This window comes from Delphinus delphis, chromosome 4 (assembly GCF_949987515.2).
Source record: "Delphinus delphis chromosome 4, mDelDel1.2, whole genome shotgun sequence".
In the NCBI taxonomy this organism is placed as follows: Eukaryota; Metazoa; Chordata; class Mammalia; order Artiodactyla; family Delphinidae; genus Delphinus; species Delphinus delphis.
In genome coordinates this window covers 122,681,982-122,754,070 of record NC_082686.1, presented here as the reverse complement: position 1 = coordinate 122,754,070, position 72,089 = coordinate 122,681,982, and the positions used below count along the sequence as shown (strand labels likewise).

At 36.8% G+C, this 72,089-nt stretch overlaps 1 protein-coding gene across 1 annotated transcript; it reads left to right on the top strand.

Annotated features, from left to right (window-relative positions):
- Positions 1 to 40,507: 40,507 nt before the first annotated feature.
- Positions 40,508 to 58,390, top strand: PLSCR5 (phospholipid scramblase family member 5). Its single transcript, XM_060010076.1, has 8 exons — positions 40,508 to 40,657; positions 45,790 to 45,953; positions 50,366 to 50,408; positions 51,341 to 51,561; positions 53,583 to 53,744; positions 55,362 to 55,523; positions 58,054 to 58,136; positions 58,220 to 58,390. Exons 1-7 carry the CDS (start codon positions 40,645 to 40,647, stop codon positions 58,090 to 58,092), a joined length of 804 nt encoding a protein of 267 aa, XP_059866059.1. The 5' UTR covers positions 40,508 to 40,644; the 3' UTR covers positions 58,093 to 58,136; positions 58,220 to 58,390.
- The last annotated feature ends 13,699 nt before the right edge of the window (positions 58,391 to 72,089 follow it).

Below are 72,089 nucleotides of genomic sequence, written 5' to 3'. Positions count from 1 at the left end.
CAATAGGTGTAAAAAAGTATGTAATTAAGACTAAATTACAATTTGCATGACAAGTTAATAATGGCTCAAGAGGATGTTAGTAATGCATTCCACGTATGCATTCCAGGGAAATAATTAGACATTAAAAAGTTATGACTGGCCATATAACATGTAACTTAGGATATGTGAATGTCACAGTCAATTAAATATACATATGCATAAATATCTATTTATAATACATAAACCCACACATACATTTGAAATTACAGAGCAAAGAAAACATACAGAATTATTCACAAAATTTTTTATTCATTAACATCTGTGTACTCTGACCCTACTTTTACACAACATTCCAATACCAGTACTCCCAGAGAAACCGATGGAGCAAGTATAGTACAGAGACTCAAACATTATAGAGCACCACCATGTATATATTTGTGAAATGATGGTATATTTTCCGGTTGCCACTGATGTTACAAAGTATTCCTAAAAAGAAACTTAAGTCTTCAGGAAAATTTGTGTTATTAGTAATTTACTGGTAGTTTGTAGGCAAACAAAAATTTTAGGATGCTTGGCCAGCCTTGTTCCATAGATCAGTGATTTGTGGAAACATTGGAAATCTTAATCTACATGCAGGACAAATAAGTTGTAAGGAAGCTAATGTTAAGTTTGTTTTGTTTTGTTTTGTTTTGTTTTTAACGTTTTCATTGGAGTATAATTGCTTTACAATTGTATGTTAGTTTCTGCTTTATAACAAAGTGAATCAGTTATACATATATCCCCATATCTCTGCCCTCTTGTGTCTCTCTCCCTCCCACCCTCTCTATCCCACCCTTCTAGCTGGCCACAAAGCACCGAGCTGATCTAACTGTGCTATGCGACTGCTTCCCACTAGCTATCTATTTTACATTTGGTAGTGTATATATGTCCATGCCACTCTCTCACTTCGTCCCAGCTTACACTTCCCCCTCCCTGTGTCCTCAAGTCCATTCTCTACGTCTGCGTCTGTCTTTATTCCTGTCCTGCCCCTAGGTTTTACATGACTTTTTTTTTTTTTTAGATTCCATATATATGTGTTAGCATACGGTACTTGTTTTTCTCTTTCTGGCTTACTTCACTCTGTATGACAGACTCTAGGTCCATCCACCTCACTACAAATAACTCAATTTCGTTTCTTTTTATGGCTGAGTAATATTCCATTGTATATATGTGCCACATCTTTTTTATCCATTCATCTGTCGATAGACACTTAAGTTGCTTCCATCTCCTGGCTATTGTAAATAGAGCTGCAATGAACATTGTGGTACAGGACTCTTTTTGAATTATGCTTTTCTCAGGGTATATGCCCAGTAGTGGGATTGCTGGGTTGTATGGCAGTTCTATTTTTAGTTTTTTTAAGGAACCTCCATACTGTTCTCCATAGTAGCTGTATCAATTTACATTCCCACCAACAGTGCAAGAGGGTTCCCTTTCCTCCACACCCTCTCTGGCATTTATCGTTTGTAGATTTTTTGATGATGGCCATTCTGACTGGTGTGAGATGATATCTCATTGTAGTTTTGATTTGCATTTCTCTAATGATTAATGAAGTTGAGCATTCTTTCATGTGTTTGTTGGCAGTCTGTATATCTTCTTTGGAGAAATGTCTCTTTAGGTCTTCTGCCCATTTTTGGATTGGGTTGTTTGTTTTTTTGATATTGAGCTGCATGAGCTGTTTGTATATTTTGGAGATTAATCCTTTGTCAGTTGCTTCATTTGCAAATATTTTCTCCCATTCTGAGGGTTGACTTTTCATCTTGTTTATGGTATCCTTTGCTGTGCAAAAGCTTTTAAATTTCTTTACGTCCTGTTTATTTTTGTTTTTATTTCCATTTCTCTAGGAGGTGGGTCAAAAAGGATCTTGCTGTGATTTTTGTCACAGAGTGTTCTGCCTATGTTTTCCTATAAGAGTTTGATAGTGTCTGGCTTTACATTTAGGTCTTTAATCCGTTTTGTTTATTTTTCTGTATGGTGTTAGGGAGTGTTCTAATTTCATTCGTTTACATGTAGCTGTCCAGTTTTACAAGCACCACTTATTGAAGAGGCTGTCTTTTCTCCACTGTATATTCTTGCCTCCTTTATCAAAAATAAGGTGACCATATGTGTGTGGGTTTATCTCTGGGCTTTCTATCCTGTTCCATTGATCTATATTTCTGTTTTTGTGCCAGTACCATACTGTCTTGATTACTGTATCTTTGTAGTACAGTCTGAAGTCCAGGAGCCTGACTCCTCTAGCTCTGTTTTTCTTTCTCAAGATTGCTTTGGCTATTCAGGGTCTTTTGTGTTTCCATACAAATTGTAAAATCTTTTGTTCTAGTTCTGTGAAAAATGCCAGTGGTAGTTTGACAGGGATTGCATTGAATCTGTAGATCGCTTTGGGTAGTAGAGTCATTTTCCCAATGTTGATACTTCCAATCCAAGACATGGTATATCTCTCCATCTATTTGTATCATCTTTAATTTCTTTGATCAGTGTCTTATAATTTTCTGCATACAGGTCTTTTGTCTCCTTAGGTAGGTTTATACCTAGGTATTTTATTCTTTTTTTTGCAGTGGTAAACAGGAGTGTTTTCTTAATTTCATTTTCAGATTTTTCATCATTAGTGTATATGAATGCTAGAGATTTATGTGCATTAATTTTGTATCCTGCTACTTTACCAAATTCATTGATTAGCTCTAGTAGTTTTCTGGTAGCATCTTTAGGATTCTCTATGTATAGTATCATGTCATCTGCAAACAGTGACAGCTTTACTTCTTCTCCAATTTGGATTCCTTTTATTTCTTTTTCTTCTCTGATTGCTGTGGCTAGAACTTCCAAAACTATGTTGAATAACAGTGGTGAGAGTGGACATCCTTGTCTTGTTGCTGATCTTAGTGGAAATGGTTTCAGTTTTTCACCATTGAGGATGATGTTGACTGTGAGTTTGTCATATATGGCCAGTATTATGTTGAGGAAAGTTCCCTCTATGCCTACTTTCTGAAGGGTTTTTATCATAAATGGGTGTTGAATTTTGTCAAAAGCTTTCTCTACATCTATTGAGATGATCATATGGTTTTTATCCTTCAATTTGTTAATATGGTGTATCACACTGATTGATTTGCGTACACTGAAGAATCCTTGCATTCCTGGGATAAATCCCACATGATCATGGTGTATGATCCTTTTAATGTGCTGTGGGATTGTTTGCTAGTATTTTGTTCAGGATTTTTGCATCTATATTCATTAGTGATATTGGCCTGTAGTTTTCCTCTTCTGTGACATCTTTGTCTGGTTTTGGTATCAGGGTGATGGTGGTCGTGTAGAATGAGTTTGGGAGTGTTCCTCCTTCTGGTATATTTTGGAAGAGTTTGAGAAGGATAGGTGTTAGCTCTTCTCTAAATGTTTGATAGAATTCGCCTGTGAAGCCATCTGGTCCTGCGCTTTTGTTTGTTGGAAGATTTTTAATCACAATCTCAATTTCAGTGCTTGTGATTGGTCTGTTCATGTTTTCTATTTCTTCCTGGTACAGTCTAGGAAGCTTGTGAATTTCTAAGAATTTGTCCATTTCTTCCAGGTTGTCCATTTTCTTGGCATATAGTTGCTTGTAGTAATCTCTCATGATCATTTGTATTTCTGCAGTACCAGTTTTTACTTCCACTTTTTCAGTTCTAATTCTACTGATTTGAGTCTTCTCCCTTTTTTTCTTGATGAGTCTGGCTATAGGTTTAGCAATTTTGTCTTCTCAAAGAACCAGCTTTTAGTTTTATTGAGCTTTGCTATCGTTTCCTTCATTTCTTTTTATTTCTGATTTGATCATTATGATTTCTCTCCTTCTGCTAACTATGGGGGTTTTTTGTTCTTCTTTCTCAAAGTGCTTTAGCTGTAAGGTTACGTTGTATATTTGACATGTTTCTTGTTTCTTCAGGTAGGGTTTTATTGTTATAATCTTTCCTCTTATAACTGCTTTTGCTGCATACAATAGGTTTTGGGTCACCGTGTTTTCATTGTCATTTGTTTCTAGGTATTTTTTGATTTCCTCTTGGATTTCTTCACTGATCTCTTGGTTATTAAGTGATGTATTGTTTAGCCTCCATATGTTTCTATATTTTACAAATTTTTTCCTGTAATTGATATCTAGTCTCATAGCGTTGTGGTCAGAAAAGATACTTGATACGATTTCAATTTTCTTAAATTTACCAAGGCTTCATTTGTGACCCAAGATATGATCTATCCTGGAGAGTGTTCCATGAGCACTTGAGAAGAAAGTGTATTCTGTTGTTTTGGGATGGAATGTCCTATAAATATCAATTAAGTCCATCTTGTTTAATGTATCATTTAAAGCTTGTGTTTCCTTATTTATTTTCATTTTGGATGATCTGTCCATTGGTGAAAGTGGGGTATTAAATTCCCATACTATGATTGTGTTACTGTCGATTTCCCTTTTTATGGCTGTTAGTATTTGCCTTATGTATTGAGGTTCTCCTATGTTGGGTGCATATTTACAATTGTTATATCTTCTTCTTGGATTGATCCCTTGATCATTATGTAGTGTCCTTCTTTGTCTCTTGTAATAGTCTTTGTTTTAAAGTCTATTTTGTCTCGTATGAGAATTGCTACTCCAGCATTCTTTTGATTTCCATTTGCATGGAATATCTTTTTCCATCCCCTCACTTTCAGTCTGTATGTGTCCCTAGGTCTGAAGTGGGTCTCTTGTAGACAGCATATATATGGGTCCTGTTTTTGTAGCCACTCAGCCAGTCTATGTCTTTTGGTGGGAGCATTTAATCCATTTACATTTAAGGTAATTATCGATACATATGTTCCTATTACCAATTTCTTAATTGTTTTGAGATTGTTTTTGTAGGTTTTTTCCTTCTCTTGTGTTTCCTGCCTAGAGAAGTTCCTTTACCATTTGTTGTAAAGCTGGTTTGGTGGTGCTGAATTCTCTTAGCTTTTACTTCTCTGTAAAGGTTTAATTTCTCCATCAAAGCTGAATGAGATCTTTGCTGGATAGAGTAATCTTGGTTGTAGGTTTTGCCATTTCAGCACTTTAAATATGTCCTGCTCTTCCCTTCTGGCTTGTAGAGTTTCTGCTGAAAGTTCAGCTCTTAACCTTATGGGGATTCCCTTGTATGTTATTTGTTGTTTTTCCCTTGCTGCTTTTAATATTTTTTCTTTGTATTTAATTTTTGATAGTTTGATTAATATGTGTCTTGGCGTGTTTCCCCTTGGATTTATCCTGTATGGGACTCTCTCTGCTTCCTGGACTTGATTAACTATTTCCTTTCCCATATTAGGGAAGTTTTCAACTATAATCTCTTCAAATATTTTCTCAGTCCCTTTCTTTTTTCTTCTTCTTCTGGGACCCCTATATTTCAAATGATGGTTTGTTTAATATTGTCCCAGAGGTCTCTGATACTGTCCTCAATTCTTTTCATTCTTTTTTTCTTTTTTCTGCTCTGCAGTAGTTATTTCCAGTATTTTAATCTTCCAGGTCACTTATCTGTTCTTCTGCCTCAGTTATTCTGCTATTGATCCCTTCTACAGAATTTTTGATTTCATTTCTTGTGTTGTTCATGATTGTTTGTTTGCTCTTTAGTTCTTCTAGTTCCTTGTTAAACGTTTCTTGTATTTTCTCCATTCTATTTCCTAGGTTTTGGATCATCTTTACTATAATTATTCTGAATTCTTTTTCCAGTAGACTGCCTATTTCCTCTTCATTTGTTAGGTCGGGTGGGTTTTTACCTTGCTCCTTCATCTTCTGTGTGTTTCTTGGTCTTCTCATTCTACTTAACTTACTGTGTTTGGGGTCTCCTTTTCGCAGGCTGCAAGTTTGTAGTTCCCGTTGCTTTTGGTGTCTGTCCCCAGTGGCTAAGGTTGGCTCAGTGGATTGTGTAGGCTTCCTGGTGGAGAGGACTAGTTCCTGTGTTCTGGTGGATGAGGCTGGACCTTGTCTTTCTGGTGGGCAGCACCATGTCCGGTGGTTTGTTTTGGGATGTTGTGAACTTATTATGATTTTAGGCAGCCTCTCTGCTAATGGGTGGCGTTTTGTTGTTGTCTTGCTAGTTCTTTTGCATAGGGGGTGCAGCACTGGAGCTTGCTTGTCATTGAGCGGAGCTGAGTCTTGGCATTGAGATGGAGATCCCTGGGAGATTTTTGCCATTTGATATTACATGGAGCTGGGAGGTCTCTGGTGGACCAATATCCTGAACTTGGCTCTCCCACCTCAGAGGCACAGCCCTGATGCCTGGCTGGAGCACCAAGAGCATGTCATCCACACGGCTCAGAATAAAATGGAGAAAAAAGGAAAGAACGAAAGGAAAAGATGAAATAAAATGAAAAATTATAATAAATAAAATAAAGTAAAATAAAATTAAAAAGTTATTAATACAAAAAAATATGAAAAAAAATTTAAGTAATTTTTAAAAAGAAAGAAGAGAACAAGCAAACCAAAAATCCAATCCACCAATGATAACAAGTGCTGAAAACATTCCAAAAAAAAAAAAACGAAAAACGAAAAATGGACAGATAGAACCCTAGGACAAATGGTAAAAGCAGAGCTATACAGACAAAATCACACACATAAGCATACACATACAGACTCACAAAAAGAGAAAAAGGGGAAAAATATATATATATCAGTGCTCCCAAAATCTACCTCCTCAGTTTGGGATGATTCGTTGTCTATTCAGGTATTCCACAGATGCAGGGTGCATCAAGTTGATTGTGGAGCTTTAATCCGCTGCTTCTGAGGCTGCTGGGAGAGATTTCCCTTTCTCTTCTTTGTTCGCACGGCTCCTGGGATCCAGCTTTGGATTTGGCCCTGCCTCTGCGTGTAGGTCGCCCGAGGTCGTCTGTTTTTTGCTCAGACAGGACGGGGTTAAAGGAGCAGCTGCTTCGGGCGCTCTGGCTCACTCAGGTCAGGGGGGAGGGAGGGGTACGGATGTGGGGCGAGTCTGCAGCGGCAGAGGCCAGCGTGACGTTGCACCAGCCAGAGGCGTGCCATGCGTTGTCCCGGGGAAGTTGTCCCTGGATCCCGGGACCCTGGCAGTGGCGGGCTGCACAGGCTCCCCGGAAGGGAGGTGTGGATAGTGACCTGTGCTCGCACACAGGCTTCTTGGTGGCGGCAGTAGCAGCCTTAGCGTCTCATGCCCATCTCTGGAGTCCGCGCTTTTAGCCGCGGCTCGCACCCGCCTGTGGAGCTCCTTTAAGCAGCGCTCTTAATCCCCCCTCCTCGTGCACCAGGAAACAGAGGCAAGAAAAAGTCTCTTGCCTCTTAGGCAGCTCCAGACTTTTTCCCGGAATTCCTCCCAGCTAGGTGTGGCGCACTGGCCCCCTTCAGGATGTGTTCACGCAGCCAACCTCAGTCCTCTCCCTGCGCTCCAACCGAAGCCCAAGCCTCAGCTCCCAGCCCCGCCCGCCCCAGTGGGTGAGCAGACGAGCCTCTCGGGCTGGTGAGTGCTGGTCGGCGCCAATCCTCTGTGCAGGAACCTCTCCACTTTGCCCCCCACACCCCTGTGGCTGTGCTCTCCTCCGCGGCTCGGAAGCTTTCTCCCTCTGCCACCTGCAGTCTCCACCCGTGAAGGGGCTTCTAGTGTGTGGAAACCTTTCCTCCTTCACAGCTCCCTGCCACTGGTGCAGGTCCCGTCCCTATTCTTTTGTCTCTGTTTTTTCTGTTTTCTTTTGCCCTACCCAGGTACGTGGGGAGTTTCTTGCCTTTTGGGAGTTCTGATGTCTTCTGCCAGCGTTCAGTAGGTGTTCTGTAGGAGTTGTTCGACATGTAGAAGTATTTCTGATGTATTTGTGGGGAGGAAGGTGATCTCCACCTCTTACTCTTCCACCATCTTGAAGCTCCTCCTAAGGTTAAGTTTTGTGTTGCTGACCTGTTGTAGGGAGAAGATGGGGAAAGGACATAAAAATTTTGTACAGGGAAATTTTATTTGTTGGCAGTAAGAAGCACACACATATAAACAGTGGTATTCTCATCACTTACTAATATTATATATGTATTGCCACATAATTATAATTAAGTAAATTATAATTTTTATTTTGTGTTATTTACATTATAAAATAAAATTATCACTTACCTCTTAAATTTCATAAAATTGCTGTGAAATCTCAAAAAATGTAGTAATTTTTGTCTCCATAGCACGTGCTTCTCACCACTTGGTGGCGCTATTCTGAAAGTTCCCCCCCTTAATTTTTAAAGGATGTCTATTTAGTGTTCTTTTCAGTGTATCCTATGAAAGAGCAAAAATAAATAAATAATAAATAAAAATTATTTACTTTAATGTAATGAATATAGATTTTAGCTGACTTACATGGAAAATTTCCTTATTGCTTATGGAGCTCCCACACATCCTAGAGCCGAGATTACAAAGAGATGAAAAATACCTGATCCTCAAATGAACCATTATGGGAAATAAATGCATAATGTCTATAATGTTAACAAAATTCAAGAAGTCGATGTAAAAGCATGTAAATTAGAGATAAGAAATAAATTCCCAAAAAGAAAAAAAAGAGGTAAAAAATTCAAGATAATTCTCACTGGGGATTAGGAAGAGGGAGTGGGTGATACTCTGATAACACAGAGAAAAAAGGAAGTAATTTAACTTGCAGTATAGGTTTCCTCCTCTCTTTCAAATAATCTATATAGCTTTTTCCCCATCATGAACTGCTCAACATTAGCATCATCTTGCTCTTAAATTTACATAAAGAAATAAACCTAAAGTAATTGGGAAAAATAAAAATAGTCAATGAATCTGCCCTAAGTGTAATCATGACTGTGTAATAAGGAATATTTGGGTGAGAAACTTTAGTTAATTATTTATGAGGTAATATTATATGACAAAATAGTAGATGCCATGAAGGAATAAAAGGAAATTTTCAAAAATGTATGACCAGTGTTCATTATGTACAAATGTCTGAACCAGCTGGACCTCAAACACTGTATGATGTTCCTCTATACTCATGTTTACCTGGAGTAGGCTGTTTGTTATCTTAAATGCACTCTTAATGACTAATCTTGTTTGATGCAGTTTAGGGTGAGGCACAAGAAAGTTTAACTAGAAAAAATAATTAATTTAACTGTTCTGTGGCAACTATTAGAGAACCAATCTTTTACCTAATTACAGACCAGTTAGGATAATTTGGGCTACACGTAACATGCAAACCAATTCATAGTGACCCAAACGAAAAGGATATGTGTTGGCCTGCATAACAGGCAGTCCAGGGTTGAAAAATCTCTCTCTTCTATTATGTCATTAAGGACCTGTGCTCTCAGTCTCTCCATTCTGCCATCAAGAGCTTAAACCTAAACCAGCTTCCAACCTCCTGGTTTTAAGGTGGTCACCAGTACAGATCAAAGTCACATGTTTCCTTGTTCATGACCAGCTCAAGAGAAAGAAAACACCTCTTTCCTAACTGCACAACATAGTTCCATTCTATTGGACTAATTGGGCCCCTTAGGTTATTACATGCCCATTCCTAAACCAATCACTGTCACCAGGGGAATGCAATGCACTAGCTGGCTTATGCCTGAGTTCCTGACACTTAGAAGAGGAGAGGGATTTTCATGATTGCCCTGGACCTCTCAAGCTTTACTCTTAGATTTAAACAATTTGATAAAGTGCATGGCAGCTACAATGGGTGTTGAGGATACACAGATGTTTGGAAGTTGAACAGCAATCGTGACTTCCCCACTGAATAAAACACCATCCATTCATACCCGATATTTACCATCTCAATACTGAGTCAATATCTTTTAATATGTTTTCGCTTAGAAAAGGACTTTCCTTTGAAGGATCTTCTTCTCAATAAAAGGTTGCCACCTGAGCATATCCTTTTATAATATAGAGACAGATAAAATATACATCCAATTTGATGAATAGACATGAAGAAAATATTTAACTCTCAAAGTAGTACAGATATTTAATTCTACTCTATACATACATCATGTTTTATTTGTGTGCAACTTTTTTCCCAAATATTTAGCTGTTATATTAACTATGCTTTCTAGTTAAACTTTCTTGTGCATCACCCTAAACTGCATCAAACAAGGTTCGTCATTACAAGTGTATTTAAGATAATAAACAACCTACTCTAGGTAAACCTGAGTTTGGAGGGGCATCATTTTGAGGTCCAGCTGGTTCAGACATTTGCACATAATGAGCACTGGTCATATTGTTTTTAAATTTCCTTTTTATTCCTTCATTGCATCAACAATTTCTTCATATAATATTTGTTCATAAATAGTTAACTAAAATTTCTTACCCAAATATCTCCTTATTACACAGTTATGATTACACTTAGAGCAGATTCATAGACTGTTTTTATTTTTCTCAATTATTTCAGGTTTATTTCTTTATGTATATTTAAGAGCAAGAAGATGCTAATGTTTAGCACTTCATGATAGAAAAACAAAAACTATATAGATTTGAGAGAAAGGAGGAAACCTATACTACAAGTTAAATTGCTTCTTTTTTTCTTTGTATTATCAAAGAATCCCCCACTCCCACTTCCTAATCCCCAGCAAGAATCATCTTTAATTTTTTACCTCTTTTTTCCTTTGGGGGAATTTATTTCGTATCTCTAATTTACATGCGTTTACATCGACTTCTTGACTTTTTGTTAATGTTATAGACATTATGCATTTATTTCCCATAATGTTTCAACAGAGGATCAGGCATTTATCATCTCTTTCTATTTATTGACTGTAGTATGTGTGGGAGCTTCATAAGCAATGAGGAAATTCTCCACGTCATTCTGCTAAAATCTGTATTTATCTCTCATTGGTACTTCACAAAGGGAACATTTGGCTTTATCGCCATTCAGCATGAGGTACTGTATTAGGTATTTATTTTTAAGGGTAACTGAGTAGCCCAATGCTGGCTGTGTGATGGTTTGTCTAAGGTCCATGGTCTAGTTGGCTGTGACTCTTATAGAAATTTGTTCAGGGCTATTCAACCATTATGCCTGTCATACCTGGACTTTTTCATTCAGTTGAAGCTCCAAAGCTGAAAACAAAGAGGATAATTCTTCCCAACTTTAAAAGAGGCATCAGAGAAGCTGTGCTGAACTTGCTAAGTGATGACCTAAAAATAGACACCTTAGCCCATCACCCATACAAGGGTATGTAAGAGGTAGTGAGGAGAATGATACAAGGATGACAAAGAAAACAGATTTTTGGAGAGAATTTTCAGAGGGCCAGGCAATCTTCCAGTCCTTTGAGGTAGGGACTTCTTACCCATTTCAAAACAAGTAGGAAGCATGTAACCCAACCAGCTGGAGAACTTGATCTTGGGTTTCTAGAGTTCATAGGGTGCTGGAGCTGGTGCCTAATTCTCAGTTGGAGATGTGTTAATGTTAGAAATCCATCAGGAAGTATCTTGACACATGAATGATGGGCGTGGGAAGCACATATGCATTCCCTGTAGGCCACAATGACCCGGTGAGATCCCCAAATGGTGGGACATGAATTGTTTTCAGAAGGATCCAGCAGAAAAGCTTGAAATGTTCTGGGAGATAGAAGCCAAATCAGCAGGAAGGAATGACCTTTCTATCCTCTGTGTGGTTATGTCACTGGTAAATACACAGATTCATTTATTGCATTTTGACTTTGACTTTTAGGGATTCCATTTTCAAATTTAAATTAGTTTTTTAGTTATTGAAATATATAAATAGTTGAAAAGTCAAATCTATGAAACAAAGATGTTCAGTGAAGTCTAGTTGTCATATGATCTTTTTCTTTTATGTCCTGCTCCTGCATCCAGATAGACGGATTGATAGATAGAGATAATAGATAGATCTATAGATATAAATAGGTCTCTATATATAAACACACATTTATGTAATATATATAATATATACACACATAATACACACACATATGCACTTACACGCGTGCACGCACACACACACACACACACACACAGATTTTATAGCTACATAGTACTGCATAGTACTCCACTGTGTGGATATACCATAGTTTATTCAACCATTTCTGATTGATAGATAGTTTTGTTTTCCCCATTACAAATAGTAGATAATACTCAGAGAGGGAGGGAGATGAGTCTGGGAACTAGGAAACAGAATGTGTAAGGCTTTGAAAGCCATAGTAACAGTTTTGGAATTTATTCTAAGGACATCCACAGCCATTGAAAAGTTTTGAGCAGAGGACTAACATGCTATGCTATTTGTTTTGTCTAGGACTGTGTGAACTGAAGAAGAGAGGCCCAGGAAGGTGACTACTGCATGAATTGCAAAGTTCTCTGTTAGGAAGATCATTTTTATTAATGAAATATGCCCTTTGCTTACCCTGAAGCCTACAGTTTTAAATAATTTCCTAGGAAAGCAGATTGATATAGCCAACTAGAGTCTGTAAGATATTTAAAAATAGGTTTCCAAGATTAAGATTTTAAGTTTATATTGCCTGGTCCCAGGGCATATATTTATTTAACATTTCAGATTATATAAAAAATCCCATACAGATTATAAATTAAGGAAATGCAGAGTAATTTCTGTATGTACACAGACTGAAATCTGAAATAGCTTTGTGTTCAATGAGAGTCCTGAAGGTCATTTAGTTTTTCAGAATCTGTAAAGCTTTTCCCAAACCATGCCATTAGCTCTCCTGTGGTACTACACATTAGAGCTAATAACGCAGTTACAACTTATGTAGTTAAACAGTGACATTGCTTACTTCCTCCAGAAGTTCTTCTTTTTAGACATACAGTCATCTTCATTGTACAGTTGTATGGATTCACATTGCTGCAGCCAAAGTAAAATTATCAATATAAATTCTCTGTCTTAGTAAATGCCAGATTTTCTATCAATTAACCAAATACTGAATTTCATTAAAGCTCTAACCTATTTTAAAAGAGTATGTAGTGTTTCCAGGCAAAGACTCAGGTTCTTTTTTTCTTTTTTTAAGTGACTTAAAGAACAAAGGTTTTTTGTTTTTGTCTTTTGGTGGTGCGCCGGCCTCTCACTGCTGTGGCCTCTCCCGTTGCGGAGCACAGGCTCCGGACGCGCAGGCTCAGCGGCCATGGCTCACGGGCCCAGCCGCTCTGCGGCATGTGGGATCTTCCCGGATCGGGGCACGAACCCGCGTCTCCTGCATCAGCAGGCGGACTCTCAACAACTGCGCCACCAGGGAAGCCCGGTTTTTTTTTTTTGGTTGTTGTTTCCTTTTGTTCTCTTCTTGTTTGTTTTGCCATCTTTTGCCTTGTGGAATGTGTATAAATTCTCTTTCTCTAAAAACTAAAACAGTTATATTTTAATATTCTAGCTACAAATAATAAATCTTATGGGATTCCTGGTAGATGAAGTAAACCTTTATACTACAGAGGAGGAGAAGGAGAAGGAAGGGGAAGAAGAGGAGGAGGAGGAAGAGGAAGAAGAAGAAGGAGGAAAAGGAGAATATGTGGCCACCATATTCATGGGTGGCCTTGAAAGATATTTTGGATGAAAATCTTCTCAAGGGGAAGATCAACAAGGAGTGTACCTGCTCATCTAGTTTGTGTGAGAAGTGGCCCAAAGTGAGACTATGTATAGGTTCCTAGGCAGTAACCAAACAGATGAACTTCTGGTCAGGACATTGGAAAGGACCAAAAGTTCAGAAATAAGAAGGTATGGGGTAGAGGTATATGTCTGGACATATGGAATGGACAGAAAGTATAAATACTTTGTAGCAATTTTAATGCCCATCAAAAAACATGCACCACAGAAAAGGTCCAGGATAACTAAGTACACAAAATTACTTGACCAACAGATATTAGCTAATCTCATTATCAGCAACTTCAGACTTAGCATAAAGGGTATATTAAAGGAATGGTCACAGTGGCATAGATGGAGGTTATGGATGTCTCAAGCGCATGGACTCTCACTTACCAAGCCCTATGTAGCTACTTCTGCTTCTGAACATGTAACTCGTTCAGTAACAGAGACCAACTCTGTGCATCTGATTGTTGAAAACAAGTCTCCATGTGTTTCTCATACGTTTGAAGGCTTTACCAGCAGAGGCACTGGCCACTTTTGTTCAGGACTATCTTTTCAAGGATGTTTGTAGTGAATAGACTTTGAAGACAGAGGTCGTGTCTTACCCTGGAGTTAAGGGGCAGGTTTGTTTACTATCCACTACTATAGTGATAGCACCTCCTTCTGGGGAAAAGATACAAACCTACTTCCCATTATATAATATCTGGGTTCCCTAAGGTTGGGGTTCCTGTCCTGTCCAACTCACTGCATGTGTATTCCTCTTCACAAACCCCTTTTGGGAAATGGGGCTGGAGCAAAGATGATGATACTCTCACTACTGCTGTTGCTGTACATAATAAACGGCCTGTTTTCTCTGATTCAGGAGTCTCATGTCTTCTGGCAAAATCTATGAAACTATGGCAGGCTAATGTAGTTTGTAAATAGAGTAAAATCTCAACTCTTTCACAGTTCTTGACAACAATATGTCACTATTACTTGAGGAGACCAATAGACCAGTTGGAACATGTTGACTACGTTGGCCCCTTCCATTCTAGAAAGGCCAACAGTCCTTCCCTCTTAGAGGAATAGATGCCTATTCTGGGTATGGATTTGCCATTGTTACCTGCTTAGTTTCAGTGAGCACCAATATTTCAGGGTTTATGGATTTCAGATGGCATAGCATCAGATCAGGTAACCTACTTTGTGGTGAAAGAGGTATGAGAGTGGGCCCATGACTGTAGAATCCAATAATTATATCACATACCAAACCATCCAGAAGCAGCCAACCTCACAGAATGCTGGGACAGCTTTAAAGGCTCAGTTTCAGCACCAGTTCAGAGGCAATTCTCTGAGAGTATGGCATGCCACACTTTGGTATGTATTAAATTAGAGGCCTCAATATGGCGTTGTGTCCCCAACAGAAAAATACAAAGATTTGAGGACCAGAAGGTAGAAGTAAGAGTGACCATATATAGCATCTCTCCCAAATACCCAATGGGTATTTTGTGCTTCCCATCCTACAGCTCTGGGCTGTGCAGAAATGGAGATCTTGAAAGCCAAAAGGATTATACTATTATCAAGGTCATCAAGAAAAATTCCATTATATTATAAGCTACAGCTGCCACCAAGGCGCCTTGTCCACCAGGACTCCTCGTGTCCAGAGACCAGCCAGCAGACAAAAATAGAAATCACCATGCTAATGAGGGTAACTGACTCTGAGTGGCAGGAACTGGTGAGGCTGCTTTTACACAATGGGGGCAAGAAGGAACACATGTGGAACCCAACTTATCCACTTGGGTACCTCCTAGTACTCCCTTGCTCCACTGAACAGATATATGCAGCAACTCAGGCCTGATAAGGGCATGATCACCAAGCATTCAGACCCTCAGGACACCACCAAGTAAGTAATCAAGATATGCTGAGGTGATAGCTGAGGGCTTTAGAATGGATCATATAGGTGGAAAAAGATGAGAACCAATGAGATCAACCACAGTGACCAAGGCTCTAGTTCACCCTATAAATTTCTCTTTTAAGTTTCCCCTCAGGAAGACAGATCCATGGGAACCATGGAGGAGCTCCTCCTCAAATAAGTGTGGAGAAGTAAATCTGTGTAGAGCAAGTGCTAAACTGTTGCAGCCATGAAAATGGACCATTCAAATATCTTGCTGAATGAAGTGTAATTGATTGGTGGCCCAAGCTGTTACATTAGGAATCCACCAACATGACTGTGCTGAGGCCACACTTCCCACATGCTGCTTCTAGCCGAAGACTGAACACACAAGGAACTCCTCTGATGGAAAACTTTGGCTCAAAACCTCCCATTGCCTTAGCTGAAATTTTCTTCAAACTGCAGTGCAAGACCCTCCTTCCTTCCTTCTCTCCTTCACAGAATTCAGAACTACGTTAGAGTCAGAAGGCTTTCCCCACCTTCTCCAGCCCCTTTTCATTTGCCCCTCACAGATGTTTTCTTCAGTATAGTTCTTGCACATCTAACCCCATCTTGCCTTCTGCCCTTAGAGGACCCAAACGAACACAGACGCATCATTAATAAGTACATCCAGAATAAAAGACTTTATATTAAGTAAGCCACTATGAATAGTGTCAACAGTGACCTCCATTAGCTCTGCTAGATGTAATCATCAGGAATTCTGTGAATATGTGTCAGAAATAGAAGCTGAGTACTCTACCTTACAGCAATTCTATAACTCAAAAGTGACACTGTATTGCAATTTTCTTGAGGTCAGAGCCAAGATTAAACTTTCTGTGATCAAGAAGAACTGTCCTCAAACACTCTTTTTGAATGTTGAATGAATTTGGAGATTACCATTTGTGGTAGACTTGATAACATTTCTTAATTAATTTGACCTAAAATTACAAGGCAAAACTATAAGTACTGATATCAGTACTTATACGCAAAATTTACACTGCAGGAGTGTCATTTGGATGACAACTAATATTGTTTGAACCATAAGTAAGGTCAAGCTGCTTTATACACCACCTAGGTTGTCAAAAGTTAAGATAAAAAGAAATACCTCCACTACCACACAATTTTGAAAGAGATATACTTTTCAAGCTCAACCTAAGTTCTAATAGTTCCAGGTTCAAAGGAAATTTCCATGTTTCAAAATTCATTTAACTACATAAGTGAGGAGCTTCCACCTAACCTGCAACTGAAAAGGAATAATCTGAAATGTAATGACATACTAAAAGGCAAATGTCTAGAGAAGAATCTAACGGAATTCTATAAGTGTCTTTCATGTGCTCAAGGATTAATATCAGTATTTGGCAGAATTTAGCTCTGTGAAAAGATATTTTCAAAGATAAAATAATAAAATCTCATTACTGATCAGCATTGTGATGAATACTTGCAATTGATTTTGATGATGGGAAACACTGACTTGGAACACAATTAGTGAATATTATTCCTAAAGGAGAATTCCACTTTTCTGATTAATATGCTTATATTACCAAAAATTGTCTTCAATTATTATGTTTTGAATGTCATCAATGGAATCCTGATTTCTCACCTGTTATTTAATGTCCTCTGTAATAGTCTCAATTTTGCCTCTTGGCCCACAAAGCCTAAAGTATTTATTAGCTGATCCTTTCCAGTGTAGGTTATGAGTATGAAAGGTTCAAAAACAGAAACCATATGCAAAGCCTTGATTGTTTTTCCTTGCATTAGATATTAATTAAATATACTCTATTTTCCAGAGTGTTATTTGAGAACAATTCTCTGATACCTTCAAATACAAACATGTTTGCAGCAAAGCAGATATGTGAGGGGAAAATGTCGATGAGGAGTTTTGAATGACGCCATTTAGATTTTCACAACCCAGTTTCCTTAATCTTATACTGCCTGAAGTCATCATTTGTGGCTTGACATAAGACAAAACTATTTGAAATTGTTCAACATTCTCCATTATAGTAGTATTCTTAATGATATCAGATGCACTATTAATCTAATTTGTAAATTGTACTGGTACCTAAAATGTTTTAGCTGTATTTAAGTTTCAAGATACAAGAATATACCAATAACTGTGATCTAGGGTAAAATATATGACTATGCAGAAATTATATGTTTGGGCAGTGCAGGAAGCTATTTACAGATTCTACCTGCCTTACTCTGTGGTCATCCCCTGTGGCATACCCAGATATTTTCATAAGCTGGCAAGAAAAACACTGGGAGTGAGATAAATATGCAGTTTATACTCAACAGAAAATGTAATGAAAATATTAAATGTACTTGTGCTCACATTAATAATCTTTAAGATTCAATGTTAAAACTATAGTGCCACTAATAATGAAGTTTTTAAAAAATATGCACACCCAAAATAAAGCTTTAAATGAAAAATAATGAATATTAGTTATATTACTCTTCAGAATGGAATTTCAAGAGTGTTATTAAAATTATAAAACAAATTAGACCCAGTTTGTTAATGCTTTTTTTAAAAAACTATTTTAGAAGATAAATGCTTTGTTAGAATTCATTCATCTCAAACTTATTCCTTCCGCATGCTAATTAATAGAACAGGATCATGGTTTTGTTAATTAAAATACGATACCTCAGGGAATTGAAATTAATTTTGAAGTCCTAATAGATACTCTCATATCAATAAATCTCCCAGATGTTTTGTTAGCATTATATGAAAGTGGATAAAGGCACTCTTAGCTTGACTTTGGAGAAAGTGAGAGGGAATTATCCATTTTAGCTAATCACAATGCATGAGGTAGATTAATGTAGTTTTTCATTAAGATTAATCTCCATGGATATGTTAGAAATTTCAGAATAAGCTTTCAAACACTATATATCTAAGTCTTTTGTTCAAATGAGATCCAGTTTAATAGTTACTGAAAGCTGTAACCATCTGGCAGATGTTTTCTGGCCTATGTGAAATGAGTTGAGGGGCTCATTTCTGTTTCCAATGAACACATGTCCAGGTCACCAGAAATACCACCACAATTTGCACCCTAATTAGCAATCTCAAGCGTGTTGTGGGCTGCATGGTAATGGAACATGGGCTACTCTCCAAATTTGGAAATGAATCTATTCAGATACAAATAGAAATGCCCTCGTAGGGTCAGCATCAAGAGAGCTTGCGTTTCTGTGTAGTGTAAATTTCAAAAACAAAAGATTGGGGTTTTTTTCTGGCTTTAGGTATTCATTTGACATTTTCTCTGAAAAATTCTTCTTTTTCACTAGCAATTTTTTGATATAATTTAGAGTAAAGCATATGTCATTATGGTTCTTAACATTTTGAGGAAAACAGACCCTTCTGAGAATCTGATAAAAGCTACAAGAGCTTACCCCATAAAATTAATTGATGGATATATACCAACGTTTATATACAACGTCAAAGACTTTACAGAATAATGTTATCCTAAGATAAGGGAAAGATCTTAGAAACTATGACCAAGATTTTCACTGTGATGTGTAGACTAAATTCAATAAAGAAGTTTCTTCATTACAATAATAGGCCCAATAAAAATACATGGTAAGAATTCTTAAATAAAAAGATTCGATACAATTGTCACTTCTTTCATATGCTAGTTGGAATGGTACCCCCCAAATTCCAACATTTTCTTAGGTTGGTAGTTCTCTAACGTCTGAGGCTATATTTCTATAAATATATTTGTTTGGTCCTATAGGCTATACATTAACTACAAGTCACTGCCTTTTACATGAGGCCTTCCATTTTGTTTATAACTATCAAATACCTGCTCTAAAAGATTAAATGCAATGTCCTTGACCTGTGAGAAGAATAATTACACAAGTATGAAAATGAAATTCAGGAGAGAAAACAAGAATTTTCTTTGTACATCAAATTTATATAATATTAAGGCGGGTATACGCCACTTGAAAAAATCTGTTCAAGTCAACTAATCTGTATTGAGTTAGAAAGAGACATAAACAGGATAGAAGGGGTTGCTGTCCTTTTAACACAATGAGTGAGAGATGAACATGTGGAAACAAGCAGCTCTAGTACAGCATGGGATAAGCCATGGGGGGGAGCAACAAGATGGGACAGTAGTTCTTAAGAGGTAAACCTGGGTGATGCTCAGGGTCGCTGGACCTAGAGCTCCTGGAGGGCCACATGTGTGTTTTGTTTGATTCTAATTCTTATGTCCAGCGTGATGACTGGCCAGCAGAAAGTCACGTAATAGAGATTTTGTGGTGAAAATTCAATTTGTCATGGAGTTGATGATGGTGGTGGTGGTGTGTACGTACAACTTATAAAACATCAGAGCTTTTTGAACAATCAATATGTATAGTTATTTATACATGTTTTACAAAATGTGTTATACAAATCGAAAGATTTGTATAACACATTTACAAAATGTGTTATACAAATCGAAATATTAGGACTAATATTATGAATTTGAGAGTTGATAGAAATTAGAGTGCACATGTAGATCAGATTGTTCAGGGAGAGAATATAGAATGAAACACAAAAAAAAGGACCAAGGATGCAGCATAGGTAACACCAAAATTAGAAGTTAGGTAAATGCAAGAAGGCCCTCAGGGTCATAAAAGCAAAACCAGGAAGAAATAATATCAAATAAGCCAAAGAAGGAAAGTGTTTTGAAACAAGCAAAAACCAGATTGCGCTTGTCTAGGTAGAGAATGGCGGGTAGTGGGTGGGGAGAGGAAGCTGAGAAGGCAAATAATGATGTTTATTTTAGGAAGCTTTTATTCAAACAAAGGAGACAAAGACTCTGGCATTGCAACTGACACAGACACCAATGAGAGAAATATGCTCCAGATTTTCCTTCATGTGACACATGGATTCCTGCCCAAAGGATTTCACACAGATTTAAGAACTCTCTGCCAGGAAGGGGAGGTCAAATAAACATTACAGTGAATTATGAGAAATGGTTTCTGGAATCACCTTTCCTCTAGGTTTATCTGTCCTAATTACTTGTAAAATGTGCCTGAGGCTAAGGAAATGAAGCACCTGAGACCTGGAGACTTTTTGCAACTCTGTAGCACTGTCATTCTTTATTTTTTTTTTTTTAACTTTAATTAGCCTTCTGAGGAGCAACTTAGAAAGGCCAATGTACCATTTCTCAGATAATTCCTGGTTATAAAGAATATAAAATATGAGGGGAAAAATTAAACACAGATGACATAGAAGCCCTTAACTCGATTTCCTTATTTACAAATACTTGCAGCCAAATACAACTACAATGTTCACTTTCCTTCCTTGCCATTGTTTTGTTTATTTCTACTTCACTTAAATAATTGGTTTTGTTCTGTGACTTCTCTTGTGCAGTAATGCATGCGAATATAAATGAATTAAATCAGCCAAAGAATAAAATTAGATGATAACGTGTGATTCCTTCCCTCTGCGTTTTTTGCTAAATAGAACAATTTTTAAAACTGAAAACTCTCAAATTTAGCTTTTCCCCTTTGTTTACTTTAAACTAATAGAGGGTCTAATCCTCTCCTTTCCTCTGGCACACTAACCAAAGGGACAAGGTGGGCCTCTGTGAGATCCCCTATGGCCTCCTACTTTGTAATCTCATTTTAGTTACAAACTCAAGAAAACGCTGTTTTGGAAATCCTGCCATTTGGGAAAACATGAATGGAACTTGAGAGCAGAGCATTATGCTAAGTGAAATAAGCCAGACAGAGAAAGGGAAATTCTGTATGATATCACTTAGATGTGGAACTTGAAAAACCTGAATTCAGAAAAACAGAAAGTATCATGGTGGTTACCAAGGGATGGGGGTAGGGTGAGGGGGAGAACTGGGGAGATGCTGTTTAAGTGTACAAACTTGGAAATAGTAGATAAATAAGTCCTGGAGAGCTAATGTACCGTATAATGATTATAGTTAACAATACTGTATTATAATATTCAAAGTTGCTAAGAAACTAGATCTTAGTTGTCCCCACTGCAAAAATAGAAATGATATTTGTGTGACATGAAAGACGTATTAGCTAAGGCTTTGCTGGTAATCAGACTGCAATATATACACATATCAAATCATCATTTTATATACCTTAAACTTGCACAAAGCTTTATGTCAATTATATTACAATTTAAAAACATTTAAGAAAGATGATTATTTGAGGAAATAAAACGGTTTGGAACTCTTTTTCCCTCACTCTTTCTTTAAGCTCTTGGTGACAGAGTGACTTAAGGCTTTCTGTGTAACTGGATAGGCAGAGTTCACACTTCCACCTACCCGGGCAAAATTACAGATCCCTTCTAGACCCAGCAGAGGCATAAAAAGGCAATATTCATACAATAACTGGACAGGTTACGGTTGCTTATTAATTCAGTAAATAGCTCAGTAAATACCGTTCTCTTGGTAAATGTAACAGGGTGATCACAGAGACCCAAAAGAATCGACAAATGCCAGCTCTTAAGGAGGATGAAACGAATCTTTAGTCTGGGAGGTGGGTCACGGTCTACTCTTTCTCACTTTCACTTTCCTAAAGAACTGTTTGTATCTGATCGCATGTTTGTTTAATGAAGTGTCTGGCTTTAAATGAGTTAATGAACCTTTGTTTGCAGAGCAAACTAGGCAATGCTGATTCTTACGTGAATGGCAAGCTGACCATTGCTTCATTTCTCCTTAATTGTAATATCGTTTGAAAGCTTTATGCCACTAATATATTAGAAGTGATTTTGAGAGAATATTAAGATAATTAATATTAAGAAAATTTTGAAAGCAGATTAAATCAAAGCTCCTCTGTTTGGGGCTTCCCTGGTGGCGCAGTGGTTGACAGTCCGCCTGCCTATGTAGGGGACACGGGTTCGTGCCCCGGTCCGGGAAGATCCCACATGCCGCGGAGCGGCTGGGCCCGTGAGCCATGGCCGCTGAGCCTGCGCCGGAGCCTGTGCTCCGCAGCGGGAGAGGCCACAGCAGTGAGAGGCCCAAGTACAGCAAAAAAAAAAAAAAAAAAAGCTGCTCTGTTTGAAAGGAGAGAAGAGGAGTCCAAAGTCTCTCTGCCCAGCCTCACATACACCCCTGGCTGCACTCTGCATCCCACACCCTGCCCCTCACACTCAGAAGCCCCCGAGGCCTGCTCTTGGAATGTGAGGATTTCCCGAGACATAGTCAGAAATTCATTGATCTAGACTATTACCTTCTCACATTCCTTTCCTCTCCTAACTTTGGTTATTTTATGACTCATAATCACCTTCAACTGTAGAGCAATCAAAGAACATTACTGGAACCGAATTTTGTGAAAAACATACACAGCACTTGTAAAACAGAGAGAAAATTACTCGCCTTATCAATTTACTGTGATTAACTAAATTAAATTAAATATATTTAATTTCTCTCATAGCATCTGATACAAAGATAATAAGGGTATAAAAATTAATAAATAAAAACCTCAGTTAAATAGAGGGGCAGCTCTCATGCTCTTCTATGATAGCAGAGCCCAGCAGGAAGAAGAAAGACTCCCTCTTCTTGCCCGGCAAGAAGCTTAGTCAGTGAGAGACAGTCACAAATCAGAGTATGAAAAGCCATGGACTGTTTGTTTACTGTAGCCTTCCCAACTTCCTTTTCCCTCTATAATAGAGCTGTCCTCTCCATTCATGCTAGGGACTTACTTCCACATGGCTCACCATAGTTGCAGACCCCAAACTGCAATTCTTTGCTGATCCTGAATAAACTCTTTTTCTGCTGGAAAAATAACTGGTAGTCTATTTGTTTTAGGTGAACAAGACCATGTGAATTTCCTTCCTTCCCCTTACCTCCTTCAAGTATTCCCTTTTTCAAATGAACCAAGGACTCTAGTGATGCCCTAGATGTTTTAAAAGAAGAAATTTTATTTAAAGTCATGATTTCTGCAGTGAAAATCATTTTCTCTGTGTGTTTCTCCAAACAGGGGAATAAGTATTCTAAATAAGGGCTATAGAAAATGGAATTCAAAGGAATTCTCTGATGGTGGACCTGAAGCATCTTGATGGGGACAGCTCCCACCTGTTGAATTCCATCAGTGTGTCCTTAGTGATGCAATGAAATTTAAACTCATAGTAGCTCCCTTTTAGGGGTTAGTGTTGCATTATTAACAAAAGATACCAATACTGGCGTCTTTTTACTCAAACAGAAGGCAGCAACCCATGGCTTAGCAGGTGGTACAGTGCACAGTGTTGCCATATCTAATGAAGGCCACACATATTATAGATATGGCAGATTTGTATATTGATTACAACAATTTTTCTAACAGATGAGAGTAAAATCCCAGTTCTAACAAAATCACAAAAGGGTCTCAAGGCAGGGGTTTCGTGGCAGGTATTTCCCTTTTGTCCCTAAAAATCCATTCTCTATCCATCTCCACCTATCCCTACCTTGCTCTCTACTCAGAAAAACTGATTTGTTTGTTCTACAAAATAGAAGCCCCTGTCTTCTTGTTGGAGTTTAGCCAGAGACGAGCCGGGAGATGGGAAGGTCAAGGGAGGGAGAAATCAGAGCAGTTATATTCCTTTTACATACCTCTCATGTCAGCCAACCCCACCCACCTCTGTCTTTCTGGGTTCTTGTTGTAAGTCACACACTTGTCCCTTTGGGGCTGACTAGTAGACTGAGGGGTATTCGTCCTAGGTCACCACACCTACAAATTTAGAAATAATGGCTTTGTAAATAAATAAATAAATAAATATTTCTGATCTTGTTCTATTTTGAAAGTGCTTCTGTTTCCTCTTGGTACCCTGACCGCTGGGGGTCCCTTCCTCATTCATATACAAGCAGTGCATGTATTGGCCCTTCTTTGTGCTCATGCTCCAAATTCAGGGCCTTGGGTCCACTGATATGTGCCTCTGTACTTTCTCCCTAAGAGAGAAAAGGAAATAAAGGGAAAATCTCAGAAGAAGAGAAATGTTTATGGGGAAAAGGACCCTCCTAGAGAATCTAGGGCATACGCTTATGTTCAAATTCAATTTGGAGAGATAAAAAAAAATTCGTACACATTCCTTTTTACTGTGAAAAACACCATTCCAAAATTCAGAACAACAAAAATCTCGATTTGCTATTTATTTAAAATGCTTAGTGCTTAAAACATAAATGTCAAACCATAGAAAAGTTTTAAACTATGAGTCTTATAAACTAACTTCCAACTCCTGGTTCCACTTTCTTTTAAACAATTTACATTTTTTTCAAGATGGATATCAGAAGATATGCTTAAAATATTCTAAAAACATTCAAATATCTAAATATTAATAAGAAACTATCTATAAAATTATGCTAAAATATGCTTATGCTTTAGCTTCCTGATTTATACATTTAAATAGTACCTCTTGAGTCAACAATATTAGGTTAGCTATTTAATAAAATCACACTTGGTTTCACCAAACATTATATGGATAAATGTATACAATTGCTTTTATGTTCAAGGTTTCTAAAATTTACCTTCTGTTATTTATCTATAACCATATTCTCTGTGTTTTATCCATAGGTTGATTATACAAACTGACCAATAATAGCATTTATCATATGGCATACAATACTGCAGAATCAAGTTATATGGGGGAAAAATGGATACAAGTAACCTTTAGCTGCTAAATATGTGCCAAAGGGAAAATATTCTCAGCATCAAGGTCAAATTAATTTTCTTTTCAGATACTCAATGAATTGCTGAAAACATTGTCACGTGACTGTGCTTGTTCCTCCATCTTGAACCATAAATCCAGTTATATATAATTTTAAATGAGAATTAAAAATAATCATACTCAAATCCATAAATTATGTACAAATACAGTATTATTTATGTTCAACTTTCAATAGATTTATTAATCCTAAGAAAAATTGTTAATGAAAGTGAGATCATAGCTTCAGGAAGGTTACCTTGGTAACAGTTTGGCTTGGTTTCCATGGTTACAAAGAGTACAGCTGAGAGGCTCAAAGAATCACAATTTCCTTTGATTGGTAGAGTCTCAAAAATGATGATTTGGAAAGTGACAAGGGATTAAAAAAAAAAAAGAAAAGGTTTCCCTCATGAGGAAAGAGACATTAGTGTCATAATAGCACACTGATGCTCAGACACAAGACAGGCCTTTGAAATTTAATGAAATCTCCCTTCGCCTCTTCATAAAAAAATTGGACAGACTATCTCAATTTATAACAGCATGAATCTGCAAACCCAAATTCCTGCTCCTGATTAACTGGTCAAAATATGTTAGATGGTTTATGAAGAACTTTTGAAAAATTAGTTTAAAAATTTACTAATTGACTTAAAAATGTAAATGATTCAAAAGACTAAAATAAATATTTTTGATTTCTCTTATTGTTTTCTGGGTTTGAGTAGGAAAAAATAATATGGTGTAATAGAAGTATCGTGAGTGATAAGGGCATTAAGAAATCAGAGTCAGGGATATCTCTGTAGCTAGTTGCATGTACTTAAGCATATCATTTTATTTGCATTTATCAGTACTTACTATCAAAATTAACACAGAAACTGAAAACTATCTAAGCTACTCGTTGGAAAAATACTATAATACATGATTTTAAGATCTCTTTCTGTGCCTTGAGTCCTTTGATTTTAAAATATTTCCTCCCAGTTGAAAAGCACACTGAAGAGATGTGTGGGCAGGCTAGGAAAAATGTGGACAAAAGCTCTAGACACTTAGCCCCTCCCTACTGTGTCAGAGCCTCATAAGAAGAAGAAAAAATGTCTAAGACTCTTCATTTAGATTTTCCCAGCAGGAAGGATGTTTAAAGGAAAGACAGAATGAACAATCTTTCCCAGAGTTAATTGTCTCCAGCCGGAAGGCAAAGCAGTCAAAGACAAAGAACTTAAAAAGCAAGGCAGATCCACTGAGAGAGGAACGAAGCCCATAGAAATGGATGCACTAAAGGCCATGGGTCTAGACACCTTGACTGCGGTCTCCTAGTCCCCTTTACCAGGCAATTCCCCAACCCCTCAAACTCTAACCCCCCAGTTTGTAGACTAGTCATTCTGGAAATTCTGTGGGCAAAAGCAACAGTTTCCAATTGTGTTTCTGTTCCCCTGCTTGGTGAGAATGTGGAAATGGCAGCTGGAAGAAGTGACAAAAGAACTACCCAGCCAAACCTTGCCAGAAGCAGAGGAGGGCTCCAGGATCCCACTTGACTTTGGATACAAGGGTATCCACCAAACAGAAGCAGGATACACAGCCAACTTAGGACATTGAAATGGATATAAAATCTTTCACAACAAATGGAAAAAGGAGTACAGAGATCAAATCTTGCAAATAAGATAACACAGAGTCCAGGTTGAATTCTACTCTTGATTTTCATGGTCTTGGGCTACATAATAGTAATAGATTGTCAAAAAACAAGATGTTAAACTGGAGCTCTGTGAATTATATATCAGTCCAGAAAAGAAAATCATGGAGGATTTATCCACACTACCTCAAATAGATTAGAAGATCCTGGCAGAGCTGGATGAAAGATAAAACATTTTAATACTGCAGAGATGCTATTAGAAGGAAAAAGGAAGGGAAGAATGAGAGAAGAGAGAATGAAAGAAAGGGAAGAAGGAAAAAAAGAATTTGGCTGAAAGGGAAGTTGGATGAAATGATGGCATACAAAAGTGAAGTAAAAAATTAACTCCCGAAGGAAAAATTACCTAAGAAAATAAATAAAAATTTCTTACTGTTCCTTGACAAAAAATAATATAAAGAAAACACAAACCCAAAATACTAAGTTTACAGTGTTAAAATAGCTGCATAAAATGCAAATGCAGAACTAAGGACCAAGTTGAAGGGGCAAAAATAGCATTACAGAACTAAGAAATAATCTGAAAATAACAGGTACTTCCAGTAACTAGATTATACTAGATAATATAGGTAAAATGCATAACATAAAAGATAATATAGGAAACTCTTGAGATAATAATGTGAATGCAGATGAGCAAAGTTATGAAAGCACTTAGGAAAAAAAATAGTAGATACAGAGCAGGTAATAACAATGAAACCTAGGATAACCCTTGAAGTAGAGAGCACAACTAAAGGAACAGAGAAAAATACTTTTAAGAGAAAAATTCTTTTAAAAGAAAATTTTTCTTATATAAGAATAAATGGATGCATGGATCAAAAGATTATGTGTTTCTTTTTCTTTCTTTCTTTCTCTCTTTTTTTTTTTTTTGGCCACACCACGTGGCTTGCGGGATCTTAGTTCCCCCACCCAGGCCTTCAGCAGTGAAAGCGTGGAGTCCTAACCACTGGACTGCCAGGGAATTCCCAAGATTATGTGTTTCTAAAAGAAACGGTGGCGCAGTGGTTAAGAGTCCACCTGCTAATGCAGGGGACACGGGTTCAATCCCTGGTCCAGGAAGATCCCACATGCCGCGGAGCCACTAAGCCCGCACACAACAACTATTGAAGCCCGCGTGCCTAGAGCCCATGCTCCGCAACAAGAGAAGCCACCGAAATGAGAGAAGCCTGCGCACTGCCACGAAGAGTAGCCCCCACTTGCCTCAACTAGAAAAAAAAAAAAGTACTAAAAAAAAAGGGTTACAATACAATTAGCTTCTAACATGGTAGTCAACTTCTTGAACTTCAAGGCTAAAGAAAGTATTCTTCATTCATCTAGGTAAGGAAAGTAAGTCACTTATAAAGTGGGAAATGTCGTTGTCCTCAGACCACCACATAAATATTGAAAAAGCCATAGGAGCAGAGTCTACAAAGTTCAAAGAGGAAATCAAGTATAATCCAGGAATGTTATACACAGCCAATCTGTCAAGCAAATGTAAAGACAACAGAAAGAAATTTTCAGATATGCATGGTTTCAGGAAACACAAGCCCACAAGCCCTTTTTGAAAACACAACATCATGACAAACGTAGCCCTAAATAATATACTGATCTTGTGGTAAAGAGCTAATGTTAAACATTGAAAACTTTATGTATAGAACTAAGAGCAAACATTAAGATATGGTATAGAAGATAACTTTAGACTTTATTACATACATGTGATCAATATATAAGTTTAGGCTTTATTGAATAGAAAAAGAATCTATAAATTTCAAGCCAAGAAGCTGAAGAAAGGGGGGTTGTATAGGAATATTAAACGGGGAGATTAAGATAGACTGCATATAAAAGGTGAAATTTAGGCAAAAATGTAAATGATATGAGGGAGATTATTTGCAAATATCTTGCAAAAGAACATTCCAGATAGATGTTACTCAGCAAGGGCTTGCTGCCTTATTTGCAGGTTGATGAGCAAAGAGACAAGAGGCAAGCCTCTCAAATCTGTTGGCTGATCCAAGGTTAGGGGTAAAATTTAAGGGGCTGGGGCAATCTCAAACTTGGAAGCTGATTGGCTAATATTGAATTCGTACATATAAGTTACTCATCTGCTGGAAGCTAGATTTTCCTTAAGGAAGGACTTCTTGCTTTGTAAAGGGCTCCAGTGACAACACTTCTATTCTTTGAGTTCCATAGACTGAAGATTCTTGGCTCTGGGGTCATGCTGGAGACAGGGGTTCCTGTCCTGCACCTCCACAGTGCTGTCTCTGTAAAACAACTCAAGGTTTGATTTTTCAACAACCTATTTGAGGAGGCGAAGTCAGTTTAAGCTGATGCTATTTCATAGAGGGAATAGTTAGAGCAAGTCGTAAAGTGGAAGAATCCCAGGCATGTTCTAGGAATAGTAAGAAGGCCAGTGTGACCAAAATAGACTAAGGGGAAGAGTAGCAGAAGATGGGATAATAGAGACCAGATACTATAGGATCCGTTGAGCTCATTCCAAAGTTTCAGGAGCAGGATGATATGATCTAACTTACATTTTCAAAGAGTCGTTCTTGCTGTTGCATTTGAGAATTAACTGCAGGGGGCAAGGGTAGGAACAGGGAGTCTATTCCCGAGACTACTGCAATAATCCAGGCATGGAATTATCATGGCTGGGCTAAGATGGAAACAGTGAAAGTAATAAGAACTGGTGGGATTATTGATGTAGTTTGAAGAAAGAGCCAAAGAACTTCCTGTGTGAAATATAAGGTGTGAGATAAAGAGAGGAATCAAGAATGACCCACAAGATTTGACCTGACTGGGAAGACAGGGTTACCAATGACTAGACGGGTAAAGCAGATTAGGAGTTCAGTTTGAACCTGCTGAGTTTGAGATGTTATTACGTAAGCAGAGAGTTCAGAACAGCAGCCTGAGCTAGAGATATATTTTGGGGTAATCAACATTTTTAAAACCATGAGACTAGACAAGATCACCAAGGAAGTGAATGTATAGGAAAAAAGGACTAAGGATTGAGCATTGGAGTATTCCAAAATAAACATTTGAAAGAAGAAATGTCTCCAGCAAAACAGACTAAGAATGATCAGTAAAAACAAACAAACAAAAAAGGGATATGCTAAAGCCTATTAAGAAAAGTGTGTCAGCAAATGAACTTATCTACAAAACAGACTCACAGACATAGAGAAGAGACATGTGGTTTCTAAGGGGGAGGCAGGTGGGGGAGGGATGGATTGGGAGTTTGGGATAAGCAGATGCAAACTATTTTATATAGGATGGATAAACAACGAGGTCCTACTGTATAGCAAAGGGAACTATATTCAGATCCTGGGATAAACCATAATGGAAAAGAATATAAAACAGAATGAATATATATGTATAACTGAGTCACTTTGCTGTACAGCAGAAATTAACACAACACTGTACATCAACCATACTTGAATAAAATTTTTTTAAAAAAGAAAAATGTGTCAGGAGGAGCACATGATCAACAGTGTCAAGTGTTGTCAGTAGATCAAGCGAAAGGAAACAAAATTGACCACTGGATTTAAGAACATGGAAATTATCATTAACCTTAACAAAAGTATAGTTTTTTTGTGGAATGGTTAAGGCAAAGGTCCATGTGGGGCAAGTGAAGAGAACACAGAAGGAGAGAAGTCAGAGGCTGCAAATACAGAAATCTCTTTTGAGGAGTCTTGTTACTAAAAGGAGCAAAAAATTGGTCTGTAGCTGACAGGACAGGGGGTCAAAAAAAGTTCAGATGGAAGTTATAACAGCAGTTTGTACACTGATGGACGTGATCCTGCAGAGAGTGAAACTTGATGTAGGAGAGAAAGGAGAGAATTGCTGGTACAATGTCCTTAAGTGTGCCTGAGAGGAGGAGATGCAGTGCACACAAGAAGTGACCAGCATGGACAAACCATGTATGGATACACTGGGGAAAGCAGGCTATGTGCTTGTATAGTTGCTGACAGGTGGATGATATGGTGGTAGGAGTTTCTGAAAGTCATGTTCAGATTGTTGTACTTTCTCAGTGAAGTAGGATGCAAAGTCATAAGCTGAGAAGAAGGATAGGATAGGAGGTGCTTGTTTAGAGAGAAGGCATGAAATTGTTGTTTAGGTTAGTGGATGAAATGGTAATCTGGCAGCATTGAGGAACCACTTGATTTTGAGGTCATGAATATAAAATTGGGACTGATATGCATTGTTTTGTGTCCTTTGTTCATGGTAAGGTACAGACCTGCAGTAAAAGTGTTGCAATTAACCAGGATTTTTTTTTTTTTTTTTTTTTTGCTGGTTGGTTGGTTTTTGCTAAATAAGTACTACAAAATAGGAAATATGTATATTCAGGGGTGTGATTATAAGAACTCTCCGTAGACCTTAGGCTGAATAAACAAGCAAATGAAGACATAAAGCGGGGGCAAATGGTAGGCAGGATGGGAGGCCTCGGTGCATCAAAAGATTGTTTCATTGAAAGTATCAGAGAGAGCAGGCCAGAAATAGAGGAAGGAAATAGAGGATAAGATACATGAATTTAATATGATGGAAGGACTGCATTCACTAGTCACCAAAAATATCTAAGATACACCTATAAAGAGGATATCTTTTTAAAATGTAGGCTGCGGTTGAATAGGAAACAAAACCATCAGAGGAAAGTAAAAGGGCAGGCACTGTTGGGATCATTTATGTATATATTGTATTTTCCAAGTGTCAAGATAAAAGTAGTATTGAAACAGGTGACAGAGAGTCAGGGTCTAAAATCACTGAGAAGCGGAAAGCAATGTCAGCAGATACCAACAAGAGAGTAAACTTGTTCTGTTCCTCTTTTTTTAATAAACATTTTTACCACTGTCTCTTCAGGTTAATCTGTGTACATCTAGTTCATTATTCCTAATAGCTGGTTGCTATTCCACAGTGAGTATCCACCACACTTTGTTTATTCATTGTCCCAGTTACGGACAATCTAAGCTGCTTACAAATCTTCACCACCACTAGCTATCATGAGTTTCCCTTATGGTCCCAACAGAAGAATTTCACTGAGATATCTGCCCTCGGTATATACCCAACTACTACCAGATTACTCTCTAGAGTGGAAACACCTATCCACACATCACACCAGTTAAAAATTAGAATGTTGCCATGACTTAAGGATCTACTTGTAGGTCTCTCCCTTTCATATATCTTCCTTATCTCTCTAAAGGTAACTAACAATCTGATATTCACTTTATTTTTCTAAAAATGTATACTTTTAGTTTTTATGTATGCATTTGGTTTATAGCCCATTTCAAACTTTACAGAAATGGAATCACTCTATACAAGAACTTTTTTTTTTTTTTTTTTTTTTTTTGCGGTACGCGGGCCTCTCACTGTTGTGGCCTCTCCCGTTGCAGAGCACAGGCTCCGGACGCACAGGCTCAGCGGCCATGGCTCATGGGCCCAGCCGCTCCACGGCATGTGGGATCCTCCCAGACCGGGGCACGAACCCGTGTCCCCTGCATCAGCAGGCGAACTCTCAACCACTGCGCCACCAGGGAAGCCCTATACAAGCACTTTTTGATGACTCACTTCTTTTGTTCAATATCATGATTGTAAGAAATAACCATATTGCATGCGTGTAGCTGTAGTTTATTCATCTTCATTTATGTGGAGTATTCATTATATAAGTATGCAACTATTTGTCACATTTTTTGTGAATGGAAATTTTGGTTGTGTTGGAGAAGGTAATCAAGTAACTGAGAGGATATGGCCACCAATTGACCCTCAAGCTGGACCCAGGCAATCAGAGGCTCCTCAGTCCCTCCCCTGTCCTTGGAATGTGTGTTCTTCTTGCCTTCCCTAAGCTAGAAGTTGCCCCATGGACACAGCCTTGAGATACAAGGTGTTGTTGAGAACATCTGGACAGTATACATGACTGAATCCAGTTCAAAGCCTTATATAAGTTTTAAGACTCTAGTGAGCAGTTGTGGAGATCTATTCATTTTGCAGACACCCAAGCAAGCTGCCTAAGTTCCCTTGCTTATTAAAACTACCACCTACCAATCTGGAGTGGTCTGCCTCTTTCTTTGGTCTCTCTTTGTCCTCCATGTACAAGGGCCAGGTTGCAAACCAACAGGTTGCTTCCCATTGGGGGTTATAATGATCAATGCTTCTAACGAGTAGTCTTCCATATTTCTCATGTGGGAGATGTGCAAGGGTTTCTTTGTATATACCTTCAAATATACAGTTGACCCTTGACCAACACAGGTTTGAACTGCCTGGGGCCACTTATACATGGATTTTTTTTTTCAATAATATACAGTCATCCCTCTGTATTTAAGAATTTCACATCCACTGATTCAACCAATGACAGATTAAAATTTCCATCTGCTGTTCATTGAATCCATGAATTCAAAACCCATGGATATGGATGGCTAACTGTATCCACTATACTACACCATGTTAAAAAAAGGGACATGAGCATCTGTGGATTTTGGTTTACCTGGGGCCTCCTGGAACCAATCCCCTCTGATACCAAAGGATGACTGTACTAAATAATGCCAAACTGTTTTCTACATCATTGTGGCCATACACACACTCACCAGCAGTGCATAAGAGCTAACATGCTCCATGTCCTGTCAACACTTAGTATTGTCAGTACTTTTAACTTCTGCCATTTTAGTAAGTGTGTCATGGTATCTTATTTAATTTTTCTCTGTTTACTACAGAAGCTGAGCACAGTACAGGTCTGTTTGTATAAGGTTTCATATGTTTAGAAATTCTTTATATTCCCATATTTTAAGTATAAGAATTTTTTTAACCTAAAAATATACACATAAAAGTTAACAGTAATGATTTGGGGAGGAAAGGAACTGGTATCAGGGGAGAAGATAATCTTTTACTTTTCATTTATCATTTTCAGTATAATTTCAATTTGTTTGCCCTATCAATATGTTACTTTTATTTAAAAACTATAAATTACAAATTGAAGTTCAAAATTATCTTAAAGCACATATGTATTTAAACAAATACATAAGCTTAACACACAATTTTTAATCTGTCACCAGCCAAGCCGTTTTCTGGATAAATATGCTAGAATTTCCATGTCCAGTACAGTAGCCACTATCCACATGTGGTTACTGAGCACTTGAAAACTGACTAATGCCACATGTTGAAATTATATGTTTGAAATAGTTGGTGAAATAAATCATTTAATTTCACCTGTTTCTTGTAAGTTTTTTTAATTATTTTTTTAAAAGTATTTATTTATTTATTTTTTGGCTGTGTTGGGTCTTCATTGCTGTGTGCAGGCTTTCTCCAGTTGCGGTGAGTGGGGGCTACTCTTTGTTGATGTGCATGGGTTTCTCATTGCGGTGGCTTCTCCTGTTGCAGAGCACAGGCTCTAGGCATGCAGGCTTCATAGTTGTGGCATGCGGGCTCAGTAGCTGTAGCTTGCGGGCTCTAGAGCGCAGGCTCAGCAGTTGTGGTGCATGGGCTTAGTTGCTCCGCGGCATATGGGATCTTCCCAGACTGGGGATTGAACCCGTGTCCCCTGCACTGTCAGGTGGATTCTTAACCACTGCACCACCAGGCAAGTCCCTCTTTTAAGTTTTTAATGTGGCTCCTAGAAAACTTTAAGTTACATATGTGGCTCAAAATATATCTCTATTGACAACATTGCACTCGAATCTATTTAGTAACTAGAGAAAAACATGACTAAGGATATTGCCAAAGAAAAAATACAACTATGCAAAACATAAATACACTTCGCTTTAAGCCAGCCCAGAATTATTTCTAGTTATGCCAAAAACACAAAGCATACTTGGATACATCTTATTCAAATCACAACTGACTACAATTTGAGGTCAGGTGCAAGATTATAATTCTCATCAATTTTTACAGTTCATACATTTGCCTGTAGACAAAACACGGAAAGAAGTCCCAAATCACAAACAATGCTTTTGGTAACATCTACTCCCTCATTCTTGGAGCTAACATTTCATGAATGCCTATAATGGGTCAGGACCTGCATTAGACAACAACAAGAAAAAGGATGTTCACTAATAAACACAGGCCTTCCTTTTCCAACCCCATTCAGTGAAGCCACATTGTCCATGGCTTATAGGACACATCCCACACTTTTAGCCACCACTTCGCAAAGCATGCATTTAAATGCAGTAACATTTTCAGGATGATCTAGCCTATAAATAGCACCAGAAGAAAACACTAGATATGCACCGTTAAGCATAAATTAACTCTAATGTATGTTGTCTATGCACTTAATGTATATTTGTTATAATAATTATCTCAATTTCTTGGGAACTTTGCTCTTGGGGGGATCCAAGCTTGGGGAAGCTTATTTTCGAGGCTGGAAATGTGAAGGGAATGTATTGCAGAAAACAATTGGTGTCCTCTGGCTGGCACTGAGCTGCAGCTGCACCGGCTGTGTGCGATATGGCTGCTGTCAATGAAGGCAATTGCATGCAGAGCACTGCTGGGGTGTCGGCTGCAGCCACGGAAGGGCTTGTTGCAGTATTTTGGTGATGTCTGAAGATGCAGGCAAATGTTGGGAGGACAAAGCAACCACACTGAGCAAGGCACAAGAACCCAGGCACAAGGTAAGTATATTTAAAATAATGGTAGAAATAAAGAGATTTTCAAAATGGTAAAGCAGTTCTTGATGGGGGGCACTGGGGTTTCTGATGATTTTAAATGTCTTCTTAATTCTCCCCATCAGTCTACTTGGTAGCTCCAATTCCCTTCTGTTCTCTTTCTCTCTCTCCTTCTCCTTCTCCTCCTGTCTCTCTCAGAGACACAAACATACACCCTGAAGGACATCTAAATAAATAATTATTGATATGTTATATGTCTGTACAGTTTTCTGCTTGCAATGCTCTTCTTCTAGTACTATAGCTTGCAATGAGCCAGAACCTCTCAGAAGATTCCCACTACTTTTAGACTCTTTAAAGGAAAAATGCCGTTATGAACTGTTAAAAGTTTACATTATGCATAAAAGGTCAGAAAAATGCCAGAAGACAAAGTACAGTAAAGACAGACTACTTCAAAGAACTCCATTCAGCTTAACTTCATCTTACCTGAAGAAAACGTACAAGGCAGAAAATTTTAAAAAGAACTTCTATGGACAATCTAAACTTTTGCTTCTGCCTTGGGCTTTACAATCTACTGATTATGCGATACCCTTTGTCCCAGGGAGTCTGTGCACAGGACTCTAAATTAAGAGTCTTTTTTTATGTCATCTTGGTGAGTGGGGACCCCTCTAGATATATTTGTTCCAGAACCAGCTTCTCCTAGTTTCAGACAGATTCTTCTCTGTATCTAGGATTCCTTTCCATTTTTTTTCTAGTCCTTTAAATCAATCTCTTTTTAAGTAGGCAGAAAGAGAGAATGCAAGAAATCTATCCCTCATTAGCAACCAAGAAGCATGATCCAGTATACTGTTCTTTCATTATTTAAGAAATAATATCTTAATAGTTACTATTGTTCTGTTTTAAAGTAACAGAGGAAAGGAAAATTAGACATGTACATGTGAAACAAAGAATTGCTCATTTGAATGATACATTACTGATTCTGATTAGCTTTGTTTTTCAGAGAGAGTATGAGTTGTATCATTTTATTTTCAGGAGGTGGTAACTGACTCTTACTTTTAAAAAACAAAAGGAGTATTGCGTCTCTATGCTGTGATCCTCCACTAGAGCGGAGGTCATATCATTACAGTCTGTAGACTCCATATGATATGCCCACAGTAAAAAGTTAATAAATAATTATTGAAAGAATGAATGAAGCATTGTATCAAAAGGGCAGGTCTGAATAAGATAGCAAAGAAAAGCACTTTGATAGGAGGTTTGCAACATGTGGACAGATGGCTGCTGAAATAGGAGTTGTACTTTCCCAGGGAAGACACATCCAAGTTCGCATTAAAAGATTGGATATCTTGGACTTCCCTGGTGGCGCAGTGGTTGAGAGTCCGCCTGCCGATGCAAAGGACACGGGTTCGTGCCCCGGTCCAGGAAGATCCCATATGCTGCGGAGCGGCTAGGTCCGTGAGCCATGGCCGCTGAGCCTGCGCGTCCCAAGCCTGTGCTCCGCAACGGCAGAGGCCACAACAGTGAGAGGCCCGCGTACCGCAAAAAAAAAAAAAAAAAAAAAAGATTGGATATCTTACATCCACAGTGTAGTTGCAAATCAAATAACTCTGGAAAAAACATTTATACTAATGATATTTCTTCCCATGATTGTGTTAACTAATTAATTAATTAGTACCCACCCTGAATTGTTTCACAATGAATTTTAGTATGGGAAATTATATATCCAGAGATAAGATTTATGCATAGGAATGCATGCCTTAAGTGCTGCAAGTTTGCTAGAAGTGGATTCACGTTTTAGCAGATCCGACCATGAGCCTCACTGAATGAAAGGAGTTATGTTATCACTAAATTGCAGTCCATTACCATACCATTCCTCACCTGTAGCAGTTACTTGTATGATAAGCTGTTCGTAAAATTTGCTATTAATTATTCTTGCATGATATAGTATGATAGGAACAACTGAAAATATAAATACATGCAATCATGTTTACATATATCAGATTATAATGTAATTAAGACTTCTAGATGGTGCCTTCTCATAAATTAATACTTAGGAGTCCACTAGATATTCCCCACTATGGTGACCAAGCCAGTGTTGAAAGGGATATGTGGAAATGGAAATTCTTATCCCTTACTGTTGGGAATGTAAATTGGTACAAGACCACTGAAGATCAATTCAGTGATACCTAGTAAAGATGAAGATCTTCATATCCCATAAGCCAACATTTTTATTTCTGGATATATATCTTCCAAAGGACTGCTATACATGTGCATAAGAACCATTGCCTTACATAATGGAAACAACTAAACATCCATTAAAATGGCAATGAGCAAAAATTGTATTCATTATACTCATAAAATGTAATAACATGCAGTGGCTGAAAACAATGTAATGCTATGCATTATCATAAATTTTAAAAAACATAATTTTAAGTGACTAAAATGTGTTTGAGTTATACCTAAAATAATATTTATATAAATCAAGAAAAACAAGTAATTCTCTCACTTCATGTATATGTATATTTAGTTATATATTTACATATATATGTTTATGTATGTATGTATGTATATAATTTCCAGGAACACATACTTTTATAGTAAAACCAGAGGCAGAATAACTATTAAGCTGATGAAACAGCCTAAAAGTCAGTTCCTACTAGTCCTGGTCCTTGGTCCTGCCCCAGACCTGTAGGCTTACATCTTAACGCACTCCATACTCTTTCCGCAAAGGATGTCATCGGGAGCATATTGCTGATTTTGTTTCGTTTCGTTGTATAACAGGTAGCACTTATTTGTCACTATATAGGCTTAAATAAATAGGCAATCTCTCCCTTTGTACTGAGAGAAACTATTTTGGTGAGATTTTTCAATCACGAAAATTTAAGTCAAACATCTCACAACTAAATAATTAAATAATGGGGAAGTTCTGAACAGTGATGTAACATTGAATGGATGGACCTTCTGAAATAGCTTTGACAGGTCCTGGGAAAAGGCCATGGGCAGGCATGATTGTGTCAAGATTATGATGGAATTTTTTTTCATTTCCTTTTGGCTGAAACTGAAGATGGAGGATATAGAGTCTTTTCTTTCAGCGGGGGGACAAGGACAGGCAAGGCAGGACATCCTGAGTAGATGAGCACGCCCAAACAACAGAGCAGCAGAGCTGAGGCTCATGACAGAGAGACCGGTAGGGAGTTTCCTGGGAAGGGGCAGGCCCACTGACACTAGATTTCCTGATATTCATTTTCGCGTCTCCTTTTGTGTACTTCAATCCCACCATGTTATCATCAAGCCCTGGGTCATGTCTGTTGGACATGCCCAACTTGTACTGTCTATATTTCATGGAATCAAGGGAGCAGACTGAAATACTGTAGCCTGCTGGCAAAATAAAACTGAAGCTGCTTGAAAAAGCCCAGGGCTTCATAGCACAGGGGTAGGAGGATTGTGTGACCATTTGGAGTATTGAGAGTGGTCCCGGTTCTTCCATAGAGGCGGCAGGTGTTAGGGGAGTTGGAATGAGAGCACTGTGAAGGTGAATGGCAGCAGGAAAGCAGCAGGATGGGGGTTGAGGGCAACTTGTGGAGCACCATCTCCTGTCTGTGGGAACACTCAGTGACAGGACACTTGAACCTCTGGGAGGTCCCTTAAGGAGGGTTTGCAAGCCTCTCCTTGAGAAAGGCTGGGAAACCGAAAGGAATGGAGGGAAGGGGAGACCTCAGGTTGGTATCTGCTGGGCCTTTTTTAAAAAGAAAAAAGGACGTTGGTGCTGTCTTTGGCAGGACAGAGGAAGGAAGTATAAAGGAAGAAATAGGCAGTACCTACACATCATCAAGTTAGATGGCCTGGAAAGTCTTTGTTGTAGGTCAAATATTGAAAGATTCAGTGAGTCAAATGGCCATGTCCAAACGCATAGATGGTTGGCCTTCTATAGGCCAAAACATATGTTTAATTCACTTAGGTTTCTATATTTTGTTTCAAAATTGGTGCTCTGTTGAAAGTCAAAATTAACTGGTCTGTTATGACCATAATTTAAAATACCATGCTTTTTAAATTAATTTTTATTGGAGTATGGTTGCTTTACCATGTTGTGTTAGCCTCCACTGCACAACAAAATGAATTAGCCATACACATATCCCCTCCCTTTTGGACTTCCCTCCCATTTAGGTTACCACAGTGCATTAGGTAGAGTTCCCTGTGCTCTACAGTATAAAATACCATGTTTGATAGTGCTAATAACAACTTGGTTTCTTTGGATCAAAGTTTTTCCAGATGCCTGTGGCAAACATTAAGAAATTTAGGAAACATATAATTTAATTTAAAAATACTAATCATATTTATACACAGTTTCTGCAAAATGATAACTCAAATAATGGCAGCTCATTTTAACCTCGAACATTTCAAAACAACAACAAAAAGAAACATCTCTTTGCCACATAAGAAGAACCCAGACTTTTGGCTGTCTACAGCCTGTGAGCTGACTTCATCATTTTTCATCACTATCCATGCCTTCTCAGGCCACTTAACTAGTTTTAGAAGCAGACAGTGTCGCTGATAATGTAGTATATCCTACAAGTTCAACCTTTGCAAATCATGCCATCCAGGGCAACTGACTTGGTGAGCAAAATCTCCATGGTCGTTTAGAAATATGAACTGTCTAGTCAAGTTTACAGTGCTTTTTTGTTTCCCCTCAGTGTGCAATGCAGTTAAATATTACGTGTATGTTTCATTTAACTCTATGAGATTATTGAAGGTTTCTATTTTCAAATTCCTGATTAATCAAATTCAACTAAAAATAAATATTCATTTATGTATGTAAAAAGTAGGAAATAATCCTTTTCTTGTTACGGGGAGAGGAAAGTGGGGAGAAATCCAGAGTAAACATAAAAATATTGCCGTTCAAACATTTTCAAAATTTAAAAAAAATTATTTATAACTGTCAGAAACTTACATGTGATAAGAATGTTTTATCACAGACTCTGGTACAGGAGATTTCTAGAAATTAGAAAAGTAGAATATTTCTATTATAGTAGTGAGGGCAAAAATATATATTCCAAGAAGTAATTTTTAAACACTAAGTGGAAATAAGGCCCATAAAAATGAATGTTGTATGTTGTATATTTTCCTTCCTGGTTTTTATTATTTTGAAATTGGTCCTTCAGCCACCAAGTGGGATGATGGTTTCTGAATAGTGTTTACTTTTGATGATAGCTTTGTCTCCCCCTGTTGTTCAAAATGATAAAATACAGCACTCTGGAAACAGCAAGGCTCTCCGTTCCTCCGGTATTTGTAAGCTGACAAGAAGTATACAGATACCCTCTGAAGTTTTATGCCTGCTGTGTTTCTCTCTTTGCTGCAAGAGGAGCCTTTTCTTTTAACCTGCATGCCTTTGAAGAACTGACTCAGCATATTCATGGCCTCTAAAGGTAAGAGTAAATATAGGCAGCTAATAAATTTTTCCTTATATTATGACTGAAAACACACAGTTCTAAGGGTGTTACAATCGGTGAGATTGATACTTTAAAACCTGTCATTTAGTGCTTTTCAACGTTGGAATTTTTAACTTTGAACTCCAAGGAGCATGTTGCATTACATTTTTTAAAAAACACTCTATCTGATAGAATGTAAAAGTTAAGATGCAAACAGTGTTTTTGTTATCATAAATATAAACCTAGTGACTTGATGTGAAAAGCTGCAGAATAAAATTTAGAATGGGAATATTTAATGCCAAACACAAAGACAAGTTGATATTCCCAGTTTCAAGGGATTTGTAGAAAACTTTTCACACATAAGTTAAAAAGTGTTAAAGTACAGTTCAATATTTTAAAATTTCCCATTTGTTGTTTAAAATATGAGATACAGCCATTTATTATAGAGAATTAAACATGTGTTTTCAGGAAATCCTAGTAAATTTAATGGACTAGAAGTAAAGATTTCTGAACTATGAAGCAAAAATCTTTCAAAATTTCTTTGATGGTAAATTATATCTAAAAAGCAAACAGAAACTAAGCAAGCAGATTAAAGACTTTGGGAGGGGGAACTGGTAAGTTTTCCTCAAATCCCTAAAACTGCAAATATCATTAATGTTGTCTCACTTAAAGAACTTCTCAGAAGACAAGGGATGTGCTTGTTTTAGGTAATGGGTTGCAATCTCACAAAAAATATTTGTGAAATGATATAAAAATGAAATTATAATGTGTTTTCATTCCATTGTCAGAAGAAACCATTAAACTCTAGGCTATAATGAAAGTGAAGAATTATGATTAGTATAATTGGTGGAAACCTTTTAACCTAATTACAAATAGGATAATAGAATTCACAATTTAAAATATCCTAAATTAAATTAATGATCCATTCAGAGAAACATGTATGCTTATTTGCTTCCTTTATCAAAATAGACTTTGGATGATATTTAATTTGGAACAAAGGAAGTAATCTTTTCACTTTTTGTCAACATGTAGCATACACCAGTCCCTGAGTATCACTGGGAAAGCTCAAACAAATTGTAAAATATAGACGTGAAACATCAAAATTATGAATTTTAATACATGTGTACTTCATTTTTATATTTGAAGACAGACAAAAAAAATCTTGACAAGTTCTTTCTTTCATTTAAGACTGACACTAAGACTTAGTCCAAAACACTTCATCACTTTATCAAGTAAGAGTTACAGCAACAACTGCAGCCTGTAAGGTAAAGAGTTGCAGAGTATGTGAAATATTTATAAGCTAGTTATACATTTTTAAAAGAGTAGATAGAAATTCAAAGCCAGATAGAAATTCAAAGGAGTTCCTTCTTCATTTGGTGGTCTGAGTCTCTGAAGAAACTTGTGACTAGAAAGCAATATTATGATCAAAATATGATTAATCTACCAAAAAAGCAGTGATGTTCAGTAATGATAGGGGCTCAAGAGCAAACTTAGAGGCAAAACTTACGGTAGAAAACTAACACTCTTGCTCCATCTCACTCAAAATATTTAACAGATGAAGTGGGTAAAACATCTGTGAGAGACCCTATACTACTTAAAAGAAGTGAAAAATGAAGTTTCCTTTTGAATTAGAAATCTGGTTTTAGGGGGCAAGTTGGTTTAACATCATTATTTACCTAAAATATTTTTGTGGAGTTTTATTCAAATATATTTAAAGACATTATTTATAATGTCGTGATGTTTTCTGGCCCATGAAACTGTATTGGCAATTAGCATTTTTCCAGGGAATACAGGCTAATTAGACATTTCACACATTTTGTAGGAAGGTCAATCAGCACCACTAAATCAAAGGACAGTCTGGATACTGGATGCCATTAGAACTGAGGAAATATTTGTGTGGTCTGGAGTCCCCTGGTTTAGTATAAATAAACACAATTTAAGAACAGCTTGGTCTCAGACTTTAAGTTTGAGAAAAACAGGAGTTTCCAGGATGATCTAAACTGAACAGAAGCTTCAGTTTAGGTCTTCAGAGGCTGTGCTGCTCCAACGTGAGCTGAAATCCCAGAAGAGAAAGCAAGTGATCTCAGAATGGTGATCCCAGCAGTCTCTAACTGAGCCTCTACTCCCCAGTAAAGACTTTGGACATGATCTGCTCTGGGCCCCAGTGCATTAACATCTCTTAATGCCATGACATCTAAGGACCTAAAGACCTGGGTCAGAAATGTAGAGACACTTGCCAGACATTCAAGAATCTACCACGTTCTGTCACAGCAAAAGAGTTTACAAGATAAAATTGGAGTAATTTGCTAATCTTTTCAACAATAAAATTGGCTATGAGAGAGAATCTAATAGTCTTCTATCAGCTATTATTAGAAATTAATCCCTACACATTTTTTTTAATTGAAGGATAACATGTGTACAGTTAAGTGCATAAAGGCACCAAACTTAAGCTCCATGATTTTAAAAATCAGGATGCACTTGTGTAACCACCACCAAGATCAAGATACAGAACATTTCTGGCACCTCATAAAGTTCCCTTTCTGGTCAATAGCCATGTACCTCCACTCCCAAGATGAAGCACTGTTCTGAATGTTATCATTATGAACTAGTTTTCCCCAGATCACAATTTTGTCTCTGCTTCTCTGAAAGTCAATGACAACAGTGTTTTTGGCACTAATGCCAAAGAAAGGATGTTTGTTGCCTTTTATTATTTTCTAGCTGTTATTGCGGTAGGGGCCATTTGCTCCTCTCCCAGATTTTACATGGTGTTATCTAGTCTTCCTCTCCGTTTACTCAGTTAGTAGCTCTCGAGAAGGGCTAAGAGCAAGAGGAATTCTAAAGTCTATATCCTTTGTGTCTGCCCCAAATCTGAGAGAAGTTCAGGATGGGGGCCTTTGGGGAAGCAAATTGTTATAATATTATCAGGGTGGAGCTCTCTTTTCATGGGGCCAAATGACAGGTTTGCTTCCATTCATTCCTACCCCTAAAGCGTGTCCAAATTCTAAATGTCACAGACCAGTATAATCTTAGAAATCCATATTGGTCTCTTCCCACAACCTTATTGTTAAATGAATAAATGAATCATTTGGCAATTAATGTCCCTCATTAACACTAAATGTACACATGACTTTAATGAGCCAATTGTTACTAGAAACAGTTTATGTCAGTGTCCAAAGGACCACTCCTTAGGTGCCTGTGTTCCTTCACCAGGTTTGCTTGGGCTTTTTTAATCCCTCTCAGATGCTCACCCAGGCTGTGCTTGAGAAGCAATGAATGAAGAGGAATTTATAATCTCCAAAGGAAAATCAGTCCTTTCTTCAGATTTATTTTGTAGAGGTTTAAAAGATTCAGAAGAATACCTCCTCCCCCTTCACACACACACATTACATGGACCTGGGTATCAGTGCTGAAGAGAGACCATTCTCATCTACTGTGAATTATATAGCTGTCACTCCAATCTTAGTATATGTACAATGAGTGCTTATCCAAATCTTTGTGCATCTGTTATAAATTTCTTCCTCATATTAATCCAGAGCCAGTTTCCTTGTCCTTCCCATTCATCATTTTTGTTTGTTTGTTTTTTTACGGTACGCGGGCCTCTCACTGCTGTGGCCTCTCCCGCTGCGGAGCACAGGCTCCGGACACACAGGCTCAGCGGCCATGGCTCACGGGCCCAGCCGCTCCGCGGCATGTGGGATCTTCCCGGACCAGGGCACAAACCCATGTCCCCTGCATCGGCAGGCAGACTCTCAACCACTGCGCCACCAGGGAAGCCCCATAGGTTTTTAAAATAGTCTAAATTACTTTTCTTCATAATGGCTTCTCTGATATTTGAAAACACCCGTCATGAACCTTGCTTGCTCCATACCTACACTCAAGCTAAAACAGCAAAGTGTAAAGGAAATGAATGCGCATGTGAGAACTCTGACAATTTGGCTTAATAAAGATGAGAAGTAAAAACACTGATAGTCTTTGAAAGAAATAATGGTATCTAATGAGGGAGACAGCCAAATGGCAGTCATGTGAGAAGAAAAGGGAAAAATAATAGTAGAAAGGAAATAAAGTATATTTTTAACGAAGAAGAAGAATTTTGCACGCACCACGTACATGTCTTATGCATAATATTAGGCTCCAGACTAAGGCAGTATAAATAGCAAATCTCCGAATTTCAATCGAAGAGATAATTGAAATAGTAACAATTTTACCTGGCAATAATATAATATAATATAAACAGATGATTAAAAAATCAAAGCCAAACATTTTAGAACTCTGTAATTCTTTTATCATTTGTAATTTGTGAGCTACAAAGGGATTCATACTGTCAAAATTTTTTCGGATGCTTTTATACCAAACACTGAGAAATCAAAGCTAAATTAAATATTACACTGCCCTTAAGAAGCTCATAAATTAGTTACAAATATTCCCATTTGTTCTCAAAGTATATATCGTCAGACCAGCAGCATTAGTTTACCTGGGAACTAGTTAGAACTGCAAAATTCTCAAGCTCCACACCCACTCCAACAACAGAATTAGAAAGTCTGGAGTGTGGCCCAGCAATGGGTGTTTTAATAAGCCCCCCAGCTGGTTCTGGTGCAGGCTAAAGTATAAGGGCCCTGAATTACATCTAGCCATAGCAGTATGATTGATAAAAAGAGACAAAATATCCTTGGAAATTATGAGGCACCTTCATAATATTTGAGGAAGGGAGAATATGCTTGAAAGTCATAGTTATGATTTAAAACCTATGTCTAAGGTTATCCTTTTATGAGTAGAGAACATCTAGTTTCTTTTGCCATTGATTTTCTTTTTGCAGTGTATAATCTTTTAGCTCTTTGAATAGAAGTTTCACTTGCCTTCAAAAAATATACTTTCTAAAATCATTTATTTTGCCCAAATTATCCAACTTTTCTCACAACTACCTCTGGTAGTCTTCCACAGTCCTTTATCTCTGGCTTCGGGGTCAAGTGGCGCTGACAGTGAGTAGGAAAAATGAAGGAAAGGGCACCGTAGTGAGAGGCTACTGTGGGAGATACTCTACCCTCTGAATTAAGAGGAAGCAAATATTATAAGACAAACTAAACAAAATGGCCTACATTTAAATACGGACTGGGATGGTCATTCTCTTGCAGATGCACAGAACCAAAGAAGCAGAAGTCTGCCTGGTTTTCTTCCGGGAGCTTCAGACCCAGACCACGACCTTCACATCTCACCTTCCAATCCAGGGAACCAAGTGTGGCAGCGGGGTCCCCCTCCACCAGGGAGTCTCCCTCCTGGTCTAGAATATTTAAGCCAGGTGCTTTTATCTATTTCTACTAAGTGTTTGCCCTTAAAATGAATATAAACTTGATTTCTTGCCTTTCAATCAAGGCTGAAGAACTTCAACAAATAACTTACTGAAGTGAGAAAAGCATTATAAATCATGAAATTATAAAATCTGTCTTTTATTTATTTCTGTTATTTGGGAAGAAACATTTTTCTTTTATGGTCACTTCTAATTTCCTTATTTAATTGTCAGAGGAAGAACACTAAACATTTTCGATTGAGCTGTTTAGCACACTTATCATTTTACTGCTCATTGCTCAAGGTGTCAGCACATTTGGCCTGGAGAAACTGTCTAATATGTCTAGACACCTACAGCTATTTAATTAAGGACATTGAGTACCTGTCTTAATCAAGGCACATTAATGGTATAAAACCTAGTCCCTCTCACCCAAACGTTCTGCAACCTCATTGGCAAAGACAAAAAATGATGACAAAAAATGCAAGGCTGGGTACTAGAGCCAGATAAGCACACAATTTTAATTTGCGCAGGTGTACAGAGAAGAGAAACGTTGTTAAAGGTCAAAGTACTCAGGAGAGACTTCTGCAATGAGCTGAGAGCTCAACATCTTCAACTGAATCTCAAAAAGGTGGATGGAAATCCAAGAGAAAATCAGCCTATCAAGTTAGCATTGTCTTCTGATGCTCTTGCATCTCCAGGCCAATTTGCTTGAAAGATCATATTATCATTAGGTATAGCCACTGTTCTAGTCATTGGAGGGTAAGCAATGATTCAAGCCTTATAATAAATCAATCAAGAAATATTATCACCTGAATTCTACGGCACATAAATAGCAATTGATATTTATGTATATTATTGTTGCTTTTGTATTTATCCTACAAAAGATTAGAAATACACTTACACTAATATTGAGATGTCAGCACATCTGCTGCAATTTTCAGCTTGTTTGGCACTCTTTCAAACTATAAAGTCTATCTCCTTTATCAAAATCAAATCTCTGTGTTAATTCCCTTAAGGTGCAAGAGATTTCTGTTATGCCTGATAGGGTTTAAGCTGCACGCAGCATATGTTCCCGGGAAAATGTTTATAATTGCAGATGCCTTCTCCAGAAACCCACTGGCAGACAAATGTACTTTAGAGACTGGAGAGCTCAGGGAGATATGTAAAAGAGCTGGAAAGGCTAACCTACCATCTTCCATCTGCAGGAAGGATCAGCTGTAATAGCTGACTAGAGTTGATTAACTGCTGCAAGCTGTTTGGGAATGTTGTCAGACAAGGTTTCGCCGAGTATAAAAGTGATATACCAGTGCCAGAGGGCTGAGGTTTGATGATCACATATGGTCATCACATAGTCTTCTTCCATCCATGAATGATGACACACCCGGAGCCAGATGCTTGACATGAATACACTTTTTTCATATTTGATAGAGATATGAACCCGTTGGCTGCAGTTCTAAAATGAAGTCAATTTTCCAAACGTACACCTTTGGTAATCTTTTTCAGAAACCAAAAACATGCCACAAATTGGTGGCTATTTTACTTCAAAGGGAAAGAAAATGTATAATCTTTATACTAAAAGAACACTAATTTGCTTTAAAGTGGTGCGTATAGAAAAGGATGAATGCACATTTTGAAAGTTTAATACTACTAGTTTGTTAAGAAACATATATATAAAGAATTTTATGAGTTAACTTTTATCTAAAACCATAAGGTTAAATAAAACTATGAACATTTGAAAATAGTACATGCTTCAATAAACAAACAGGAAAATATTTAATAAAAATCCTTCTAAGTTAAAAAACTCAAAGTAAAATTTTAAAAAAATCATCTATTCTCCTTTAATCAAGACTATCCAATGACTACTACTGAAAATCATGTTTCCATTAATAATTTGAAAATAAACTCCCAAGCGGTGTGTGTGTGTGTGTGTGTGTGTGTGTGTGTGTGTATACATACATATGTACATGCACATATTTATATGTCTAGACATGTATATATATATGTTGTTCATGTAGGTTAAACTTAAGAATAAAACCAATACATTCTCTTTCCAGATGGATTAACATGTTCATAATAGTCAATAACATTATATCCTATAAGCGTCAAAGGATAACTATTTATAATTTAGTCACCTATAGCTAAGAGTAGTGAATCAAAGTCTACAAGGACACATGTAAAGATCACATTTATTTTGCTACATGTATTAAATGGAATCAATGATACCTGTAAACCTGATAAATTATACATAAGAATTGATTCTTAGTTACATATCCAAGGCTGTAATTAGGTTTCCATTCTATACCTTTCATACTTCAGGAGTCCTTTACTTGCCCTGACACCCGAATACATGACACAATCTCTTTAGACTTTCCAACAATTCCTAGTTCATCAATTAATAGCAAAAGATGAAAAGGGCTCTTTTGGACCATGGTTTATAAGTGGCCTGGGGCGATTTAAAGGAAACTACAAGAACAACCAAAACCAAGACCCTCAAATCCAGGACGTTTGCCCACAGAGGTAGATTAAGTCAAATGTTATTACAGAGGATGGGTGAGTATAAGAGTAAATAGGGAGGAAAGGTACTCAGAAGTCCCATAGCATCACTTAAGAATTGTTTCTCCCAGTTCCTAAGATTAGGTTAGTGATGTGGTACAGCAGAGTAAAGAGCACGTCAAAATCAGCGGCATTACTGCCTGGGTTCAAATCCCAGTCTAACCACTTATTGATACATGCTCTGTGACGTTGAGCAAACTACTTCCTCTCTCTGGGATTGTTTCCTCACATGTAAAATGGAATGATATCTAGCTCTCTGATGTGTGTGAGGATTAAATCAGACACTATGTCAAAAAATCTGGCACAGTGACTACCTCACGGTAGTCATTAAATAAACAACTGCTATTATTAGGTATTAGAGAGGTACAACTTCCCTTTTCAACCAATAGTCTTTAAATTTCAAGGCTGAAAACTTGATCCATGACACAAATAGTCAAAGCTCCTAAACTCAAACTTAACTTCTGTCCCCATACTCCTTCTCTATCTCTAAGTTACTCCTACATAGATCCACTGCTTAATAATCGTGCATGTCCTTTTGAAGCTTACCCCTTCTCTTTCCTCAACTCTCCATTTTCCTCAAAAGAGGAGAACAGAACTAACAATACTACACAACAAAGACCGATTCAAATTTTTTTTAAAAACTTTGTCATAGTTGTTAAAATATGTTTTAGAATATCTTAAATCATAAATTTTGGAAAAAAATATTTTTGTGAATCTTAAAATGGAGGTCACATGTACTTTTATCAATAATAAGACTTAAATAGAAGAAATGATATTAGTTTTTACCTCCACCTCAGGATATACAAGGAGAGTGAAGGAAATAAGGTAATGTTATATTTTCTGCGTTTGTGATGCCCAATCAATTCCAACTGTTAGTATCGATTACTTTCATTTAAAAGTTATCAGTGAGTATATTAATGTGAAGGGAGAATAAAGTGAAGAAAATTTTAAGGCAAGATAGAAAATGAAGCATTTAAAAAAGTAATAATCAGCATTGCACTCAGTGATTTTGCCTTAGTGAATCTTCAAGTATTGAATATCAAAATGAAAACATACACAAATAAAATTCACTCTAAGAACATATTTTAAATATTTCCTTTAAAAAGCAGTTTGTACTGTATTCTGTTTAATAAGTCACTCCTCAACTGTGGCTACTTTATCTCTGTAAATTAACTTCACTTCTAATTACATAGGCAAGTTTTAATGTGTCATGCATTTAGTGGATTAACTCTTTTCTGCTTAAATTGGTACTTTGCTGGCATCAGCAGGATTTCTGGGTTTTCTTCCCCTAGTTCAAAGGAAGATGTGAATGAGAAAATTTTAAAGAATAGCTTTTTTCAGCTTTAACAAAGACGTTTCATCGCTGTGAGGAATGAGTTACTGCATGACAGAGTGAAAGTAGAGTTATAGGGCTGAGTGGAGAGGCCATGCATGCAGGTCATTACTGTTTGGTTTCATTTTGGTTCATTTCTTTTAAAAAGAGAGAGAGAGAGAGGTTTAAAACCTTATAGGCATTCTTATTCAGATTGTTTAAAAATATTCTCAAAGATATTGTTTCCAAGAGCTACACTTTTATCTGATTACCACAGAAAAACACACAGAGCTAATCACAGTTGCTAATGTTATTCTGGGCAATTCTGCCTTGAAATTTTCAGGGTTCTTGTAATTTTTAAATTTTACTTGAATAAAAACCATGTTAACTTCTTTTTCATTATAAAATGTGAGCTGTTTTCAACCATTTCCCTCACAGAGAACATGAAAATCATCTAATTTCAGGTAGTCTAGTAAACAGGTTAATAGTAATAGCTGCAAAGGTTTTCAAAGACCTGTGATGTAATACTTTTTATTTCCTTTATGTCGTCTTTTAACAGTTAGACCTGATAATTATACACCAGCAGGTGGAGCTTCTTGGAAGTAAGTATATTATATTCTGTAATTATTAAAACTGTTGAAATGTTTTAAGTTTCAGAAGTTTCTTTACATCTAAATATTTTATAAATGATAAAGTTAAATGTTTAAGATAGATTAAAAAGAGCACTAGGCTTATTTTATAAAATAAATACTGAAAGTAAAATTATTAGTCTGATATAGATAAACATAAAAGCATAAAACTCCCCAAGTCTTTGATGATATTGTCATTAGGAATCTAATATTATTTTTAATCTTAAAGTAATAAAAACTATTTGGTCATTTCCATGGCTGCTAATAGTTTAAATTTTCTTAATGCTGTAATTTCAGACATGGAAATCAAGGTTGAGACTAAATAACAAAAAATCATCAAAACAAAATATGTTTTATCATAGTGTCAGAGATTCGTCAAATAGGCAAATCATGTAACAATACACAAATTTACAATGATGACTAACTGAATTCAAATTAATCAAGTATTTTTGTCCTTAACTAAGATATGTCAAAATTGTAATAGATAGCATGCAGCTGTAGATATAATAGCAGATAGAGATTTTAGACAAAATCATTACTATCAGTGTGAGTTGTCCCAGTAAATTCCATAACAGTGATAGAATTATTATCTGAGTATTTGATTCTTCTTTACAACGTTGCTTCCCTAGTTGAAAAGTGGTACTATATGTGTCCAAGTAGGTCATATATCTGTAATCAAAATTTAGTAATTGCACAACTTTGTTCTCAGAGTTTACTTCTATTTCTATGCCTAAATCCTCAAAATTTCGAGCACGGAAGTAGATTTGTCTGAATAAGATACCATATACTTAATAACTGATCACACACTCTGTTTTCTTTTAATAACACAACAATTTTTACTCACATAAAGTTTTGATAGTAAGCAATAAGCATGATTTTGATAATTATTTTTTTTGCTCCATTAGTGATACTTGGCACTGAGACCTCCAACAAATATGAGATTAAAAACAGCTTGGGACAAAGAATTTACTTTGCAGTGGAGGAAAGCATCTGCTTCAATCGTACTTTCTGTTCCACCCTGAGATCTTGCACTCTGAAGATCACCGATAACTCCGGTCGAGAGGTGATTACAGTCAACAGGCCCTTGAGGTGTAACAGCTGCTGGTGCCCTTGCTACCTACAAGAGGTTAGTCTTTGGCTCTGGGTGTGCTTGTATTTTTCCATGTTTGGAAAGATCAGCAATTATTTCTTAAATAAATGGCATTCATCTGGAGATATGGGGCAATTAACCTTTCAATTGGTTGAATTAGAATGTTGCTCCTTTAGGATCAGAACAGCTTGAGGATTTGGTGATTCACTAAATTTTTTTTCCTTTCCAACCAAAAACTATAGTGGCTTCTGTGATGTTAATCGGTAACGACAGCTCATGCATCATGTAAATGAGACACATCCTCCTGAATCTCTGTATTAGCCACGTAATTGTAATAGCTATAAGTTCCACCATTAAGCAAATCTACCCTTTTTCTTCTCTTATTGGTGCAAAGTTCAGGGAGTGCTGAGTGATACTAAACTCTTCTAAAGTAGGTATTATTTTTAGTACAGAATCTCAGGTTCCATTCACCCATTTATGACAAACTTCAAGGTTTAGCAAAGACTATGTTCTTGTTCTAGAGGGAATCATCTGATTCTTATATTTTTAATATATAATAGATTTTCATCACGAATAGGTCTATAGTAATAACTTTCATTGACATGATGCAGCTAAGTTGATATGGAAAATATACTTACTTTGATGTTTTTGATATCATAACACCTCTATAAGTTAGAAGGAATAGATTTTACTCTCTACATTTTGCAGTTGAGGAAACTGGGACTTAGAGAGTGGAGGTGCCTTACCTATGATCACACATCTAGAAGATACAATAAATGGAACTTGATCCAGGTGTCTTTATTCAAGCCCAAGCTTCTCTATTGAGGACCTATGTATAAATAGTCTACGTAGCACAAAGGGAAATAAATAGTAATGTGGAACTCTCCTTAATTAGAGAAGTTTCTCACAATATATATTGAAGCTAATTCTCCATTTATAGGCAATTACCTGGCTAAGTGATAGGATTGCTAAGGTACTTATATACGGAGCCCAAGAATTTTTATACTTTTACTGGGGATATTCAAGATCTAATATGCTCCAAGATGCTAAACTTAGTATAATCCAGAATATATGCCCATTTGAAAATTTCTGATAATTGATGTTTTATTTCAAAGTAGCTCCATGTCATATAACTTAACCATAAGACGCATCCTAATACTGATTAATATGTTTTTTAATTTGGTTAAAATCACATCAGTTACTTTAAAAGTTATCCTAGAACAAATCTATATAATTCTAAGAAGACTTGTTGAAACCACATTTGTCCATCTGAAAACACTACAGACATACACATAAGACTATGAACTTAACAAATAAGGAAAGACAAAAGGAGATCAGATGATGAGCGCTGGTTTGATCTAAAAGCAAACAATGTTCATCATTTTCACCCACTTCCAGCTTATTTTACAAAGTATTTGATTTGGTTACATAAATATGTTGAAATAGAATATTATGGACAATAAAGAAATCAGGGGAATAAAGGATGATGGAGTAAAATACTAAAGTCAGCCCTGAAAATGCAAGTGCTAGTCTTTAACACTTGGACAAAATGAAACAAATCAAATTGGTGTGTAACTCTGCAAGAAGCATTTGTTTTTAACTGAGCAAGAAGCATTTGTTTTTAACTGAGCACAGAGAAGCTAGAAGTTGGCAATCCAAAGAGAAAAAAGTCCATAATAATCAGTAAGTGACACTTAAAAATAGATGTGTGTTGTGGCCACAACTGAGAGGGGATGGAAACATCTTCAATACTTGATCAATTACTGTACATGGAACAAAATGGCAAAGAAGCCAGTGTCCCAGGGTCAGAAAACAGCTTTGGGATAGGTTCTCCTTAGGGAAGGAAGATCAAAGACATGGACATTTAGCGCATAATGCAGAACACATATCTATATAGTGAATTTCTTTGTTTCTATAAATTATAAAAAAAAAAACCAGTATAAGATAAAAGCAGATATTTAGAAGCTTTTATATACTGTTTAGAAGTAAGCTGACATTATAGTAAAATTAAAATACAACAACTTTAGGAAATCTTATTTTATTATCTCTTCTTACAGTTAGAAATCCAAGCCCCTCCTGGTACTATAGTTGGTTATGTTGCACAGAAGTGGGACCCCTTTCTGCCTAAATTCGCAATCCAAAACGCAGACAAAGAAGATATTTTGAAAATTGTTGGTCCTTGTGCAACATGTGGCTGTTTTGGCGATGTGGATTTTGAGGTATGATTGACAAAATGAAGGACCGTTTTCACTTAGGTCCTGATTTTTTGCAACATAATTCAATTTTTAAAATGTTCAAATCATGAAACATCTCTGAAATAAATTTAGAAAATTATGTATTTGTGAAATAATGTAACAAGTAATATTGTACATGCCAATAATAACTCATAATTCCAGAGATAGTAAGTTCAAGAATTTTTTTAAAACATACTACAAAAATTTGATTTATGTGGAATATAGTGTCTATGGTATAAAGCAAATATATTTAGTTCAGAATCACCAAAATTACATCTTCTTTCCTACATCCCTGGTGGTAACATATCCAGTCCTGATCTCAAGAGCACACTCCATTAAAATACCATTAATTCAAAAGCTATGCTCATAAGACTTGCTAACTTCATTTTGTAAAACAATCTATTCTCATGTAAACATATTTGTGTAAATTGAATGTTAAAAAACACTAATTACTTGCAAATTCAATGTGTAAGAATGTGAACTATCTTAACAGATTTTCCTAGAGGATATAGTCTAATTTAAAGTATGTATTTCTTTTTCATTTCATTTCATTTCAGTCCATTCATTCATGTATATCCCACATAAGACATTAAAGTTGCAGGATTTCAGGGAACATTATTCACCTAGAATACAATGTACATTTTGCAAAATGAGCTGTCATAACTCCAGCCCACGCCAAAAAGACTTGGTATAACTTTCCTAAGAGTAAAGGATAAAAATATGCCCTATGATTGAGGAGAGCTTAAGAGTTTCATTATTCATGGTATAGACATGGCCTAAGTAACTTTCTCTATTTTCTATCCTCTACTCCCATACAGAAAGTGAAAGTTTATACTGAATCACTTTCAGCCTTTGAATGAGAAACAGGGCAAGCAAATGAATAGTGGATAAAGTTTAACTGTAGATTCCTTCTAGCTAAAAAGAACTATAGACTTTTGATGTCAAATTAGTCTGAATTTCCTGTGTGGTACATTAGCCCAGAGAATTTTTCGAATGAAAAATAGGACTTAGGGTTAGTTATAAAGGAATGACCTAGTAAATATCCGAGTATAATATAAAAATGAAATTGAGCAATGACTGATAATATTTAAACATATTAGTAATTATAAAATCTTAGCAATAAAAATTAAAAGGTTATAAATTGTACTTAGAAATTATTTTTTTCTAAAAAATTTCTTCTAAAATATTTCACATATTTTTCTTTTTTGATGAAGAATTCAGATTTAAAATCTGGACTTCAGGTAAAGGAATCATGGTTAGACCATATAATTGAGACTATGTACCTGCTGCCATCTTGTGGTAGCCTGTCCTCAATTACTTGAGGCTATTAAATTCTCAATCTGCATACAAAAACAAAAAGAAAAAAAATAAATAAATGAATTACAATGGATTAAAAAATGTCAGAAAAGCAAAATTCCTGAAGAGTAAACTGGAAAGTTAAATCTACAAACCTATGCTTATATAAAGGAATGAGTACCATCGAATTGTCATTTAAAGATGATGAATAAAATAATTCCTATCTCTCATGAAGTAAATATATGAAGAAATGTAAAACCATCTGTATCACCTTCAAATTTACAACTTCTTATTTTCTTCTCAAAGGTGAAGACCATTAACGAAAAGCTTACAATTGGGAAGATTTCAAAGTACTGGTCAGGATTCGTAAACGATGTCTTCACCAATGCTGACAACTTTGGAATTCACGTTCCTGCAGATCTAGATGTGACAGTCAAAGCAGCCATGATTGGTGCTTGTTTTCTCTTTGTAAGTGCAGTCTTAAAGAGTAAAGGTGATTTATTTCTTTCCTTTTCCCTTGTTGATTATTATAGAGCCAATCCCGTTTTACACAGCATTTACTCCAAAGAGTAAGTTTAATCATAGAAGGTTAGTTTGGGGCCAACATTCTTCAGAAGTCAGAATGTACAAGCCTGCATTTCTATTAGGCAGGTGTCCTCCAGTGGCCCTCATACCCCCTCTTCCTCGAGGATTGATACCCCGTCAACATCCTACTCATCATTTCTCGAAACATGAGTTATCCTTCTCTTTCAACTTTAATTTAGACTTTTGGCTTATTTTCACTTTCACTGAAAAATATTTAAACTTAAATATCATATTATTTATCCTGTGTAAAGTTCAGAACTGCTTAAGAGCTTACCAAGGAGTTAGGTGATATTCAGAATGTGAAAAGTACTGTTTTCTTGCCCTTCCAATATGTACATAGATACATGAGTAGGCAGAGATGAGTTAAGATGTATCAGTTTCTATTAGTACAAAGATAAGATGTCTTTGTCCTTTCTTGTCAACTTCCAGTTTCATTAAAAAACATTTTCTTCTAGATTGGTGATAGGAGAACAGAAGTCAAGTAATACCAGTGCCAAAGGTATTGGCCTTTGGGCTGGTTTTCCTGACTTTCCTTCTGATATCTCCCTCATTGCTTACCATCTTCAGTGCATTCACAAAAGCTCATGGAATTATAAAATAAACGTACATTCCTCCTCTCATATTTTGTTATTCTTCAGGGTTTTAGGATCCTAATCTTATGGTGATATTAACGTGTGCTGCTGTGGGGGAAAAAAAAATGGTCCTATTTACTTAGTCTCTTCTAGAGACACTTGGGAATTATATTAACTAAAAATAATTCCCCGGTGACATCACTGATGGATACTTAGAGTTTAATTAAAAATATATATTAGGGGACTTCCCTAGTGGCACAGTGGTTAAGAATGCACCTGCCAATGCAGGGGACACAGGTTTGATCCCTGGTCCGGGAAGATCCCACATGCCGCGAAGCAAGTAAGCTGGTGCACCACAGCTTCTGAGCCTGCACTCTACCGCCCGCGAGCCACAACTACTGAGCCCCCGCATGAGCCACAAACGTTGAAGTCCGGGCACCTAGAGCCCGTGCTCCACAACGAAGAGTAGACCCCGCTTGCTGCAACTAGAAAAAAGCCCGTGCACAGCAATGAAGACCCAGTGCAGCCAAAAAAACAAACAAACAAAAAACCATATATATACATTAGGATTTTTTTCTCCAGCAGCTTAGAGAAACTATTTTAACTTATTCATTCCTTATCATTGGTAGACATAGAATTAATACGTAGAGAGCTAGGTTTCTATACTTACTAAGTCATCACTTACCCTCAATTCCCGTTTTCATCTACAGATCTAACCAAGTCCAGTCAATTTTGCCTGTCACCTAATACTTTTTCAATTTCCCACTCTCCTTACGTGTTTGGTAAGGCTTTTAATTTGCCACTTCCTGCTCACCCCTTCTATTTTTTGATGATTTCTGCATTTCGACACCAAACACGCCAGCGATCATGTGCGTGCATGCACGTAAAGGTGCGCACGCGTGCACACACACACACATGCCCTTTTCCCAAAACCTTAATTTGGCCTGTTTAAGCCCCTTTCTTAATATTTATATTAAAAATAGATTATCTTTAATCTGCCCTACTGACCTATTTTATGTAACAAGCTGGTGGCAAAAATGCACTGTCAACAATTCCCTATGCCTATAAACTGAAGAAGTACTGATCTAGATAACATCCAAATAATCTGAAAGGATAACTTTTTAACTCCAGTGTCTGAGGGAGAAACACACTCACTGAGACTATCAGACAGCTCCTATCCATTGCTTTTCCTTTCCTTTCTACCATAATATCATAAAATATTTGCACTTTTTTGGACAATATAGCTTTTAAGATAATTTGTCACCAAGAATTGTCTTTATTGCTGTCTCCATTTTATTACCTTGTGGTGAGAGATCTTTAGAAAGCTGTTGGTGTGAGGATATTCCCCGATCCAAACAGCAAAATTCACAAGTGTAATCTTATTATTGGTCTCTTCTTGTTTGAGGCTACCACTACACAACACACAACTCTGACCCCTCCCCGCCAAAGTTCCCTCTGGTATACTTCCTCAGATGACTGCCGAGTTACTGACCACAAAGTCCATAATGATATGTCTACCTCTTGTTTAAAGGTCAGAGTCTATTACAACTTCCCACGCTGACCCAGACTGCCCTACAATCTAATTCTAAAAAGTCTTGATCACCCCAAATTTGACTGGTGATACCATGTTGATTCAGATAAGGTTTCCAAGTTACTTGTACTCTGTAAATTAGACATCTAAGTGTCATGAAGCGAAAAACTTTGATTTCTCTCCTACTGATAAATCACCTGTTCCTGGAGCACCACTGGGAAACATAATTGCTTTATGTAATCAAAGCTTACATGTGAGACTCTTGTTGCCTTTTTGTAAATTCACTCATATTCCATTTATTTATTTGTAGGATTTTATGTTCTTTGAACATTCGCTAGCTGGATTATAACAAGCAAGATGACAAAAACAATAAAATATGCAGAACAGATTTCAGTAAGTAAAAGACAAGTTTAAATGATCTCTTTCCCTTTGAAGAGGTCTATATTTGATGCTAATTCTTTTTCATTTTCTTCTAGAAATCCCCTGGGCTCTGGATTTCATTTCTGAATGGCTTGAGTATTGGCTTTTTTTTGGTAACAAAATGTTAATTATTATATTTATTAAAGCATAATATAATGAAGCAATTATCTGGTTGTGAATGCATGATAGCTAAAGACAAGATGACTGGCCTTAGCAGAGTGTCGCTTGGAGAGATTACCATTCTTTCTTTTTATCCTTTTGAAGTTATTGCATGGTAAGCATGAAAGATGAGAGCTAAGGCTTGCAGCATCACTGATGAAAATTCAATGTTTAGAGAGCACTTTGAAGTTTTTCTGGTACTAGGGCTGGTTACTAATCAAAAGGACTGGATTTCTAAAGTATTCTTTCATAAATAGTCTTTTTTACTTTGTTTATTAATCTTCTTATTGTAGTGAGACATTTTTACATTATGTTGGAAAAGCTAAAATTTGGGTAAATAACACGTTTAAAGGTGAGATGGAAGATAGATGAAATCAATTTGTTCTAGTGGCAAAAGGCACAGTTACATTCCATAAAAAAGATAATATTTACAAATCAAAGCATGTTTTAAATACATACCCATGCTAGGGATTTAAATAAGCATATTAATAGACTTCTAAGTTAGTATCAATAAAGCAGTGGTATAGAGCAGGAATTTTATCTATTTGCAGTAGAAGTTCAGTCAAAAAAGGGATCTGAGGCTCTGAAAAATAGACAACTCCAGGCCTTAAAAACAAGCAAACAAAAAGAAACAAAGCCTTAATACATGAGGCAAATACAGATGTCAGGAAACACAGCCAATTCAACCAATTAACGCCTTCCATGTTAATGTTTTCATAGTCCTCCAGATTACTATGTCTAGTTGTCCACACGCTTCCAAAATCCATTCAAAAGAAAAATCTTTTTTTTATGAATGACAATAGTCCTCTCCCTTTTCAAAATGAGGAAACAAATTTGTTTTAAGCAAAGCAGCATATAGACTCTACTTTAGAGTTACACAAACATGCCAGACACTATGTTTGCTGTGACTTTCTGGTGGGGTAACAAAACGAAGTAAAACAAAGAAAAATCAAGCAGTATGTGGAAGGCTGCCTGGCAACCTCTCTTTCCCCATGCTACCCTGCCCTCCATGTCCCAAATGTTCTCCCTAAAGATGATCCTGCTTTCAGGGCTTTTTCTTGTCCTTCACTTTGATTTCCAAAATGAAAGATTTTTGTAATTCATGTTACAACAGCAGCACAGCAGTGGTTGAGACTTTCACAGTGAGGCAAGAATTGGAGAAAGAAAACACCATTTGTAAATACTGCCTTTTAATATGACAATGTTTTGGATTTTTAAAATATTTAAATGAACCCTAAAACTAGTGAAAAGAGCTACTTAATACCTACATCTAATGGAGACTCCCCAAGAATCAAAATCCTTCTTAGAATATAACACTCATTTTAAAGTTGGCCGTATTAAATGAAAACCTGCTACAGTATTTGCTCACTCCAACAGATTAGGACCCATCCTTTCTCTCCTTCTTTGTTAAAGATGAAATTGATCTTTGAATGTCTTCTATGCACCACTTTTGTCTTTACCACCAAACATGAGCCCACAAAAGACTAGGGAGACTCTTGCTTTTCAGTGAAAATTTTAATGAAAAGAAAGCAGCTCTAGAATGACATTTTTCCTCACTGTCTTTCCTTGGCCCACTATGCTCTCAGAACACAGGTTCCAACCCTGTTTACTCTGAAATATGCTGGGAAAGTCTTGACCAGATTCAAATTCTTCCCTTTCATTCATTTTTTCATTAATGTAATAAATACTTCTTGACTCCCTCCTATATGCCCAAAATAGAGTGCCCCCGCCCCATGAAGCTTACAGTTTAGTTAAAGAGATGGCTATTAATCCAATAATGACACAAACAGAACTTAGATTTTCAACATGAGAAGTGTTTACAGGAGATAGACAAGGTTCTCAGTAAGGTAGGGGTATGTGACTTGGTCAGGGAGTGAGGGAATGATGGTGGATTTAATATGTGTAGAATAAGTCAGAGCAGGAGGAAGAATGTTTTAGGCTGAGGTACTAACATTTGCAAAGCTTTCTGATGGAGGAAAAGGAGGACATGATAATCTCAAGTGACTTAAAGAAAGCCAGTGACACAAGTTTAGACAATGAAGAGGAATGTGGTACAAGATGAGAATGAATGGAGTCTGGAGGCCATGTTGAAGATTTTAAACTCTGTTCTATTAGCAAACCATCTGATAAAAGTTTATAAGGAGAGAGTTGACTGATGAAAGATTAGATTGGTGAGAGGCCTCGAGAAGGTGCTCATGGACCAATTAGTGTTACTAAAGTAGTTTAGACGACAGCTAATGGTAGCTCTGATTAACGTGATGCTCATGTAAAGGGAGAGAAGTCAGCAGATTCAAGATATATTTGGGAGGTAAAATCACCCTTACTTGATGCTGGGTTGAAAATGGACGTTCAAGGGAGAAAGGGGATTTCTGGCCTATAACATTTAGTGACAGAGAGAACATTAGAAGAGGATCTGGTTTGGTGGTAAAGAAAGAGTGTGGGTTCAGTTTTAAACACATTAAACCAATAATGCCTCTAAGTCTTCCAAAAGGAAATGTCAAATAGCCAGGTGGGCATCTTTTCATCTAGTGTATCTCTGGAGAGAGAGATGAGTTTATGAGAACTATATGGACCCACAGAGATCTGAGTAATCTCTGGTTTACTTTACGATATCCCTAACAAATATTTTGAAACTTGCATGGACAATGAATTCATTCATTCATCTAAATAATACTTTATGGAATTACTTCTGTGTAAGAGGCACTGTATTAGCAGTGGGGATATTATGCTAAGTGGCCATTATTCCTACTCTAAAGATGCATTCGACAAATACTTGTAAATTTCATATTATGTGCTAGGCACCTATGTCGTCAATAAGTTGCAGCAGTGAACAAAGCAACAAAGTACCTGCCCTCTTAGAGCTTGCATCCTAATGCAGATAGATAATAAACCAACAGGGAACAAAAATATCATGTAATTATAGGTGATCATAAATACTAATAAAGAGTCTATCACTCAATATCTAAAATAATAAACTGAATGTATTTCTTGCTAAGGCAAGGGAGGGCTGAGCCTATAAGACACAGTTTATAAGCAGAGAACTTACAAAGGGTTTTGGAAAAGTGTGGAGTTTAGAATCTGGAGTATTGGCTTTAGCTATGGAAGCAGGTTTACCAGAGTAAGACTGTTGCTCACTGGCTGACTCTCAGACATCTGTTCACTGGATGGAAGCTGTTGCTGATTATGTGATTTTCAGTCTGATTTTCAGGAGTTGATTGCAGGGGATGTTGCCGATTTCCCTTCAGAAGTGTGTGCGCTTTTGTAATCAGTCAGACTGATTAAACAAGCTTAATACAGGCACACCTCATTTTATTTCACTTCACTTTATTGTATATTTTACAAATTGAAGGTTTGTGGCCACTCTATGTTGAGCAAGTCTATGGGTGTCATTTTTCCAACAGCATTTGCTCAATTTATGCCCCCGTGTCATAATTTGGTAATTCTCATAATATTCCCAACTTTTTCATTATTATTTATTTATTGTAGTGATCTGGGACTAGTGATCTTTGATGTTACTATTGTTAATTGTTTTGGGGCACCATGAACAGAGTCCATATGAGATGACAAATTTAATCGATAAATGTTGTTTGTGTTCTGACTGATCCAACCGACAGGCTGTTCTCCCATCTCTCTCCCTCTCCTCAGGCTTCCCTTTTCCCTGAGACATAATAATATTGAAATTAAGCCAATTAATAACCCTATAATGGCCTCTAAGTGTTCAAGTGAAAGGAAGAGTTGCAGATCTCTCGCTTCAAATCAAAAGCTAGAAATGGTTAAGATTAGCAAGGAAGGCATGTGGAAAGTCGAGATAGGTTGAAATGTAGGCACTTACACCAGTTAGTAAAGTTGTGAATGCAAAGGAAAAGTTCTTCAAGGAAACTAAAAGTGCTACTCCAGTGAACACATGAATGAGAAGAAAGCAAAACAGCCTTATCGCTGATATGGAGAGAGTTTTAGTGGTCTGGACAGAGGATCAAACCACCCAAAACATTCCCTTAGACCAAAGCCTAATCCAGAACAAGGCCTTAACTCTTTTTTGTTTTATGAAGGCTGAGAGAGGTGAGGGAGATGCAGAAGAAAAGTCTGAAGTTAGCAGAGGTTGGTTCATGAAGTTTAAAGGAAGAAACTGTCTCCAAAACATAGAAGTACAAGGTGAAGCAGCAAGTGCTGATGTAGAAGCTCCAGCAAGTTATCCAGAAGACCTAGCTAAGATCGTTAATGAAGGTGGCTACACTAAACAGATTTTCAACATAGGCAAAACAGCCTTATACTGGAAGGAGATGCCATCTAGAACTTTCACAGCTAGAGAGGAGGAGTCGATGCCTGGCTCAAAACTCCAAAAGACGGGCTGACTCTCTTGTTAGGGGCTAAGGCAGCTGGTGACTTTAAGTTGAAGCCAGTGCTCAGTTACCATTCTGAAAATTCTATGGCCTTTAAGACTTATGCTAAATCGACTCACCCTGAGCTCTATGAATGGAACAACAAAGCCTGGATGACAGTGCATCTCTTTACAACATGGTTTACTGAATATTTTAAGCCCAGTGTTGAGACCTACTGCTCAGAAAAAAAGATTACTGCTCATTGACAATGCACCTGGTCACCCAAGAGCTCTGATGGAAATGAACAATGGGATAGATGTTGTTTTCAGGTCTGCTAACACAACATCCATTCTGCAGCCCATGGATCAGAAGGCATTTCAATTTTCAAGTCTTATTCTTTAAGAAATACATTTCATAAGTCTGTAGCTACCACAGATAGTGTATTCCTCTGATGAATCTGGGCAAAGTAAATTGAAAATCTTTCAGAAAGGATTCACCACTCTAAAAGTCATTAAGAACATTCATGATTCATGGGAAGAGGTCAAAATATCAACGTTAACAGGAATTTAGAAGAAGTTGATTCCTAGCCTCATGGATGACTTTGAGGGGTTCAAGACTTCAGTGGAGTAATTAACTGCAGATGTGGTGGAAACATCAAGAGAACTAGAAATAGAAGTGGAGCCTGAAGATGTGATTGCACTGCTCCAATCTCATAATCAAACTTTAAGGGATAAGGAGCATAAGGAAGTTTCTTATGGATGAGCGAAGAAAGTGGTTTCTTGAGATGAAATCTACTCCTGGTGAAGATGCTGTGAAGATTGTTGAAATAACAACAAGGGATTTAGAATATTACATCAATTTAGTTGATAAAGGAGCAGCAGAGTTTGAAAAGATTGACTACAATTTTGAAAGCAGTTCTACTGTGGGTAAAATGCTATCAGCTAGCATGGCATGCTACAGAGAAATCATTTGTAAAAGGAAAAGCCAATTGATGTGGCAAACTTCATTGTCTTATTTTTAAGAAATTGTCATAGCCATCCCAGCCTTCAGGAACCACCACCCTGAACAGTCGGCAACCCTAGACACTGAGGCAACACCCTCTACCAGCAAAAAGATTACAACTCGCTGAAGGCTCAGATGATGGTTAGCAATTTTTAGCAATGATGCATTTTAAAATCAAGGTATATACATTGTTTTATTGGACATAATGCTATTGCACACTTATTAGACTACAATATAGTACAAACATATGTTTTATATACACTGGGAGACCAAAAAATTTGTGTGACTCACTTTACCGCAACATTTGCTATATTGCAGTGGTTGGGAACTGAACCCACCATATCTCCAAGGTATTCCTGCCCAGGTTTTGATTATTATTCTTTGCTATAATGAACAAGCAGTTATTTCCCAGGAGGGTGAAAACTTTATATTCCCAAAAACCATGAAGAAAATAATTCAAGATAAAAAAAAATAGAGAGAAATGAAGCTGCTGTTACTTTTGAACAGCAAAAGGAAATAAGGCAGCAATTCATAAGAATATTTGGGAAAAGAGAATTCCAGGCAGATGGAAAAGCAAGTGCAAAGGCTCTGAGTCAACAGGCTGCTGGACAAGTTTGAGAAATGCTGGAAGCCAGGGCAGTTGGAGTATATTAAAACAAAGGAAGAGAGGTTTGAGCTGCAGTAGGAAAAGTGGCCAGGGGCTGGATCATACGGAGCCTTGCTAAGCAAGGTATGGAAGGGTAATTGATAAACTCTGGAATTTGATTGCATGTGGGATGTAAGGAATACTCAGAACTCATGGAAAAAGCCCCAGTTTCTATTGTGGCCATGCCACTCACCAAAACAGGTGCAATTTAGTTTTACAGGTGCCATGATAAAAGAATATACATGAAGAAACAAAAAGAGAAAGAATTAAATATATTTACGGTGGGAAGTCAGAACCCCTAGAGAGTAGATAACAGTACCTGAGATGAGTGTGTGTCCTCCAGGCCAGGTGGGGTCAAAGCCAGGAAGTGTATGTCTGGGAGAACATTCCAAGCCAAGAGCACAGCACTAAGGCACAGAAGTGAGGAACGTCATTCTCAGCACCAAGAATGAAAAGCACCCAGGAGTTCAGGATGTACCTAGTAAGTTCATAGTTTTCTTGGACAAGGAGGCCATACTTTCCCACTCAGCTCTCCTCCAAATTGTAGCACTAGATCATGATTCAAAGAATAGCTTCTTCTCCTGGATGTATGTTCTATGTCTATACTTGACCAAAGCATCCTCTAAGGGCTGTGAAAAATGATCTAGACACTAGATTGAACTCAGAAGCTGAGTCTGAGTGAACCAACAGGTACAGAGAAAAACAAAACAAATCAACAAAAACCTTGAATATTCGTCCCTATGCAGAATATTCTGGAGGAGAAAACCTAAAACTCACCAGATAAATCACCTATATTTTGCTACAAGAGAGGTTTTGATAGATGATCTGAAGAATCAAAGTATAGCCGAGACAGCATACATAGCAGTTCACTGAAATTCTGATTTCTTGGAACCTTAATTAGAGGTTTATATACATTTGTTTTAGATTTGTTGTCTTTTTTAATCAGAATAAGAATAAACCTAGGAAATAACATAAAATTTTACCATTTACTCATATTTTTCAGTTCTGTCATATTCTTTAATTGTTAAAATTGGAGGGAAGAAATTCTTGTTTATAATAATTTGAGTTCTCAAGTTCAGCAATTTCCCTTACTATAAACTGTGATTTTGTCCTTTATCCTAACATTTTGTTTTAGAATCTGCAGATTATCTTAAAAAGAAAAAGCCTTTTTTAATAAAAATTCTCTAAATGCAAATGGATTTTGTCTATTTCTTATACTATGACATTTTTTTGCCATAAAAACAAGTGAGCATGGTCCTTAGTGACATGTATGATAGTTCATCCAACTGCCCAGGTATTAAATTTAGACATCACAGATTTAAATAATTTAAATTAAATAATTTAAGGAATCTATGATTTATTTTTAAGAGAAAAAACACAGTAATTAAAATCTTGTTAAAGAAAAGGAGAGCTCAAGAGGGAGGAGATATGGGGATATTTGTATATGTATAGCTGATTCACTTTGTTATACAGCAGAAACTAACACACCATTTTAAAGCAATTATACTCCAATAAAGATGTTAAAAAAAAAAAGGAGAAAAAACACATTAGATCTTGCTGACTGAACCAGTATTTTATGACTATCTGCTGAATATTATCAAAATAATTGAAAATGCATTTTCTGGGCATTTTCTATTTAATTATAAATATCTGGTTTTTAAAGATCTGTTACAATAGAAATAGAAGAGATTTCACATATGAAAATATGGCATTTTGTCTGAAACCAAACATGATGAAACAATTTGTTTTATGAATATATAAAAGCTAATATCAATGGGTCTGTTTCAGACATTGTGCTACACTTTCCACACTCAATTCTCATCCAGTTTCAATACAACACGACAAGGTGATCATTATGAGCCCAAAAGCACAGATGAAGAAAACAATGCTCAGGAAAGTCAAGTAACTTGCCAAATTCTACAGAACTGGTAGCTTTTTGTCTACCTTCTATGATGAGAATATCAGTGGCCAAGAAATGGCAAGAGGAGAAGAACTTTTAAAATACATGGAATGAGAATTCGGAAACCTAGGACAGAAGTATTCTCATCCCTTAAAGACCTGAATAAGTAATATTCTCACCAACCCCATGAGCTATCTCTATTTGGAAAACAACATATAAACGACTTAAAATCTTTCATCCATTGACAATATACCTCTGGTGTCATTTTTGTGGATGTCTCTGTGGTTACTATTCTATATAACAGATTAAGTAGGTAATGGGTAAACCTGAAAAAAATCTCTTTGAGAAAAAGTTTAAATTTTATTGGAGTAATTTGTTTTTAAAACTTTGTCAAACATAATCGATTTAGAAAATATTTCCTAGTATCAATAAATCATAAAGGCTATTTTAGTCTATCATTTAATTGTTTTTTAAATTAATTTTAGTATAATCAAATAATCAATAAAAATAATCTCAGGATTCATTTTGGTACCTATACTATATTCATAAGTACTTTGTGATGTAAAATTTAAAATATATTACATTTTTAAGTAATATTGAAAGCTAGCAGTTGAAAATACATCGAAAGACTAAGAGAGAAATCAAAGTTCTTAAGTAAGCAAGTTGTTCAAAACCTATTTACATACGTACAGATAACATACACTTTTAATGTTTTTCATGCTGCAGATGGCAGCAACACTTCACATTATCAGCTCTGCTTAGCTACACCAGCAAACTCAAGGAAATACAAATGTCTATTGAATATTCACTTTGTTCTTTCTGTAATTTGGAAAAGAAAATGTGCTGATTTTGTATGCAGGAGGGTGAAATTTGATGTTATTTTTCCTATCAAACAAGAAACAAACCATTATGGTTGCATTATGCCCAACATAAAAGTTCAGTAATTACTATTTTTGATGACAAAATATAACTTCACAATTTCAATCAATTTAGTGAATGTACGTATTCCTATTTTTCCAAGGAAACTGAGTAACACTGTGTTATCAAATAGTTAATTATAGGCAACCGTAAAGATTAAGCATATAATTAAAAATAGATTCCCACCTCTGATTTGCTATTTCTCACTTAAGAGATCTAAAATTATTCAGAATCATGCAGGAAATCTCTTCACTTTGGTCATTTGTATGTTGCATCTTGATCATCGCAGGTAATGTACAGGCAAAGCTGAGGCACATACATGGGGTCAAACCTCTTCCAGAATTGGTGATTCAAGGTCATCAAGCAAAAGTGAGTAGGTCTGATTGTGGATGGGAACATCCCACTATTTCAAAATAGGCTTTTAAGATGATAAAGTCATAGGAACTCAAAAACTGTAATTAATGTTTTATCCAGAATGGTGAGAGGAGGAAGAGCAATAGTAGGAGAAATGCAGTGTAAAATATAGACAAATCAGCTTTATCCTGTATGGGTCATTTTCAATCCAGCCTGAATGTTCAATGTGGACAGATTTTTAAAAATATCAATTCTCAGGCCTCATTCCAGATCAATTAAATCAAAATCCCCTTGGAGTGTCCTTGGGTCACTGCATTCTTTGTTAAAAATATTCCCAGTAATACAAATGCTCAACTAGTGTTGCAAACAATTTCCTATTCAGTGCTGACAAAATAGTATACGATTTACTTTTAAGTCCAGTTCCCAAATTCGGCATTCAAAAACTTCAGTAATTTGGCTCTCATTTACTTACATAAACTTCCCAGTAGCCTATAAGTCCTTTATAGTACACTCATGTCCCCCTGGGATTCTTGTGCAGATCCCTAGCCTATTGCCCATGTTTCCAAAATACTGAGTGACTGCAAAATCACAACAACAGTGGTGTCATCTATATCCTGGTAGAATTCTTTACAGTAGTTTAAAGCACTTCCACACGTATGAATGACCTGAGCAGAACCTCACAAGAAAACAGAGAGTTTCAATTGTGCACAGTTTGTAGATGACCAGGTACAACCTCCATACATTGAAGTTATAGAAAATGAGACATAGAAAAATGACATTTTTCTACTTCATGTCTACAGGTCAATTTTATAATAGCAGAGTTTACATAAAAGACTATTAATAAATATGTAAAATGCTCAATGATGGTGAAGAGATGAATAAATTATGGTTCACACATCACATGGTATTCTCTTTTCTTAAAATTAGATTGTAATTTAGACAATAGAGAGGATAGATAGATATATGGACAGACAGACTAGAAAACATCTATATTATAGTAGGTAAAGGAAAAGCAAGTTACTTTGCAGAAGCATGCAGAATTATGATCACCTTTTGTAAAATCAAAACTAATTACATGTGGGTTGTGGGTATAAAGAGAAGTACAAAAGGTTAAATTGTCTATTTGCTCTAGCAGAAGAAGCATACAATTATAAAATCCATATAAAATGTTTTTAGATATATGTTTAAAAGCATGACAGGCAGAATATAGGTCTATTCTATAGACTTACATCTGTTCTAAAACTAATTTGTTTTCTCAACTTCTTTGTACCTAGGGGTCCCCATGTAACTCAGATTTGTCAGTGAAGCATAACTAGAAGTCTCTTAGGGCTTCCAGTAAATTATCTGCTGTTCTGTTAACAAGGGCAAATATGGCTTGTTATTTTTCTGCCCACTTCTTCCTTTCTGGAACATTATATGATGCCTAGAAATATAGTAGCGATCTTAATGAGTCAGCAAGCCAATAGTCTAAGGATGGCAACTCTAATAGAAAAAATATAGGTCTTTAATGATATGATGTAGCTCGTGTACTATCTATCTCCAAAATTCTTAAGTGAGATTATCATTGTGCTTAGGAGATCATTTATTGCTAGTATTTAGGTAGACTGTAACATGAAATTGAGAATATTGCTATATGATATATCCATTTAGAAAAAATAAAATATGACTTAAAGTCACACACAAACAGAACTTTAGATATAAAAATAAAACCATGAAATTTTAGAAGACTAAGATTTTCTGTTTTGCAAAACACAACCTAAATTAAGACAAAGGAAAAAGAAGTTGCGACACAAAAGAAGACACAGATAGTGCTTATTTATAATGAGGAAAGAGCTTCTACCAATGTATGGAGACAAATATTTTAAAAGAAAACAGGTCTAACAATGAATGTAAAATTCATTAAAAAGGAAATATTAGTGGCCAGTAAAAATACAGTCATGTTCAAATAGTCTATTAAAGAAAGGAATCAGATTAGAAAAGATTCAAAAGTTAAATTATCCATTGTTATCAAATGCTCAAAAAAGCAGCACTTTTTATACACTCTTGGTGAAAGAGTAAATTGATATTAAGGAGGAAAATTTGGTATCAAGTGTAAAAAATTTTAAATGTAGATATCAGTTAAGCAAGCAATTTTGTTTTCTTGGAATTTATTCTATAGATATGCTAAGTAACTGCAAAAGCTTTCAAAGATATATGTACCATGGTGCTAGTTACAAAACTGTTTTAATATTCACAATAAAATGAGTGGAGATATTCTAAAGGTTCGCCAGTGGTAGATTGGTTAATAAATAATTGTTCACAAAGGGAAGGGAATTTTTCTTTCTTAAAATTACAAAAATTGATCACCTTTTAGATGGGGGACAGGAGACGGGGGCAGGAGATAGGGAAGGAGGATGGAAAATATCTACACTATAGAAAGTAAAGGAAAAGTTACTTTGCAGAAGTATGCAGAACTATAACTCATTTTTTTGGTAAAAAATATATTCTAAATACATATACATTATATAGGATATTCTTTTTTTAACTAAGACTTTTATTTATACAAGAAATATTTTTTTGATTATCTGAGACAATTAAAAACAACCAAAATAACTCACACAGTACACCGACGTTCGATTATGCAATGATCAAAAATTCTGTAGGGCTGCGCTGTCTGCTGTGGTAGCCACTAGCTACATGGGCCTATTGAAATATTTTAATTAATGAAAATTAAATAAAATTAAAAATGCAGATCCTCAGTTGCACTATTCACGTTTCAAGTGTTCAATAGCCACATGTAGCTAGTGCCGCTGTATTAGTGCAGATAGAGAACATTTCTACCATGGCAGAGAAAATATATTACAAATCTGTTCCACAGTCATCCAATCTCTGAAACTGCTGAAACCCTTATCCAGGTGTGACTGATGAAAACAGTTCTGTCCAGTCCTGTCCATATGTTCCTCATCATTAATTCTGAAGCTTTCTTACCTGTGACCCTCATCCTATGCTGTCTGACCCACAAGGAGTAACTCTTGATATCTTTGCTGATCTGCTCATTACAAAGAATTCTGTCTTTCCATCTGCGATTGCTTGGAGTTTACCTTTTAAGTGCAGAATCCTCTTCAACTAGCTCTACACCGAAGGCTTTAGAGAGTGAATCTTAGGAGCTTGCATGAAAACCTCTCCTTTCTGGAACTTGGCTGAGTTGTCCTGGGAACATGTGTACTGCATTTACACAAGTCTGAGGCAGTAAGGTGCCAGACACAGAGCCTAGGGCAAGAACCAAGGTCTTCAGAGTCTGCTTGTCCTTTGGTTCAAACGCCCTTGGGCTGCTGTAATCATTAACTCTTGCAGGAGGCTCAGAGCATCTGCTTCTGATCAACTAGAGGCAGCTTCTACTGAAGTCCTCACTCCACTCAGGCTGTGACACCTTTTGCAAGCCAGCTGTTCCCCATGTGGCATCTTCCTTACTCCAACCTCACAGGATGGGTCACTCTTTGTCTTAGTTCAGGCTGCTATAAAAAAGTGCCTTAGACTAAGTGGCCTATGAACAACAGACATGTATTTCTCACAGTTCCGGAGACTGGACATCTGAGATCAGGGTATCAGCAGGGTTGGTTCTGGTGAGGACCCTCTTCCAGTTTGCAGACTGCTGACTTCTTGCTGTGTCCTCACATGTGGAAAGAGAGTGAGGGACCTCTCTGGGGTCCCTTTTATTTACAAGGGCACTAATCCCATTAATGAAGGCTTCACCCTCATGACCTAATCACCTCCCAAAGGCCCCACCTCCTAATACCATCACATTGGGCGTTGGAATTTCAACATGTCAATTTTGGGGGACACGTTCAGTCCACTGCACTCTTCTACCCAGATGTCCCCTTACTCTGCTGAGGCTCCAACACCACTGCTTTTCTCCCCTCCCTCCATGCATGCCTGTTTTGCTTGGTGTCAACAAATGTCTTTGGGACTGAATTGACTAGAAGGGAAAGGGAAAAGAAAGAGGAAGAGAAAGAGGAAAGGGGATTGTGTCTTTATTTTTAACATCTAATATGTCTCGGCACATACTGAACACTCTTTGTCTATTTCCCCTGGTGCACAGTGTGTCAAGTTGCCTTTTATTTCAGGAACATTCTTGCATGATTTGTCCAGAATAGGATATTCTTAAATTTAAAAATCTGGAAGAATACATTCCAAAATTTTAATAGTGATTACTTCAGAGTTGGGACAGGCATAAGGAGGGAGTAAATTACTATTTTATATATTTCTGAAATGTTTGAACAATAAACCCATTCCATACCTACATACACACACACACACACACACACACACACATCAACCCCACATACAATGGTTAAAGTGCAAATATCTTTAAAAACAATTATCCAGATTTGCCTCGTAAGGGAACATTTGTGACATTTTTTGAATTCATAGAAAAGGAATTATTAAGGATAAACTTAAGAAAAATAATGTCTTTTTTCTTTATGACTACTTCCAATATTTTCACTTGTGTTCTAAATGAGTCCATCTTTTATGCTTATCTATTCCTATTTTTTCAATTGATTTGTTTGTCATAATGTCCAGCCTATAAACATGTACCAGTTTTCCTGGGCTCTATGACACTACCCAACATTTTAAAATTCCAGTCTGTT

Excerpts from the sequence above, each read along its gene's own strand:
- PLSCR5 (XM_060010076.1), top strand. Across the intron at positions 51,562-53,582 it reads GCCCTTGCTACCTACAAGAG|TTAGAAATCCAAGCCCCTCC; the intron begins GTTAGTCTTTGG and ends CTCTTCTTACAG. Across the intron at positions 55,524-58,053 it reads TTGGTGCTTGTTTTCTCTTT|GATTTTATGTTCTTTGAACA; the intron begins GTAAGTGCAGTC and ends ATTTATTTGTAG.